This window comes from Crinia signifera, chromosome 19 (assembly GCF_055691185.1).
Source record: "Crinia signifera chromosome 19, ASM5569118v1, whole genome shotgun sequence".
Classification (NCBI taxonomy): Eukaryota; Metazoa; Chordata; class Amphibia; order Anura; family Myobatrachidae; genus Crinia; species Crinia signifera.
The window spans coordinates 109280728-109352638 of NC_139226.1; the positions used below are offsets into that span (position 1 = coordinate 109280728).

At 46.5% G+C, this 71911-nt stretch overlaps 4 protein-coding genes across 5 annotated transcripts; all 4 read left to right on the top strand.

The window, feature by feature from the left end:
- Positions 1 to 3943: 3943 nt before the first annotated feature.
- LOC146042885 (uncharacterized) lies at positions 3944 to 8993 on the top strand. Its single transcript, XM_083163165.1, has 4 exons — positions 3944 to 4414; positions 5913 to 5978; positions 7234 to 7387; positions 8149 to 8993. The coding sequence occupies exons 2-4, from the start codon at positions 5936 to 5938 to the stop codon at positions 8735 to 8737; spliced, it is 786 nt and encodes a 261-aa protein (XP_083019291.1). The 5' UTR covers positions 3944 to 4414; positions 5913 to 5935; the 3' UTR covers positions 8738 to 8993.
- A 15318-nt stretch (positions 8994 to 24311) lies between these two features.
- LOC146042886 (uncharacterized) lies at positions 24312 to 34674 on the top strand. 2 transcript variants are annotated; one of them, XM_083163166.1, is made up of 5 exons: positions 24312 to 24362; positions 25552 to 25619; positions 30622 to 30769; positions 31893 to 32102; positions 34038 to 34674. In XM_083163166.1, exons 2-5 carry the CDS (start codon positions 25577 to 25579, stop codon positions 34606 to 34608), a joined length of 972 nt encoding a protein of 323 aa, XP_083019292.1. In that variant the 5' UTR covers positions 24312 to 24362; positions 25552 to 25576; the 3' UTR covers positions 34609 to 34674. The 2 variants fall into 2 exon arrangements, with proteins under 2 accessions (XP_083019292.1, XP_083019293.1); XM_083163167.1 differs by lacking the exon at positions 31893 to 32102 and having other exon boundaries at positions 24338 to 24362.
- A 6101-nt stretch (positions 34675 to 40775) lies between these two features.
- On the top strand, positions 40776 to 44738 carry LOC146042887 (uncharacterized). The gene is made up of 2 exons (XM_083163168.1): positions 40776 to 43000; positions 43720 to 44738. The coding sequence occupies exons 1-2, from the start codon at positions 42509 to 42511 to the stop codon at positions 44365 to 44367; spliced, it is 1140 nt and encodes a 379-aa protein (XP_083019294.1). The 5' UTR covers positions 40776 to 42508; the 3' UTR covers positions 44368 to 44738.
- Positions 44739 to 57662: 12924 nt separating this feature from the next.
- On the top strand, positions 57663 to 64376 carry LOC146042888 (uncharacterized). The gene is made up of 4 exons (XM_083163169.1): positions 57663 to 57745; positions 59695 to 59761; positions 61394 to 61535; positions 63607 to 64376. Exons 2-4 carry the CDS (start codon positions 59722 to 59724, stop codon positions 64181 to 64183), a joined length of 759 nt encoding a protein of 252 aa, XP_083019295.1. The 5' UTR covers positions 57663 to 57745; positions 59695 to 59721; the 3' UTR covers positions 64184 to 64376.
- Positions 64377 to 71911: the final 7535 nt, after the last annotated feature.

Here is a 71911-nt window from a genome sequence, read left to right on the forward strand (position 1 = left end):
AGAGTCGCAGAGTGAAGGGGTGGGAGGAATGGCACAGATTAATGAGGGTAGGTTGAGAGGCTGAGAGACAGATAGTGAAGGGGAGGCTGGTATTTCACAGAGTGAAGGAGGTGGGCTGAATGGCTTACATCCCATACCCAGACTATGGCAACCACAGGAAAATTGTTCTGTGGCCCCCACCACCCTGCTTGTATTATGCCCTTGCCCCCCAGAACCACACCACCCTGCTTGTATTATGCCCCTACCCCTCGCCACCCTGCTTGTATTATGCCCCTACCCGCACCACCCTGCTTGTACCAACAACGTCTATAAGTGAACTGAAGTCTGAATACACTTCCAATGCTGCCTGCTGGCTTCACGCAGCCTAGTGCCGCTGCTCCTGCCTTGGGCTGCACTTAATGACTTTTCTTTCCTTTAGGAAGCTTCACTCAGTGAGGCTCAGGGTCACTGCAGTGCCTGCGTGCGGCACCACTCACTGCTGTGCTGCTTATTGCAAATGCGGTGTCCACTTAAGACCAATATGCACTAGGCAATTCACCTGCAATTTGGGCTCTTTTCCTGCAATTGTGGTTATCCGTCACAGGAAAGAGCTCAAATTGCATGTGACTGACAGCGGTCCGATGTGATGCACGGTCCTGTGCTCATTGCATCAGAGCCTGTGAGTCACACCGGTTGTAGAAGCAACCTCTTGGATTGCTTCTGAGCTGGGCAGGCCTGGCTGGGACCGCATGCGATATATCAAGGCAACCATACACTGCAAAGACTTCTCCCCTCGAAAAATTGCTCGCCGTACTCCTTTGACCTGGGACCTTCCTGGGCGACAGGATCGCATGCGGTCCTTTTGCATGCGATATATCGCAAGCAATCCCAGCCACGTGGGTCCAGCTCAGAAGCAATCTGACTCAGAGGGTCTAATGCAATGCTCAATCCTGTGCACATCACATTGGACCCTCCGTCAGTCACCTGTAATTTGGGTTCTTATCCTGTGATTGATTGCTGCAAAGAACCCAAATTTCCGGTTAAATTGCCCAGTGTACAGCATGCAATTCTGCTGCCTGGGAAAGTCCCGGGCCACACATGTAGAGGATCACCGGTGATTTCTCCGAGGATAGAAGTTGCCATAATGTATTGGCACCTTTAGTATCAGCGCCGCGGCCGCCTAATATATCTGGATCTAGTGCTCTGCTCGGTCCACCTATAGTAGGCTTCTGTATTCCAACACAGGATAATCCGGTGTCATTTAGTGTAACTCCACCCACTGGGCGGAGCACTAGAGGTGGGAGAATGTGGGAACGCCCGGGGCCACACGCAGCTCAGACTACAAAGTGGGCGGCCTGGGCAATAGCACGGCTAGTCCAGCGGAGCCCACGACGTACACCTTACACTTATTGTTGCAACACTTATCCTTATGGAGTCCGACGTCAGTGGCAGCGGTGATGTACAAATATTTGGGAAAATAGCGCAGTGGCCATTTCCCAGCATTCTGTGTATGTGCAGTAGGGAAACCACCTAGAAGGTCGGCAGGGCTTGGGTCAACACCTTGAATAGGTCGACATGGCTGAGGTCAACAGGGTTGGAAGGTCGACACAAGCATTAGGTCGACAAAGGGAAGGTCTTTTTTTAGCCAACATTTGCCGACGGGTGGTATTTCAAGCCCTACCTTCCACTACAGCGTGGAAGGCGAATAAAATAGTGTGCCGGGTAGGGATGCCAATCCCGGTGCATTTTTTCAATCCCGGGATCCGGGATTGAAAAATGCTCAATCCCGGGATTCCCGGGATCCCGGGATTGGCATCCTCAACATCAATCCCATTACCAGCACAGATGTTGTCTATCCCATAGACATCCCCAAACCGGCCGACCCGCACATTTACTTGCATTAGCGAGCGGCCGGCCGGGAGTGGGTTTGGAGGTGCATGGTGCCTCCCGGCAAGTGCACCTCCTCCTTAGCAGATAGCAGGCGGAGGCAGGCGGGCGGGCGGAGAAGAGTGGGCAGTGAGTGGTGACGGTGTGGCCTGCACAGCATGACCTCTACTGTCACGCTACGCAGGCCACACGCCAGGGCCGGGATTTGGGAACAGCCGGGCAGTGTCTGAGCGAGTGCACAGACGCTGCCCGGCATTAGACTGCACATGCGCAGCCAAATCCCAAAATCCCGGGATTAAAATCCTGGACTTTTTGAGGCCAAATCCCGGGATCCCACCTATCCCGATCCCGGGATTGGCTACCCTAGTGCCGGGCACAGTGAGGCATGGGGCACGGTACACTTTGACAGTGTCCACGTCGACTGTGTCGACATTCGCGCAAAAAAACAAACCTTGAAAAGCTCATGTTGACCTTTTAACTGCTGACCTTCCCATTTTGACCTAATGCGTGTGTCGACCGTCCAACCCTGTTGACCTTAGCCATGTCAACCTATTTCAGGTGTTGACCTAAGCATTGTCAACCTACCATGGTCGACCCACTGTATGTTGACCTATATGGGGTAGAGCCAATGATCCATACCTGAGAGGAGGCACATTGGGATAATGTAGTCCTGACGGTATCTGTGGTGTGTAACCAAAATTATTGGGAGTGAAAAAGTGATATACACATAGTTGTGTGTCCTGGGGGTGGGGTATTTTGGTTTGCTTGGTCCCCCGTGCATTCACGCGAGGGCCCGATGTTGTCATTATGTGCATGTGCATACACTGGGTGCGGGCGGGCACAGTGACCTACTAGATTGCCGACCTTTTTCACACTCACCAGTGCAGGCACGGCGGTGAGGAGCTGCACCCATGTGGGTGTTCCTATGACAACACTGGGCGTTCCCATGATAATTAAGCAGTGACGCGGCTGCCGGGGGTGGGCAAGTGGCATCACCGGATGTCTGCTGCCCGCCCTGTTTCTGTACAGGGAACATCAAATAATTTGGTCCCCGCACCCAACGCTGCGAATGGACGTTTATGCAAAACATTGATTCGCAGCCATGCGGGGAATGCGGCAAGCGAGGGGGGCGGCATTTAAACCACACACAACGCTGCGTGAGGACTAGAATAACCCCCTTGGTGTGGGTCCAATGAGGCCTTTTCTGCTTTACAGGTTTCTACTGACTGGGTGAAAGGTTGGAAGTCTATGGAGTGGTGGGAAATGGTGCAGTAGTCCTATGGAGATACCTTCTTACTAGCCGTATCCAATGCTTTTTGCGAGCTGTGACAGCGAGCCGTTTAACCCCCGCGCCTGCCGCTCACCCTAATCAGAGTTCTGGGGTCAGATGACAGCGAGGATTCCCCCAAATCGCAAGGTTCGCGGCTAATGCAGGGATCCCGCTGCCTGCTGCATTTAGCCACGAGCCTCGCTGTATTGGCGGCCGCACACGCCGTTTCCACGTCGCTGTAAAAACCCAGCGAGGTGGAAACGGCGTGTGCAGGGGGGTGTCAGTTGAATACTCGCATGTATACATTGAATACGGTGAGCGGTCAGTGCGGGGGTTAAATGGCGAGGTTTTCCGTGATCATCGCCGTTTAACCCCATCGCCAGCCGCATTGAATATGGCCCATAGTGTGAAGGAGGGAGAGAGGCTTTCCCTAATAATCCGCCGAGCTGTGATTTAGCAGCCAGCAATCAGGTCTGAATAACCCCCTGAATTAGGCCCGTAATGTAATAAGGGCCTGATTCAGATGTGTTTGCTAGGCTGTGTATGTTCGCAGCCTAGCAAACATGTAAACGCTGTCTGACCGAACGCCCTCGCAGAGCAAACCCCCCACATTTGCATGCGAGGGGATGCGTACACTTACACCTCCCCTCGCATACAGTCACATGGCCCATCCAATGGTTTTTTCCCTGTTCGCAGATAAATCAGTCTGAGCTTACTTTTATCCTGATTTCGGGGTGGGTGCTGATGCCATGTGACTTCAGCCGCGCGCCCCCAAGCAGGCATCGACATGCCTGTGTTCGCAGGGGAACGCCTGGTGGTTTTATGGGCTTGCCCTTTAAACGCTGGCCGCCCCCTTCCCTCCTTACACAGTGCGAACACCTCAGCGAGGGTGATAATCGCCAAAGGCGTTCGCACAGAGGGTTTGAAAATGGGCTTGAATTCAGACCCAAACCTAATGAGTCTCTGGATCAGACCCTAAGTTTCCTCCTTTTTTCAATAACTAATGATAACACTAAATGTCTCTTATCAAAAGGTAAAGATGATATGAATACATGAATAAGACAAAGAACGTGTGTGTATCTAGGGCTGGGAATGAGACAGCAGATCCTTGTGTTTTCCTAGCTCATCTTGAACTTTACTCCCCAAGTTCCACATGTTAAACTGCATATCCAGCTTATCTCAGCTGATAAATGGCAGGCCGTGCGTGTACACAGGAGTATAAAATTGGAGAGCTGCCGATCTCACATCCCATCATCAACTGAGCCACAAGGACAGCAGGTAAGAGCTGAGGCCACCCTCACGGAGCAGGCACTTGCCAAAATACTATGTTCCTGGCCCACATTCACCTTCATTTTATGAGCCCGGGAACATTCTCACCCCTTTCACAGTCGCATTATTCTGTATTTGCTGTTGGATGACTTAAAATGAAATTTCCATTCTAAAACTAATTTCAATGGAAATTCTAGGTGATTTAAAAAGCAACGTGTGATATTTCTCATGTGATTTTCTATGTGCGTCAGTAATTTCCGTGATTCTCCAGTTATTTACCATGTTGGTGCCCAACAAGTACTGTAGCAGCATTATTTGAACCCTTCAAAATGTTTTCTTATTTTCTGATCCAAAACTACTGGAGGTGAGCTGGGGTGGTCTTCTGCATAGTGGTGGGATATCCAGAATAGTATTAATATCATTAATAATTATAATCATCGATAATTAATGATTACAATCATATCAATGATATTAATATTTACGCATGAAACCTCTGTATCCAATAAGTGCACATTAGCCTGGATTACAGTCTATATGCAGTATTGTGTTATTCACATTATTTTCCACATATATATATATATATATATAGCAAACAGTCCGGTTTTTTAAGCCAGAGAGGGCACTCACCACCACAGTAGGTACAACGCTTATTTATTCAGGAGTAATAGACAGGCATAGTCGTCAACGTTTCAACCCCGGAGGGCCGTTTTGCTAGGCTTGCTGTGGTGACACACTGATCTCTATAGCTGTCTTGAAAACGGCCCTCCGGGGTTGAAACGTTGACGACTATGCCTGTCTATTACTCCTGAATAAATAAGCGTTGTACCTACTGTGGTGGTGAGTGCCCTCTCTGGCTTAAAAAAACGGACTGTTTGCTACTTTTGGAAAATTTCCCTTTCCCTAGGGGTGCACCCCAATTTTTGCAAAATACACCTGGATGGGAGTGCGGATCTCTGGACTGTATATATATATATATATATATATATATATATATATATATATATATATATATATATATATCTTTATTGTGTGTAAATGTAAGCTTATAGCTACAATGACTTGCACAGTACATTTCACTTATACAGTATGTGATTCTATTATGTGTGTATTGTTGTATTGTTACACCAGAAGTTACAGGAATAACCACAAAAAATGTCTGGGTGAAATTTAATAGGATAGGGGAGAATCAGAAAGTGAGAGATTTGGTAAGAAATCTCCAGGGTTTTTTTTTAAAGCGGCAATCATTTACACGGCAAAACCAGTTTGATTTTGATGTGTAAATGATTGCCGCTTTAAAAAAACTGGAGATTTCTTACCAAGTCTCTCACTTTCTGAATCTCTCATCCTATCAAATTTCGCCCCCTGTATTCTGTATTTTATTGTCCTGTCTGTGCTTGAGAATTAACAAAGTTTCCAGATAGTCGTCACCTATAGCAACCATGCAATATTCTGTTGGCTACTCTGGAAGGATGTTAAAGACTTCAACATTTGTGCTTTTTTTATATAGGTTAATAAAGACAAGTTGCAGCTATGAGAGGTTGGACCATAAGCCTTGTGCTCCTGTTCCTTACAGGTAGGTGTTTGGGGGCTATGGGAGATGTACTGTAAGGTTATCTATACTTTGGCCAGCACGGTGACACAGTGGTGTGCACCGTTGCCTCAATAGTTGATGAGTTTGAATACACTACACAAGTTCTGCAATTGTTGATGTGGCTAGTACAGTATATCCAGGTGTTTTCATATTCCTCCCACACTCCAAAAGCATACTGGCGCGATAACTGACCGATAATGTGTGATGGAATTTAGACTGTAAACTTTGATCTTTGAGGCAGTGACTTCTGATATGATAAATATTCTCTATAATCGGCAGTGTCATATAATTATGTTGATACGTGCATGCTCTTAACCCCTTGAGTGCCAAGTGAAAAACATTTCTATTCATCATAATGAGCTGTAATGTTTCCCTTATATAGGAAATAGAATCTTTCTTTTTAACACAATGTTTTTTTATTTGAATTTATATAACAAATGTGAGCGACGCTGGTATTTTTAGCGGATATTTTGGACATCTCTCACAGAGCTGTTGGCACTCAAAGGGTAAAGCAGTAATATTATAGGGTTTCTGCATACATACTGTAGGGACAGGGCACTAGTTCTGTCATGCCTGCCAAAAGTAGTCACAGCAGCAAGCAAAGGAGGTTGGGGGTGAATACGTATTAGGGTGCAAGTTGTGTGATGCAGCACAATTATGGCAATCTCGGCTGCAGATGTGAAGAAGAAGAAATTGATGATGGTTTTGCTTTTTAAATGATCACCGCTTCCTATCTGCAGCCGAGATCATCAAATAGCGCTACGTCACACAACACGCACCCTGTTGTACAAGCTTCATTATAATGACTGTTACTGTTGTAATTTTCTACATACTCTCCTCATAATTGGGCCAGATGTACCAATCTTTAAAAGTAATAGAATGCCTTTGTATAACCTGCTTCCTCAACCGTCCTTCTCTTTGTTACCTTTTTCTTTTTCTTTTTTTACCCCTTATTATCACTATTTAAAAAAAAAAAATGTTAATAAAGATTTAATGTTGAAAAAAAAGTGATAAAATGGAGAGTGATAAATGACCAGCCAATTGGCTCCTGACATTATTCCAACACAGCCTGTGACATGGTAGTTAGGAGCTGATTGGCTGGTCCTTGAACACCCTCCACTTTATCACTTTTCAAGGCTTAGTACATCTTAGACTGATACAGCCTGGTAGGGCTGATTCACATGGCAGAGGACAGTGCAGCATTCTAACCCCAGCTGTGTCTTCTTCTACCCTCCAGGAACTCAGGCTCGCTACTTCTGGCAACATGATGAACCCCAGACCCCTACAAACCATGTACGGGAGGTGATAGAGGGCTACATACTCAAAATCCGGGACATCGGTAAAGAAGCTGTGTCCCAGGTGGACACCTCAGACATTGGGAAACAGCTTGAGTAAGTGTCCTAGAAAGAACTGAGATGCAATTGCAAGGATCAGAACACCGTAGTACTGTAGGTAGAATGGAGAGATGGGATCTGAATGTCCTTTCTGTAATGTACATGAGGTTGAGATATGATATATGATCAATTCATCTATGTCCTTGGTAGCACCCGTACACCGAAGGGCGTTGTGATGGGTTGAAGACTGATGTATCCTAAGTAGAAGTTTTGAAACATTAATATTTATTTCAAGGTCTGCACATTGGGGGTTATTCAGACCTGTTCGCTAGGCTGTGTGTATTTGCAGCCTAGTGAGCAGGTAGATGCTGCCCGCATGCCCCCCCCACCCATAAAACACTAGGTGTTTCCCTGCTTCCGCCCCATGCGCGCCTACTTCACGCCCACCATTGATCGAATGGCCGGGCTAGTATGAAACTCGCCAATGCCATTCGCTCCCATGGTTCTCACATGAGCAAGCATTTCTGAATAGCCCCCATTCTTCTTCCCTGCAGGTTTCCATCTGTAGCAGACAATTCAATGTTTTTCTTTAGTATTTTTGTGAATGTGTTCTAACATGACAACCCATAACACATACACAATTGATGCCTTAACTAACCCTAAATTCATGAATGCCAATATTCTGACAATGTCGGTGTCAACATTGTAAACATGTCATCAGTCCAACCTTGTCGCCATGATGGTGTTGGCATTCTGAATGTTGGCATGGTGCTCTTGGTGTAGTAGCATTAATGTTTATTCTCGTCTCTTCTATTTAGCCTGAAGATTGTAGAGAAGTTTGATAGCCTCAGCGTTAATGCTCTGTCCTTGAAAAAACAATTGAATCCATACTTCGATAGATTGCGAGAGCAGGTATCCGCAGAAATCGAGAAGGACATCCCTCTTTTCAGAGAAAAGGTCCGTCCACTGGTGGAAAACTTCCAGAAAAGATGGGCTGAGGAGGTGAAACGGTTCAGAGAGAAAGTGGAACCTTATGGAGAAGAGCTGAAGAAACAAACCAAGGACAACATACAGGTCTTCTTCAAGAACATTCAGCCTTTGGGTGAGGAGGTCAGAGAGAGGCTGCGTGCTGAGGTTGACTCTCTTCGTTCCAATTTGGCCCCATACGGTGAAGAGATCAGACAACATGTGGCCGCCAAGCTGGAAGAAGCCAAGACCAGTTATGCCTCCAAGGCCGATGAATACAGGGCTCAGTTCTCCCAGCAAATCGAAACCCTGAAAGAGAAATTGGCGCCAGTTGTTGAGAACCTGAAAGAACAGCTCTTGCCACGAGCAGAAGAAGCCAAAGCTAAACTGGCCCAACTCTTTGAGGCCTGGAAGGCCCGCGCCAGCCAGAGCCAGGCATAATGACATCCCTATGACGGTGTGAAGACATGGTGCTACATATATTCTCTTCTCTGCCACTGTATTACCCTCCTATTCTGCTACCCGAAGCACGATGTTGGCTCTAGAAGGACAAATTAAGATGTGCCCAAAGTCCTTACCATTTTAAGCTACATGAGGTGTATACATTGTTTACATATAATATACCGATTACCTCCACTCCAAAGCCATGTCGATTCCATTCCTCACATTGGTCTTAAATAAAATACATTCAATAATACATTGTTTTTAGTGTGTTTTGATATAAATGTATATACTGTATGTCTACTGTAACATAACAAAAATACACTGTAAAGCCCTAAGAAGGATACAGATCTGCTTAGCTCTGACTACAACCGCGTAACAGAAACATGGAAACAAACTTTCACTTAATTTTTTTTTTTTTATTATCACATTGGGGGCCAGATTCTCTAAGTTTCAACAGCGATAAAATAGAGAGTGATAAACAGCCAGCCAATCAGCTCCTACCTGCAATGTCACAGACTGTGTTTGAAAAATGTCAGACAGGAGCTGATTGGCTGGCTGTTTATAACTCTCTATTTGATCACTTTTGAAGCTTAGAGAATCTGGCCCTTTCACTGTTGCCCCAAATTGTTACCATATAAGATAAAGTATAGATCCATATAAGCAGGGCTTAAAGTGGTCATGCAGAGGTGGGGGAACTCATTTCTCTATGCCACCTAGATACCAACCAACCTCCCCCCATTCAGCAAAGACAGGACCAGTGGTAGGGTTTTTGGAATCCCTCTGCCAAACTAGAATGCTTCGTCTGTGAAAATTACTGTGCAGGGCCAATGTGGAGGTTAAAATGTTCCATCTCACCATTTGAGGTGGTGGAACTCAGTTCCACCCCTGCTCCCCCTCACTTTTACCCCTGCATATAAGGCATCTCAAGGGCAGAATAATCCTATTATATTTCACCATTGCGTTAAATGTTTGTTTAAAAATAATAATCCCGTTGCATTACTTTATCTAGATTTGGTAATTACTGTCCTTTCACAGTTTATCATACACAGCTCAAAACCCATGTGTCAAACTATTATAAATGGGTTTTATAATCTGCGGCGGCTCCAACTTGATTGCAGGAGGGGGCTGCCGCTGGCCACTATGCCGGCACCCCCTCTGCCGCCCCCGCTCACACACTGCTCCTCCCAGACCCTGTTTTGGTACTGGTGCATGTACAATGCAGATGACAGGTACCAGGATTGTCGCAGGCCTTGGTGCGAATACCCTCAGCTGTTATGGGCTGCTTCGGCTGCAGCACATAGAAGCCAAAAAGCCCGGTGGGAGGGGACACCTCCCAGTGGGAATGCCTTGCCTGACTGCAGATCGGACTGCCAGTCAAAGTGAAGCCACTAACACAGAGCACAGTAAGGGATTTTACTGGTTATTACTACCTGAGCATTTCCAGATTGTGAGGGTCACATCTTGTGTGATGTACATAAACTAAAGCAGTGGTTTCCAAACGCGGTCCTCAAAGCAACCCAATGGTCACATAAGCATGACTTCTTGAAACTTGGTGGTATATTTACTATTGGTCGATTTTGATTGATTACATTTGATCTCAATTGATGTTGAGCTTCCAGGGCTAGAACACACATTTACTAATATTTAAAAATGGATAATCAAATCAGGAATGAGAGATAGATACATTTACATTGAATCATCAGCACCATTTCCCAGCACTTTACCAAGTATAGTAGCTCTTACTAACTGCTCTGGGGATCATCTACATTTGGATAAAAGTCATAATAAAAGATTCCTCTCAGATGTAGCAGTACACACCCACGATTCTAGGTGCCACGTTCACAATCTCTTTTCACAATCTCTCCATATATGGAACTAGACACGCCCTTCGGGTGTTGCATGACACGCCCCCTCAATGGGTGCTGTGCAAAATTCTATTACCAACTATAATCTCCCTGAAACTAGTTTTCAAAAGTAGGCAAGTATGGTTTAGCGTTCTCTTTCATAAGCACTGGACATATTTCAGAGTACATTTGTCTTTATGAAAGTTCATCTACTATCTAGGTAGCCCAGTTTTCACGTGGGGATGGGGTGGGTGGGGTGTGTGTGTGTGTGTGTGGGGGGGGGGGAGGTTACATTAGGATGCTCACAGTGGGAAAGATGTATCAAGCTACAGAGAGCGGTACAGTATGTACTAAACTGATAATGCATTTTAAACCCTGTTATCTGGGTTTTTACTGCATATTCAGATGCACTAAAGCCCCATCGCTGGGGCTTTGCTGCAGGAAGTTATGCCAGCTTTAACTGACGTAACCCCGTAGAAGCCTGTGGGCTTCTTTTCGTGACCCCTGCACTGGCCGTAGCGCCCCCCCCCCCCCCCTTCCTTCTGATGTCCGGGCAGCCTCCTGCTGTGCTGCCCGGACCAGTGACCCTAGCACCAGCACATCTCCCTTCCGGGTGCAGGGAGGAGGAGGGGGAGCCGGGAGTACATACAGACGTCTGAGCAGGAGGCTGCCGGGCACAGGAGGAGGGGGGAGAGACACGGAGAGCCGCTCACCCCCCGCCGGCTGCTTCACAAAGTGCAGCTCTTACCACAAGATCTGCCCTTTGCAATACCATTTGCATATATTAGTACGGGACGTTTCGCAGTTGTTTGGTACATCCCCCCCAGGGATAAAGTGAAGAGGGATAAATAACCAACAAATCAGCTAATATCATTTTAGCACAGCCTGTAAAATGACAGAATATGATGGTTTCATATTTTAACTTTATCCGCATTTCTCTCACCATGGCTTGATACCTCTCCCCCGTGTCACGAGGATGGGAGATGAGTGTGCTGATGTTTTAGAAGGCAGTGACCCGATCGCTGGCATGATAACGTGAGGACAGGTCTGCGCGGGACCGTGCCATTTGAGGTGAAACATAGTGGGAAGCTACAGGCTGAAAGTCACATAACGGAAGAAGATCGCGTCCAGTAAAGCAGAGACATTATTCAAAGCTCCTGCCAAAATGCAGAAATATTTTGGTGTAGAACTCGCCGCTGCACGGAACATGCTTCATACATGCGGCCAAGTCGCACCAGTAAGGGGGCATGTGGCCACGAAGACATGCAAGACTGCTTGCATCAATGAACCATTTAACTACATATCAACAGCACCAAGAGCAGCATGAGGTGGGTACAGTTTACCCAGGCCTAGGGCTTGGCTGGGGGTCCCTGATTAGCCAGAGTGGTAGAGCAGTACCCAAAATTTCAGTACACAAATTCAAAACAAGGCACACTATACCCAGTAAGGTATGGTCACACCTAATGACTGACCACACCCTTTTTCTAGCATTGGGCCCATAAGATGTCTCACGGACGCTGCGAGGCAGCGGGCAGAGGATGCTGCGAGGCAGGCAGGGGCAGCGGACAGAGAGCCGGTGGACGCCGGTGAGGGGAATGGAGAGCTAGGCAGGAGGAGCTGGGAGCACAAGAAAAAAAAACCAATACAAATGAATGGGCAGCCAGTGATTGGCTGAGCGCTCTCTCGGGGCGGGATTTCACTTGTGCGGGGTGGCGTGGAGAGGCCTGATAGTTGTAAAAAACAAAACAAAATTGAGTGAAAGCAACCACCACATCAGGCTGCTCTTCAACCATCTCTATTATGTCATCAGCTTACTTGGAAAGGTCTAAAGGCCCCCACACACTAGAATCCAAACCCTTTCTGTATTGAAGTAATTTGTTGCCCATTTTCTATTCTGTGTACTCATCCATTGTCTACATTCCACACTAAACTCACTGAGCCTCCTCCCCGGTGTAAGCTACAGTGTTTGGCTTCAGTAATAAAGGTTTTTTTGGAATTGAAAATGACACCTGTTTTCTGGTATGATCATTTTTTATCATGTTTGCCGGAATGGCCGGGAGGCTCCCGAAATTCAGAGCCGCCCCCCCCCCCCCCGAAAGGTGTGCAAGTCTCCCGCTTGCCTGCCAGAGCACCTGCACCCCCCTTCGCCTAATTGTTTTACCAGCGTTTACCGCACATCACTGGTCCGCGGAGAGGGGGCGGGGCTAAATTATGCAAATCGCATCATTTCGCATAATTTTAGCCCGTCCCCTACTTGCGGCCACGTGAATCGCGTGTTTGCTGGATTGGGGACGGGGCTTTGAGTCAGACGCCTTGTTCCCATCCCCTGACCATGAGATTCGGCTGGCCTCTCTGGGCTTCTCCCGGAGAGGCAAATGTAAAACTCGGCAAGTATGTTTGATATGAATATATGTATGTTGTTTTTTTTATATATGGACTCTCACTTTGGGCCAGATGTATCATGCTTCAAAAAGTGATAAAGTGGAGAGTAATAAGCAACCAGCCAATAAGCTGCTACCTGTCATTTTTCAAACCCAGCCTGTGACATGGCAGGTAGGAGCTGATTGGCTGGCTGTTTATCACTCTCCATTTATTACTTTTTGAAGCTTGATACATCTGGCATTTATATGTGACACAGGTTCTGAAAAACAAAAACAAAACTCTTGTTCTGAGACACAAATTAAGCTTTTAAGAGGAGATGTATCAAGTTGGCAAGATAGATAAAGCCAGGCTTGCCTACCCTCCCGGAAAGTGTTAGATTGCAGCGCTCAGCGCCTGTCTCCGCATACACTGCTTAGTGTAAGACTTACAGTCTTCCTTTTCCCCCTTGCAGCCAACGTAGTTAAGCGTCACCCTGAGTGACAGGTCGCTTAAGCGAATAGCAGGGCAGAGACCCCTGACCCTGCTGGCAGCGTTACTCTTTCCTGTGAGGAAGTCCCCGCGTTAGAGTGTGCCTCAGATCGTGTGTGACTCCGTCCATGCTGTTTGTAGCTCCACGTGCACCGGAGCGCATAGGAGCAAGTCCCCGCTGTAAACCCGTTACCAGCGTGACCTTTTGCACAGGGAGATCAGTCATCATTGGCAGCAGCGAGACTGGGAGAGATACCGCAGCGTAAACCAGCAGACTGTCATTTACCCTGCACGCGCCAAAACGCTACAGCTAAGTAACAACCAGAGACTGTCGTTACCAAATGTACAAGTTGTATTACTGCTTGAAGTTAACACATGAAGTACTGTTGTAACCTACAAGCCTGCCACTTGAATAAACCCTTCAAACTGGTTATATCTTCTAAGTGTGAGGTCTAACAACCACACTGCACGTACTTATATACACTCTGCCAATAGGTTATGGGCCCAGCACGTCACGTGCGCGAAGATTAACCCCCTGAAGACAAAGTGCTAGCGCAGTACATAAAAGAACACAAAGGAATTATTTCTAAATTGCCATTTGTGGAAGAGTTAACGAGAATGCACAGTACAGGGCATAGCATGAACTTTCCAAAGCTCAAAGGCTCAGAGAATTACACTACATGGAAGTTCGCTATGGAAATGCAGCTTAAGAGGGAGAAGCTATGGAAAGTCACAATAGCCCCAGGAGAAAGTCCAAACCCAGAAGAGGTAGACAAGGCCATTGGCACAATAGGCCTGGCTGTGGAGCAGCATGTTTATTCTACTATCTGTGGGAAGGAGTCCGCTAAGGACATGTGGACAACTCTACAAGGTGCTTATGAAAATAAAGGCTTAATGAGAAGGATAAGTCTGAGACGCACACTGTATGGAACAAAATTGAATGCATGCAAGGACATGAACGATTATATTGATAAAATACTATCGATAGCTCAGCAATTGGCGTGTGTAGGAGCAAAAGTGGATGAGGAAGAAGTAGCAATGGTAATGCTGCAGAATTTGACAGAGGAATTTGACTTTCTGGTTGTCGCACTAGAGTCAAATGAGACCAAGCTTACAACTGAAGTTGTGAGAGCCAAACTACTACAGTTCCAAGAGAGAATCCACAAGGATGCCATAGCTGAAGGTTCTGCCTTAGTAGCAAAGGGTGTGAAACCCAAGAAATGCACATTCAAATGTTATGTGTGCCACAAAGTAGGGCACAAGGCTTCAGAATGCAGGCTGAAGAACACTAGTGGCATGCACAAGCGGCATGATAAAAAGAACGAGTCAGCACTGAATGTAACAGACAAGCCAAGGAGGGATCTCTGGTACATGGACTCGGGAGCTTCTAGACACTTCAGCTGCAACAAGGAGTGGTTCAATTCTTTAACACAGTGTAACCCCACAACAGTTACCGGGATTGGTGAAAAGATCCTTACTGCTTCAAGTGTTGGGACAATCACAGTGAGACTAAGAATTGAGGGACAGACAGTAGTCACAGATATCCAAGACGTCCTGTATGTACCAGAATTGGGAAGTAACCTCATCGCTATCAGCGTACTCGAGGCAAAAGGCTACAGAGTCCAGTTTGCAAAGGGCAAGTGCATGGTGCATAATGAAAGAGGGACTGTAATTGCTTCAGCAACCCGATGCAACCAACTATACGTCCTAGACACAGATGAATGTGTAGCTTTGGCAGCCTCTGCTGAAAATGAGTCCATGGAGCTCTGGCACAGACGTTTGGGACACTTAGGATATGATAATGTCCAGAAATTAGCTGATGGGATGGCAACAGGAATCACAGTGAAAGACACCGGAAGACCTGTGTGCGAGAGTTGCATAAAAGGCAAGCAGACCCGCAACCCATTTCCCAAGTCAGCAGGCAGAGCAGAAACACAACTAGCTCTGGTGCACACAGATGTGTGCGGACCAATGGAAGAGGAGTCAACCAGTGGTTACAAATACTTCATGACTCTCATCGATGACGCCACAAGAATGACACACGTATACTTCATAAAGAAGAAAAGTGAGGTGGTCAAGAAAATTGTGGAGTACAAGAACCTAGTGGAAACTCAGACGGGCCTAAAACTAAAGGTCCTGAGATCCGACAATGGGGGAGAGTACGAAAATGAAGTACTAACCGACTTCCTAAAAAGGCATGGCATAAAGCATCAGCTGACGATGGCCTACACGCCTGAACAGAATGGCGTAAGTGAAAGGGCGAACAGAACAATCGTTGAAAGAGCACGAGCGATGGTGAACGATGCTGGCCTGGAGAAGAGTTTTTGGGCAGAAGCTGTATCTACTGCAGTATACCTGAAAAACAGAACACCTACAGTGGCCGTGAAGGGAAAAACCCCCTTAGAGGCCTGGTCTGGGAAGAAGCCAGACATCAGTCACCTCCGCGTCTTTGGGAGCAGAGCTTATGCACATATACCAAAAGAGAGAAGGAAGAAACTTGACCCAAAATCAAGACAGTGCATATTGCTAGGCTATTGTGAGGAGAGCAAAGGGTACAGGCTCTGGGATGCAGAGAACAGACGTCTCCTGAAATCAAGAGATGTGATATTTCAAGAAACAGCATCACCCACAAAAGCAAAAGAGCAAGAAAAGCAAGCACTAGTAGAGGTATGTGAAATAGAAAGCATACCTGCAACAGAAAATACTGAAGGAGGAAGCGAACCAACTAAAAGAGCTTCTGTAAGAAGAAACAAGGGCATACCAGCCAGAAGATATGAGGAAGAATATGCGAATATTGTTTTCAGTGAACCTCAGAGTATTCAAGAAGCGAAAGCGTGCAGTGATTGGGCGAAATGGAAATCTGCAATAGACACAGAGTTATCAGCACTGAGAGAGAACGATACTTGGACCATAGTAAATAGGCCAAGCAACCGCAAGACAGTCAAGAACAAGTGGGTCTTCTGCAAGAAGTTAAATTCAGACGGAGAAGTTGCCCGTTACAAAGCCCGTCTTGTTGCTAAGGGATACACACAGAGATCCGGAATTGACTATGGGGAGATATACTCACCTGTTGCGAGGTATAACACTCTCAGATTAGTAATTGCAGTCGCCACTTTACAAGACTTACTGCTATACCAACTAGACTTCGATTCAGCGTTTCTAAATGGAGAACTACTTGAAGAGATCTATATGGAATCACCAGATCATTATGATGAGAATGAACTTCAGACAGAGAAAGTGTGTCTTCTGAAGAAATCCATATATGGCCTAAAGCAGAGTGGTCGTTGCTGGTACATAAAATTGGACACAGTACTGCTTGAAATGAATTTTATTAGATCAGAGACTGACCACTGCCTTTATCACAAAACTCTGGGAGAAAAGTTGTTCATCATAGCAGTCTATGTGGATGATATACTTATAGCAGGTCACGAAGATCACATCACAAGTGTGAGAGATCAACTGAAACAGAGATTCAAGTTGAAAGACTTAGGTCCAGCCAATCATCTGTTGGGCATGAGGATTGTTCAAAACTTGCAAAAGGGAACAGTCACAGTCGACCAACAAACGTACATCGAGGCAACAATCTTGAAGTATGGGATGGCAGACTCCAAGTCAGTGAATACACCAATTGACAAAAGCATCAAGATTACAAAAAGTATGTCACCAACCACACAAGAAGAAATAGAGGAAATGCAAGATGTTCCTTACAAGAACGTGGTTGGAAGTCTTATGTATGCAAGTATTGGAACTCGTCCAGACATCACTCATGCAGTCAGTCGGGTGAGCCAATTTGCAATAAATCCTGGAAGACAACATTGGATCGCAGTGAAGAGGATCCTGAGATACCTAAAAGGTACAAGTTCCTTGAAATTAAAATTCGCCAAGACAAGCAATTCAAATTTGAAAGTCTTCTGCGATGCCGACTGGGGAGCAGATGAAGATGATCGTCGTTCCCACACCGGTTACCTGTTCACACTGGCCGGAGCAGCAGTTAGTTGGGCGAGTAGAAAACAACCGACCGTTGCTCTCTCAACAACCGAGGCCGAATACATGGCTCTTACAGAGACATCAAAAGAAGCACTCTGGATCAAAGAGACTTTGTGTGAGTTAGGTCTACTTTATGAAGAAGAGACTATCAGTATCGCATGTGATAACAGGGGAGCAATAGATCTTTCCTGTACTACCAAGCACCATGGAAGGTCAAAGCACATCGCGATAAGACATCACTTCATCAGAGAACTAGTGGAGAACAAGTCCATCGATGTTGAATACATTGCAAGTGAACAGAATGTCGCTGACATGCTTACTAAAGGACTGTCGAGAAACTTGCTTATTAAGTTCGTGAAGGACTGTGGACTTGTCTAAGTTCAAAAATGTTGATTTGAAGTTTTTGATGTTCTGAATGTCTTTTTCTCTCTAACCATATTTTCGGTTACAGGTATTACAAAAGGACAAAGCATTGTATTGAGTTCTTTTATGTAGCCGAAGACAGCCTTAAGCGAGGGGGAGTGTTAGATTGCAGCGCTCAGCGCCTGTCTCCGCATACACTGCTTAGTGTAAGACTTACAGTCTTCCTTTTCCCCCTTGCAGCCAACGTAGTTAAGCGTCACCCTGAGTGACAGGTCGCTTAAGCGAATAGCAGGGCAGAGACCCCTGACCCTGCTGGCAGCGTTACTCTTTCCTGTGAGGAAGTCCCCGCGTTAGAGTGTGCCTCAGATCGTGTGTGACTCCGTCCATGCTGTTTGTAGCTCCACGTGCACCGGAGCGCATAGGAGCAAGTCCCCGCTGTAAACCCGTTACCAGCGTGACCTTTTGCACAGGGAGATCAGTCATCATTGGCAGCAGCGAGACTGGGAGAGATACCGCAGCGTAAACCAGCAGACTGTCATTTACCCTGCACGCGCCAAAACGCTACAGCTAAGTAACAACCAGAGACTGTCGTTACCAAATGTACAAGTTGTATTACTGCTTGAAGTTAACACATGAAGTACTGTTGTAACCTACAAGCCTGCCACTTGAATAAACCCTTCAAACTGGTTATATCTTCTAAGTGTGAGGTCTAACAACCACACTGCACGTACTTATATACACTCTGCCAATAGAAAGGAGGGTCCTGGAAATCGGGTCAACCTCCCAGGCCCCACTCCTGGAATCCGGACAGCCTCCAGAAAATTGGGTGGCTCTCCTGATCTGTTTACACTCTTATGGCCCCCATACACTAGCCGATTTTGGTCAGATTTCAGCCAGATCAGTCGGATCTGGCCGAAATCGGACCAAAATCGGCTAGTTTTGATGTCCCCTTAGATCCGATGCGCGGTCCCGTGCGCATCGGATCTGCGTCGGGTGGTCGGACCTGCTGCACGTCCGACCACCCGACTTGGGACCTAGTGGGGCGGCGAGGCGGTAGAGGGAGCAGGGGGGGCTGGGGACGCTGCGGGGGACACAGGCGGCATAGAGTCGGGCAGGGGGAGCCGGCGGGAGCTGTCAGTATTGAAAAAAAAGAAAAAAGCCCATACAATGCATGGGCGGCCTGTGATTGGCTGAGCGCTCTCACAGGCTGCCCATTCATTGTATAGGCTTTTTTTTCTAGCACTGACAGCTCCCGCCGGCTCCCCCTGCCCGGCTCTATGCCGCCTGTGTCCCCCGCAGCGTCCCCAGCCCCCCTGCTCCCTCTACCGCCTCGCCGCACAGACGCTGTCCCCAGCAGCGGGGGACACAGACGTGTCCCCCGCAGCGTCCCCAGCCCCCCTGCTCCCTCTACCGCCTCGCCGCACAGACGCTGTCCCCCGCAGCGTCCCCAGCAGCGGGGGACACAGACGTGTCCCCCGCAGCGTCCCCAGCCCCCCTGCTCCCACCTCTGTAGCCCCCCCCCCTGCTCCCCGGGTTTTTTACATGTGATAAATCGAGACGATTTATCACATGTAAAAAATGGCACATCAAGTGCCAATCTAATCAAGCTCCCCCGGGGAGCAGCCGGGGAAGCTCAGGGGGAAGTCGGGGGCGACTTGTCCTAAGGACAAGTCGCCCTAGTGTATGGGGGCCTTTACTCTTGTCAGGGCCGGTGCAAGGCACCGGAGCGCCCCAGGCGAGTCGGGGTGGGGGCGCCCCGGTGCCGGGGGGGTGGGGTGGTACCTGTGTAAAAAACTTGCGTCCCCGGCGTCCCTGCTGAGTGCTGGTGCGTGCAGGGGTGTCCGTGCCGCCGGGGGAACCTGCGTCGCTGTTATTGTGTATAAGCTGGCCGCGGCCGGCGGGGTCCCTACAGTGAATAGAAAATAACTAACGCTTCCCGCGCCGCCGCACGCATAGCGCTAGTTATTTTCTATTCACTGTAGGGACCCCGCCGGCCGCGGCCAGCTTATACACAATAACAGCGCCGCAGGTTCCCCCGGCGGCACGGAAACCCCTGCACGCACCAGCACTGCAGGGACGCCGGGGACGCAAGTTTTTTACACAGGTACCACAGTTCGCTAACCCCCCATGCTGGGGGGTGAGGGGCTCACTGCCGCCCTCCAGGTGCCGGCGCCCTAGGCAAATGCCTAGAGCTGCCTAGTGGTGGCGCCGGCCCTGACTCTTGTCACAGTCCGCAGTTCCTCTATCCTGCCTGACATGTCAGTCTGAGTTCCGATGCATCAGGCACACTCTGGTCTGTATCTTTGGACAGAGTTGCATACCAGACTGTGCTATAAGCACCAGAGAGCAACACTTGAGACAGGAAAGAAGAACTGCACAGGCTTTTACAGGTGCAGGGCCCTAGAGTGGCCATTTCAATATGCAGTCTTGTCACCATATTAAACTATTGATATCTGACACCATCATCTCCCTCCTAGAATGCAGCTGAATGGGCAATACGGTAATTTTAATATCAGTTTAAACATTGTCCAAGGAAGATAGTGACAGAACATTTGCAATATCTAACAAAAAGTTGACTTAATCTTTGCTATGTCACATTACCCAGGCTGCAATGCAATTGGCAAATGATATTACGGATGGAGCATGACCCTTTACTTGTCCTCAACATCATCCTGTTTGGCTTGATAACAGAATCCAAGGTTTTGCGTAGGCATTTATCCATTGCAAATAAGCTAAAAGGAAATGTAGAAGAGAACAGGACGGTCTGCAATATTAAATACATGGCAATGGTAAAAGATAATATTAAGGAGGAGATGTATCAAGCTTTGGAGAAAGAGTGGGAAAAAAGCCCAAAGCGACCACTCAGCTACTTTCATTTATCCAGCACAGGCTAAGAAATGAAAGGTAGAAGCTGATTGGTCGCTTTGTGTAACTTTGTCTCACTCCAAGACTTGATACATAGCCTCCTCTTTAATGTTTGACAATACAACGAATGTAATAAGATACACAGCAGGGTCACCGAGCGCAAACAAGTTACTGCACACCTCAGTAACGGAAGCTGTCACTGTCCTTCCAAAAGGTCTTGAAAAAAGGTGATTTCTAGGGGTGTGGATTGTTTGGTCGACGGTATCCGGACTGACTCATGATAGACAGTCATATGGTCGACATTTAAAAGGTCGACAGGGTCAAAAGGTAGACAGTCAACAGGGTGTAAATGATGACATGGTCAAAATGTCAACATGGAAAAGGTTTACATGAAAAGGGTAGACATGCATTTTTTTTACAAAAATTTCAGCCGACATGTGCCGACAGGCGGTATTTCATGCCCTACCATCCACTAGGACGTGGAGGGAGAATAAAATAGTATGCCGAGCGCAGCGAGCCACCGAGCCCGAAGCCTGGAGAGGGGATGCGGTACACTTAGACAGTGTCCATGTCGACCTATGTCAACATAGACACCCTAAATACATTAAAAACTCATGTCGACCTTTTGTATGTCAACCCTTTGACCATGTCGACCTTTTAACCATGTCAACCTTGTGACTGTCGACCATTAGTGGTTGACCATATGACTATCTATCATGAGTCAGTCCATGTTTATACAATAACCTTGGTTGACATACTGGAAGGTCAACAGGGGTCTAGGTCGACAGTCAAAAGGTCGACATGGGGGTTTTCACCGTTTTTCCACCCGAATGTCGACATGGACACAGTTTTAAGTGCACCACGTCCCCTCGCATGGCTCGCTGTGCTTGGCACACTATTATATTTTCACACCACACCCTAGTCGATGGTAGGGCATGAAATACCGCCTGTCGGCACATGTCGGCATCAAAAAACAGTGAAAAATCCCATGTCGACCCTTTGACTGTCAAACTAGACCAGGGGTAGGCAAGTAAGTTTTCTTAGGAGTCTCGATGCTCTCTACAGCAAATACATGTTCTCTGCTTGCAGGCAGCCCCATGCTGCTCGGGTGAAGGGGGCCGGAGCTCCTGTGTGTGCTTTGTGGCTCGGTGCAAGCAAACACCTCACACTGCCTGCTCTTGCGCTCCAGCTAGTACCGGCCGTTTGAGCCCTGCTTCCAGTTCCCAGGTATGAAGGGCTGCTGTGGAGGCCTTCCTTAGGGAGGCAGTCACCGGTCACAGCAGCAGCTCCTCCAGCCCCGACAGCTATCACACTCTGCTCACCCAGTGACCCCACTTGTCTGGGGCGCTTCTTAGGCAGCGCCGCGGCAGAGCAGCCCGTACTCAGACATCCGGGGCAGAGTCTCCAGCTGTCACCTGGCGACCGCATTGCACGCTGGTTGGCTGCTTACAGCCTCTCTGGTTGGCTGCTTACAGCCTCTGCTTACAGCTTGCGACAGGATGGGGAAGGGAGGACTCAGCACAGCTACCCGCAATGCATTCCTGGGACCGGCGGTCCGCATATCTGTCCTTTGCGGTCCAGAGATGGACCCCGGTCCGCCAGTTGCCTACCACTGAAGTAGTTCATGTCGACCTAATGCTTGTGTCAACCTAACGACCTGTCGACGTTGTGCCATGTCGAGCTAGACCCCTGTCGACCATCCAGTATGTAAACCTAGTGGTGTCGACCTAATGACTGTTGTCGTCCACAGCATCAAAACGGGGGCGTGGCCTTGCGGGAAGATGCATGTATAGGACACGCCCCCTTTCTGGGTAGCCACGCCTGTTCAGGTAGTTGCAAAGTTGGGAGGTATGTAACTCTCATCCCAAACTGACGCACTGGCAGTTGGTGCAACATCACTACTTCAACTTTGTACAGTGCTGCAGCATCTCCTCTGGAGCCGCCACTGGTAACTATGATATGTGCTTAGAATTTAAGGGGCCGATTCATCACCATCCGCATCCTCATCTTTGCGGCCACCATTTAGGGCAGTTATGGACTCGTGATTGTCCCCTCGCGGGCTCGCTTCCATTCGCAGAGGGTGGCATGGAGCCCGAAACCAACCCTTGCTGTCATGTTACAGGCCATGTGTCAGATGTATGATAGTGGTGCTTAGTTATCACCCCACTATAACACTTCCTGCTTCAGCTCATTACAGAGGCGAAGTAGGAAGGGCCATCGACAAGATGTATTAACATCATGTCCGCCGAAATGGGGGAGCGCACATTCCACTCCTCCGGAGATGTCCCCTTCTATGCACAGCACATCAGCTCACACTGACACATTGACTCTCCCCCCGACGGCCACCCGCTATTTTCCCTCGTGGGGTCCACACCCAGTGTTTTCATGGGAAAGCCCACGAAACGCTGGGTGTTCCCATGGGCACGCCTATCCACCTCTGCTCCCCGTTCCCTATCTTGGGTGCATGCGCCGGGCGAACATTCTGTCCGCCCTGGCTGCACGCACCCGTCGTATGCACAATGTGGCTGCACATACGCCCACCATTGGACTACTTGCGAACAAAGGGTTCCGAACAAACTTGTTTCCAGATAATCTTTGTCAAGCGGCAGACTTTTTGAATCCACAAAACATATAAAGGGGATGATTTATCCCTGTTCACTTGGGTCCGAGGTCGTCCCAAATGTTGGTGATTTGTGCATGCGCGATTATGCACATTTGCTCCGGGAAGGGAGGGCTAGGGGCAGATAGGGGGCGGTAGCAGGGGAACACCAGCGTTTTATGGACGCCCTGATAAAAATGCTGTGAATTCTCCTGCTGGCGCTCTGTACCCTTGGCGATGTCTACTCGGGGGGAGTGGCTGACACGTCACATGAACACATTCCCTCGAATGTTAGAGAGGGGGGCTTTCGGCCCGGTGGCGTGTAGCATTTACCTGTTCGGTAGGCTGCGTATGTTCGCAGCCTAGTAAACACCGCCCACCACCGGGTGTCTGAATCAGGCCCAAAGTTGTTAATAAAGCACAATGTTAATAAAGCATATTGGGCGGGATGTTGTAACATGTTCCTTACATGTCCCTGTTCGCCCCCCCCCCCCCCCCCCTTCGCCGGTTATTAACGCAACGGACAGCTCTTGCGATAAGAGCTGTCCCTTGCAATGCGGTGCCGGCACTGGACTTCCGGGTCTGTGACCCAGGAGTCCATCTGCGCATGCGCAGAGTGACGGAGCCGGCCGCAGGGCATGCTGGGAGGTATCCGTGACGGATCCCTCGAACAGCGCTGCGGTAAGAAGCACATAGGCTTCTGCAGGGAATCACCAGCTTTTGCTGGCGATTCCCTCCGCAGCGCTAACACTGCAGAGGGGGGGTAAGAGCATAAAGAAATGCGGTAAAACCCCTGATAACGGGGTTTTTACCGCATTTCTATCTTAGAGAATCTCCCCCATTATCCTGTAGCCTTGCATAAAATAACTTTCTATCGTGATATTATAATTTTATTACTCTTGCGATAGGCTATTGTTCATTGAACCTGTGACAAATGTGTTCCGTTGTCTGCTTGTTCTTTTCTTTTTTTTCTGTTTTAATTTTCATATTGATTTAACTGTTATGCCAACTTATTTGGTTGGGTGCGTGCCCAGTCTCCAGTGGGTGGTCACTGCACTGCATATAAAACAGCTGGGGCATAGCCTGGGGACTGAAATAGATCCTTGTCTGAACGGTAAGTGGCATGTCTTGTTTATTACGTATAGCCGCCCGGTTTCGGCCCGGGTAATCCTAACATGTATCAACCGGCAGCTGGCAGAGCCACTAACATTGTGGGGTCGGGTTAGTCACATGATGAATGCTTTGGAGAGGGAATAGAGGGTACGTATTGTACTCTCAAGATGAATGAGCATGTGTCCTCCAGCTGCTGCGGAACATCTCAGCAAGCCCTGCTTCAGTTTTAGCCTACCCTAAAATCAAAACTGCGGTAAGTCATCCTGGGATGTGTAGTTCCACAGCACAGGTTGCCTACACCTGATTTAGAAAACCTGTGGATATACAGTATGAGGAAGATGCATCTAGGACAGTGGTTCCCAAACTGTGTGCCTTGGCTCCCTGGGGTGCCTCGGGACACATGCAGGGGTGCCGCGGCTTGGTGGTCTAGGACCAACTCAAATTATTAATGGTTAATTATTTATGAGCAAAACCAGTGCTGGTGGCTGCCAATGATAGAATGTGTACAAACGGAAACAAATCCTGCCCTTTACCACATAACTGACCCTAAGAATCGCATATAAACCCAATCTAAATATTTTTTTTGGGACCTAGGGGTGCCGTGAAAAAAATTCTGATTCTCTAGGGTGCCCTGAATCAAAAAAGATTGGGAACCCCTGATCCAGGATGTGTATAGAAATACAGAGCTGATTCTAGTATAGCACAAATACTTGGGGAATAATTCTGAATTTAGAGATCCAGATTAACAGAATATTATCACCTATGCCAGTGATTCCCAAACTGTATGCTGTGGCACCCTGGGGTGCCTTGGCAGATTTGCAGGGGTGCCCTGGATTGATGGTCCAGGACCAATTCAAGTTATATATGTCCAATATAATATTAAATTATGGACAAATACAAGTACATTTTGTCCATTACGACATAACTGATCCTAAGGATGAGATATAAACACAATTTTATTTACTTAATATTTGTTTCTGACTTTCTCAAAGAGAAACCTTTAGCCTAGGGCTGCTGACCTATGCAGTAAAATTGAGCTAAATAGAAAAGGGAAACGAAAAAAATTATTTGGAAAAATAATGTTGGTTACGGTATATAACATACATTATAGAGGTCAGATCTGTGCTCCTGTTCTGTACCCCTCTCTCTACCTCTCCTGAATGTTGTGTCTCCTGTTGTCTTTGTTGCAGGTCTGGGAGATTTAACATTTAAATCATGAAAGTCTTGGTTTTATCTTTGGTGATGCTGTGCCTAGCAGGTAGGGATTAAGCTATACTGGATTCATTGTTGGTGCTTGGGTGAGACGTTACAGTGATTTAACTGTTAATGTGAAAAAATAGATATATCTACAAAAGCAGCAATGGACAGCTGCAGGTCCACTTCCTTTTATGGGTAACAGAGGGGAGATAGAATGAACCCCACTATCATGGCTAGAGTTGATACCTCACTCATCATTGATTCCTGGAGATCCCCCCCCCCCCTGCCTGTCCTAATGCGTGGGCTGAAGGTGCGTGCGCTTCCGGGGAAGTGGGTGTGGCCTCTTAAAGTAGGTGTGGCCTATTCAGGAAATGTGATCCTTACTCCGTGGAGAGAAATCACTGGCATGGCACTCCAGGTCTTGTGAAAGCATAAAAAACAAATTATTGTGCAACGGCTTCGGGGACCAAAACTCCCCTTCCTCTGGTTAAGCTGTCTGCCTGAGGAAGGGGAGTTTTGGTCCCCGAAACCGTTGCACAATAAATAGCTTTTTTTGCTTTCACAAGACCTGGAGTGCCATGCCAGTGATTTCTCTCCACGGAGTTAGGATCACCATCAGCATTTATATATATATATATATATATATATATGCAGCGTGTGTAGCCGGCACTCCCAAATATGAGGTCCAACACGGTACTGACCCGGTGCCTTCTACAATGGGCCCGCAGGTCCAGGTACAGGATTCAGAAAAGAAGCGGCACTCTCGGATTTAGAAACAAACGTGAAACGTGCTATTTATTGTCCGACATGTTTCGGGCAAGTGTTGCCCGTCCTCAGGGATCAACAATACAAACCAAGTGACATGTATAAATAGTGCAACCAGTGAGAAAACCCTCCCCCTGCGCCCTGCGGCTGTCCGCCCCTCATACCTGCATCTTCCGTGAGTTGGTCACGTTCCGCTTCCCCTTAGCCGGTGATGTCCCGTCAGGCGCCATTCAGGAGGCCGTCGCTCTGCCCAGCTCCAGGCGCTCCCAGTGACGTCATCGGGCGTCTCACTGCGCTGCGGTTCAGCTGGAAAACCAGACCTCGTTCTGGAATCAGCGGGGGGGGGGGGGGGGGGGGGTTGGTTGCCATGGCGCCTGGGGAATACAAAACAATACAACGTTAAAAGTTATTATAAGTGCGCTAAATCGATTGAAAAACATTTAAGAGGCTGTTTTCAGCCAAATAAGAGGCACGATATACGTGCCATAACGTGATAAAATATTCACTGCATGAATATGCAATGATCATTAAAACAGTGAAAATACATAAATGACAAAATACAATTAAAGTTTAAAAATCTGCATGAGTGACTGTAAGCATGAGGAGGCCTTCTGAGTATGAAGGGACCAATTTAGGATGTACTAATAATAAATGAAAGCACTAAATGCTTCCCATTAATGCATAATATGTCCCTGTACCTCAGATGTCTCCGCATGCCTCGTCAAAGGAAAAACAATACATACATGGGGTGTACCTATCGGCCATATTCATTGGCACTATTGTAACATGTTATAATCGTTAATATATTATTTTCAAAGGAAATGATACAACCCATGTTGTTCATTTAGTCCCCGGGGCGAGAGTGTCCCCAACTTGTGGATCCACCTGGCCTCTAATTGCAAGAGCATCCTTTTCCTGTTGCCTCCCCTAGGTGGTTTCTGTACCTGGTCGATGATTTTGGACCTGATGCTAGCCACACTGTGTTTCTTGTCCACGCAGTGTCTGGCCACTGGTTGGTCGCTGCGTCCCGTGGCCAACGCTTGCCTGATAGCCAGGCGGTGATTGGCCATCATTTCTTTAAACTGGCACTCTGTCTTGCCCACGTAGTATAACCCACATGGACAAGACAGAATGTATATCACATAGCGACTCGAGCAAGTGACCGAGTGCCTGATTTGGATTTTGCGGCCAGTGTGAGGGTGGTTCACCTCCCACATTTCTTGTCCCGCCCAAAGGGCTGCTTTAAGTGCACAGGGTGCGTCACCTGCAGCTCAATGCTGGCAGGAGACACGGTGAACCACCCTCACACTGGCCGCAAAATCCAAATCAGGCACTCGGTCACTTGCTCGAGTCGCTATGTGATATACATTCTGTCTTGTCCATGTGGGTTATACTACCTGGGCAAGACAGAGTGCCAGTTTAAAGAAAGGATGGCCAATCACCGCCTGGCTATCAGGCAAGCGTTGGCCACGGGACGCAGCGACCAACCAGTGGCCAGACACTGCGTGGACAAGAAACACAGTGTGGCTAGCATCAGGTCCAAAATCATCGACCAGGTACAGAAACCACCTAGGGGAGGCAACAGGAAAAGGATGCTCTTGCAATTAGAGGCCAGGTGGATCCACAAGTTGGGGACACTCTCGCCCCGGGGACTAAATGAACAACATGGGTTGTATCATTTCCTTTGAAAATAATATATTAACGATTATAACATGTTACAATAGTGCCAATGAATATGGCCGATAGGTACACCCCATGTATGTATTGTTTTTCCTTTGACGAGGCATGCGGAGACATCTGAGGTACAGGGACATATTATGCATTAATGGGAAGCATTTAGTGCTTTCATTTATTATTAGTACATCCTAAATTGGTCCCTTCATACTCAGAAGGCCTCCTCATGCTTACAGTCACTCATGCAGATTTTTAAACTTTAATTGTATTTTGTCATTTATGTATTTTCACTGTTTTAATGATCATTGCATATTCATGCAGTGAATATTTTATCACGTTATGGCACGTATATCGTGCCTCTTATTTGGCTGAAAACAGCCTCTTAAATGTTTGTCAATCGATTTAGCGCACTTATAATAACTTTTAACGTTGTATTGTTTTGTATTCCCCAGGCGCCATGGCAACCCCCCCCCCGCTGATTCCAGAACGAGGTCTGGTTTTCCAGCTGAACCGCAGCGCAGTGAGACGCCCGATGACGTCACTGGGAGCGCCTGGAGCTGGGCAGAGCGACGGCCTCCTGAATGGCGCCTGACGGGACATCACCGGCTAAGGGGAAGCGGAACGTGACCAACTCACGGAAGATGCAGGTATGAGGGGCGGACAGCCGCAGGGCGCAGGGGGAGGGTTTTCTCACTGGTTGCACTATTTATACATGTCACTTGGTTTGTATTGTTGATCCCTGAGGACGGGCAACACTTGCCCGAAACATGTCGGACAATAAATAGCACGTTTCACGTTTGTTTCTAAATCCGAGAGTGCCGCTTCTTTTCTGAATCCTATATATATATATATATATATATATATATATATATATATATATATATATACACACACACACACACACACACACACACACACACACACACACACACACACACACGCACACACACACATGCACACACACTACAAAACCATGTGCACTGCAGGTGGGGCAGATGTTACTTGTGCAAGATAATTAGATGTGGGTAGGGTTTTACTTCAAAGTGAGATCTATATTGCAGTGTAAAAATAAAGCAGCGAGTATTTACCCTGCACAGAAACAAAATAACTCACCCAAATCTAATTCTCTCTGCACATTTTACATCTGCCCTCCTGCAGTGCACATGGTTTTGTCCATCTAAGAAGGATTTTGTCAGAAAGAGTGAACTAGAATAAGGCCCTAAGTCCCATCATGCCTTGCCACAGTTTTGCTAGTAGGGAATGCTAAAACGATGACAAGGCATGCTGGTATGTGTAGTTTCACAACAGCTGGAGGGCCACAGTTTGACCATGCCTGCTCTACGTATAATATGGGTGTGGGACGGGGTCCTGACAGTTGGGATCCCGACAGGCATTCACCTGACGTTCGAATCCCGACTGTCAAAACACCGACAGCCGGGTTCCCGACGTCCGTCGGCCATTTTCCCTCATGGGGGTCCACGGCCCCCATAGAGGGAGAATAGAATAGGTGGCGAGCGTGTCGAGCGCAGCGAGCCCGCAAGGGGCTAAGTTGAGCTCACCATGCTGTCTGGGTGCGGCCAGTCGGGATAATGACTGTCGGGATCCCGACTGTCGGACCCCTATACCACACCCGTATAATATTTGGGACTTGGTACCAGTGCTCAGGTCTTCTCCTCTTTCCTTTTATTATTCCATATGCTTAATATATAATGCAATCAATGGTATCCAGACTTTGGGTAGACAGTGTTTAGATAAACAGTTAATAGGACAACACCATATGGTCAACCAGGTCATAATGATAAGGATTACGGTTGATGACGGTAAGCCATCGCAGAGTGTGGCAGCAGCAGAGTGAGACACCTTGCAGGAAGCTACGGTCTGTGTTACCACTATTTGGGGTCACAGATGATAAAACATACAAAGTGACACCAAAAATATATATAAAAAAAACTTGCGTTGACCCTTTTTTTTCTATATCACACCCAAATTGTCAGAAAGTACCAGCCAATCAGCACTGGCCTTACATCTTACAAACTGTGTTTGAAAAATGACTTACTTGGTAATTGTATCTCTTTCCAAGCTTTGATAAACTCCATTTGTATGGAACATACATATATCAATATGAACTTAGGGCCTTACTCAGACCTGGTCGCTAGGCAGCATGTACTCACTGGGTAGCGAGCGGGTAAATGCCGCCCCGCTGAACGCACGCTCCCCTGCAAGCGAATCCCTGCACTAGCATGCGAGGGGATGTCAGAAAGAAATAGAAACATGTTAGGCAGAATCTGATTGGTTGCTATGGGGCAACATCACTTTTTTTTTTTCATTTTTAGAAGCTTTAGTAAAATCACCCCTAGGGCTGCATCCTCAGAACTCACCTGGTGGCTTTTAATATTCATATAATGTAATAGACTGTATTGTCCTCTGCCAGAGCTGGTGTCCGAAATGTAGCTAGGCAAACTCCACGTTCTTCCACAAACCCCCCCCCCCCCAATACCAGATACCAGATAGTCTCCCATTTCACGGCACGCCGCCGCCCCTGCCCCCTACCTCCCGGAGAGGGCAACCTAAATGTTGGCAACCCTGCTGTATTGCACTAAGGAACCATGATCCCTCTTCTGCAGGTACACATGGCCGCTACACTGAGCAGCAGGATGAAGCACAACCTCCACTGCCTAAGAAGGAGACACCACTGAGAAGTCTGGTCCGTCACATGTATGTGCTTGGAGCCGAGATAATTGCAAACCTGGGGTCAATAGAGAAAAGCAAACAGTAAGTCCATTGTGCCTGGTTATATCACCTAATTGTATGCATTTCCCAAGCTGGCTATGCAAGAAGGCTGATAGGGCTGAAGAACTGCAATACAATGCAATTCAGATGGGGGGCGGCACTGGGACATGGGAACGCTCAGCGTTCCATGGGCGTCCCCATGAAAACACTGGCCGTTCCCTTGCAAATGCGGGTGGGAAGAAGTGTTCCGGGGAGGGGATAATGCATCCCCTCGCATGGTTGCAAGGAGATCCAGCGGCAGGGGGCGGGGTTTCGCAGGGGCGGGCAGACTGGGACTTGGTAAGCTGCTGTTATCGCAGCTTACCAAGTCTACCAGCATCAGGCCCCACATGTATTGTATAATGTGATACTGTTTTTTATTTTTTGAAAGACCTAAAAACATTTTTTGGTACTTGTTTCCTAGCACGGCGCCCATCTTATGCCATCGCGTACCACTAAATAAGGTATGCGATGGGACTCGATTTTCGGGTCCTAAGAGCCACACTGTACAATTTTAATATCGCATCGCATGCCATTACAGTGGCGAGCGCAGCGAGCCCGCGCGGGTCGGTGGTACGCGCGTCCTCCGACTGTTTCATATCCCCACTATCCACGTCGACGTGGAGTTGATTCTATATAGAGTGGCGAGCGCAGCGAGCCCCGCGGGGGGACGTGGATTACTTCACATGTATTCTGCGTTGGCTCGCTGCGCTCGCCACACTATATAAGATCAACTCCACGCCGATGTGGATAGTGGGGGTATGAAAAGGTCTGAGGACGCGTACCGCCGCCCCTCGCGGGCTCACTGCGCTCGCCACGCTTCGGGTTGACGTTCATAGTGCACCCTCATATACATAGTAATCACCCATCAGGGTGTCCGTACAATTAAAAAATTGTTTTGATTGCATCGATCGCATCGCATGCGATCTGGTCACATGCGAGGAGATCAAAACGATGGCATAAGATTAAAATCGTGGGCGCCGTGCTAGGAAACAAGTACCCATTTTTTTAAAATAGATTTTTATATTTGTGTGAAAAGAAAAATTGGAGGAGGCGCGCTTGTAAGCAATATGTAGGAAACACTTTACTAGATTATAAAAGCTCACATACACAGACATTTTAACAGATCATCACTCAGATCACCAGCGTCCATACGTCGGCACACTTGGGAATCCCAAGCTCAGCAGCTTCTACAGTTTCAGCGGCGTGGATGCAGCGCGATCAAGCATCTCCACAACACGGCATCAGACCACAGGTTCAACGTCAACAGGAATACAACCTCAACGCGTTTCGGCACGATGGACTTCGTCAGGAGGCGTGTCAGATGGTGTCAAGGGTAAGTTTATATAGCCTAGATGCACTAATAAGGTAATCTGACCCTCTCCTTCAGGGAGAAAATCATTTGCTTACAAGCGCGCCTCCTCAAATTTTTCTTTTCACATGTGCATCCGTTTGGAGGTTGGAGATAGCCTTCCTCTAGAGAAGGGGCTGCGCCGCATAAAAGGGACCTTCCATATCTAACAGACCACAGTTTTTTAAAGAGGACTGTGCACCAATTGGATTACTGTTTGTAAGATTTTTATATTCTCCAAATCACCTATTTTTTTTTATCTAGGACGTCTAGTGCAGGGTGCCAACCAGTATATATATATATATATATATATATATATATATATACTGCATACTGAAAAGAGAAGAGGTGTTGCAATTTTTGTCTAACGAGGATTTACGTTAATCTCAGAAATCTTCATATGCCCCTGACATGCTCCTCAGATGTCCTCACTTACCATCAGAGCTCCTCATATCCATTCAGATCTTATACATGACCCTCACATACCATATAGACCTCCTCACAGAGCATCATGCATCTCCACATTCGCCTTACACACAACAGGTGTGGTATGACTGCCTGACAACCAGGATCCCGACAGTCGGTTTACCGACATCGGAATCCCGAATGCCTGTGCCCCAACAGAGCTCGTCACAGGTTCTATTCTCCCTCTATGTGGGTAGTGGATCCCCAGAAGGGAGAATAGCCCCTCAGTCTGGATCCCCCTGTCAATCGTATATCAACCTACTCCACAATCACAGTGACAGCAGTGGTGGGGAGGGGGGCAGCAAGGGGAAGCTTGCTCCCGTAACATGCAGAGCGGAGGAGGGCAGCAGCGGGAGCCCAAGCATCTCCTGTCCTTGCAGTGCCTGCTTTGCCTCTACTTCCTCTGGCTCACACAAGGGGCTGGGAAACATACAGAGAAGGCAGGGGGCAGAGTGGGGTACATACAGTGAATGGAGGCAGTGATGGTCATTCAGAGAAGAGGGAGCAGGGGCAGGCTGGGGGGCATACAATAAATGGGGGCAGGGTGGGGTACATAGTGAATGGGGGTCATACAGTGAATGGGAGTCATACAGTGAAGGAGGGTCAGACTTGGGGACATACAATGAATGGAGGCACTGATGGACATTCAGAGAAGGGGGGCAGGCTGGGGGACAGAGTGAATGGGTGCAGAGTGGGGAACATACAGTGAAGGGGCAGGCTGGGGGACATAGAGTGAATGGGGGCAGAGTGGGGGACCATTCTGATGTGATTAATGATTCAAAGATTGTCAGGCTGAATGGTCGGCCCCCACACATTTACATTTCACCAAATCTGGCCCTCGTTGCAAAAAGTTTGGACACCCCTGGCCTAAGGGGCACAAGGTCATACCCCATATCAACGAGGCTCCACCCTGTTTTCTGATTTCAGGCTGCTTACAAGTTGGGAGGCATGTTCTAATGTGAGCAATCTGGAAATGATAGTAAATGTATGCAGAAATTTTAAGTGCATAAATTGTGGGCATATTCATTTACAAGGAATAATAGCACCATTGGGGTGTTTCTTGGAACGAAATCCCAATCCTGTGATGCAAAATGTGCTATCACCACTACCCGTCCCCAACACTGTGACCCCTCCCACAAATGATCATACTCACCAGTCACCACTCAGAGATCAGTTGCTGCAGGGCTGCCGGTCTTCAGGGCTTTCACCCTCTCTGATCCCCGGTGCTGTAAAGCATCAATTTACTGCACCGGGAATCAAAGACCAGCATGTAGCCCTGAATACTGGCATCCCTCACCTAAGCAGTGATCACCGGACCCTGGGGAAGTGAGTATGAATTTTCCAATTTACCAAAGCCAATGTTCTTGAATCTACGGATATGAGCCAAATCCGTGGGAATATTTTTGCATTTGCCAGTAATTCAATAATTGTTTCTTTTTCTTATGTCTCTGACAGGTCAGATCTGAACTATAGACTGGGAAAGATAGTGTCCAGTGCCTATGACTTAACCAGTAGCATTTTTGATCACATACGGGAAACCTTTGTTGACGTGGACAAGGAAATTACTGAGAAGTATCCTGTGTACAGGAAGACAGTGTTTCCTATTTTTGGGGAATTCATCGCTAATTCCAGCAGAATGTTTTTAACCTTGAGGGCAGACGTGCAGCCTTACATTGAGGAGATGGATGCAGAGATGAGAAAGCAACAGATCATCCTGTTGAAACATGTGCACAATATTATAGAAAAAAATGGAAATGCTTGGAAAGCGCTGATGGATAATCTGAATGCCAGGCTGAAGCCCTTTGAAGATGACATGCGGAACGAGGTGGACACAGCAAGGAAGCAAGAAACGAGGGACTTCTCAGAGCAACAGGAGACCTACAAGGCCCCTTATGGAGAAGTGGATCAGTATAGGGAGGCGTTGAGGAATCTCTTTCATGAAGAGGACGGGCTGCAGAAAGTTATTCATCAAATGGAAGAATACTCCAAAAAAGCTGAGGCACATTCAGAGAACAAGGAGAATTAGGCACCTTGCTCCCTCTGTTCTCTTTGTATTTGGTTACATATTAAAGAGCACGGCTTATTGGCTCTCCATTACTTGCATTACTTTCTCCCTACCGTTACTTTTATTTTTTAATCAATTATTCTAATGATTCGTTCCAGACAAAAAACATTTCACCCCATCAATGGGGCAGGATGAACTAAAGCAAAAAATGTGGTAAAAACACAGTTACCTGTGTTTTTACCACATTTTGGTAGGCACTAAAAAACACGATCGCCAGCTTACCATGATGGGGGGTATCGCCAGCAAAACCTGGTGATACCCCATAGAAGCCTATGGGCTTCTTATCGTGACCCACGCTGCCCCCACAACGATGCGCTGCGTTTCTCCTCACCTGAGTCCGGGCAGCCTTGTGCTGTGCTGCCTGGACCAGTGACCTCCTCCTCCCTTCCCCTGTACTTCCACTTCCGGGTGTAGGGAGCCGGTGTAGTCCCTGGCCCTGCAGCAGCCGGGCACAGAAAGGAGGGGGAGAGCCACTGGGGACCCGCTCCCACATTGCCGGCTGCATTGCAAAGAGCAGGTCTTAACAAAGAGCTGTCCTTCGTGATAATAATCGCATGTTAGTGCATATGTGATTATTATCTATGTGGTAGCCGGCGATGTGCGGCGGAGAGGGGCTGCGGATGTTAGTACATCCCACCCAATGTCTGAAGCTTATAAAAGTGATAACAAGCGAGTGCAGTAGATCAATTAAAAAGCATTGATTGAACACTTTTAAAATGTATTTATATGTCTGGTGTCTATTTGTGTGTCTCCCTGAAACACTGCCATCTGTTGGCAGCAAATCTCTTTCTCTCTCACACATGCATGAATACAGAGGCAATTATATATCTATATATATATATATATATATATGCAGGGGTCACAGGTGGGCACTCCACTTGGTAAAACACAGTCCCCAGGGGCGTAACTAACTATTTAGTGCCCCCGCCGCACGTTTATTCGGCGCCCCCCCCACACACACCTAACCTGCCCCCCCTTCTTACCCGCGGTCTGCATCTCGCCCGGCTCTCTGTCGGGACCTGCCTGACCGTCACGGTCCCAGCAGAGAGCCGGGCGAGATGCAGACCGCGGGTAACTATAGCCCCGCAGCCCCCCCGGCGGCGCTGCCAATTTCTCTGCGCCCCCCCCGCCACCGCGGGGGCTGCGGAGCTATAGTTACTCCACTGACAGTCCCTGTGTTTTTATTGATAATAAAAAGCACTTACCCCCCACAATGTGAGGAATGGAGCTGGCACAAGGAGTTGAAGAATAGGTGATTTAATAAGTCAGCATCATGTAGACAGTAACAGCTGTATTACCTGACAGCCGTTTCAACTGCTCACAGGCAGTTTTCATCAGGGGTGATATGTCCTCTCTGTTAGTAGAGGAAAGAAAGAGAAAATGTAACTATATTTTATTTCATCCTTTGAGCATAAGAGGGGGGGGGGGTGTTTGAAATGCACACCCTAACAATATAAATGTATCATGAGGTGCTATCATGCTGGGACCTGTAGTTCTACATAAGCTCTGCTATCTCATATAGAACAGTAAATTGAGGTTCTTGGAATATTTGTTGGTCAAGACATACTAGCCCACCAACCGCATCAACCACGTCAAGGTAACCTCGTAAATTTTCTGGTGGGTCCCTAATACTAAGTTTGCGCAGCTCCCCAAAAATGTCAGCAAAAGCCAGTCACCTCATCGCTGCACACACTTTTTACCCAAGACCGGGTCTGCTGGAGGGGCCTGGGTCCCTCTCCACCTCCACTCTTGCAGGGAGACGGGCAGCGGGAAGAGAGATGACAGGCTGCTGTCGCAGCACAGCCTCTCTCCACAGCTCATCACACACTGCTCAGTGCCATGTGCTGAGCTGAAGAGAGACAATTGCAACGGCAGCCTGTCCTATCCCTCTAATTTTTTTAATGGAGGCGTGGCCCTGCAACTTTGCAGAGTCCCCGCCCCCTCCATTTTATCAGGATCTGACTCTAACCCCAGTACTTACCACTGGGATTCCGTTCATTGAGATTCTGCTGTCAGTCTGGCAGATCATTATTTTTATAATTATATAGTGTTCCAGCAGTTCATGTAAATTTTGGCCATAGAATTTAAAAGCAGATAAGAACCATCTAGTCTTTAGTTAAAACCAATAATACAAAGAATTAAAATCCATTTTTTAACAAGAGATGATCATAGAAGTGAGAACTTACACAAGGTTAAATTGCATGAATACCCATGATGCCGTTATCCCTGTTACACATATCGCACTCCATAATGCCCATTAAACATTATTCCGCATGCCGTAATGCCAGTTACACATTATAGCAAATGTTACACATTGTATTGCACTCCATAATGTCCGTTACACATTATTCTGCAAGGTGTAATGCCTACTACATATTATGTCATGCACCATAATTCCCATTACACATAAGGCCACACACTGAAATGATCATTACACATAAGGCCACACACCATGTTCCATGATGCCCGTTACATATTATGTCACATTAAGTGCCGCTTACCTACATGCTCAATGCGAGGAGTTACATGCTCGATGCCAGGGGCGTCATAATCGATTCCAAGGGGGTTTCATGCCTGTTGTCAAGGTGTTTCATTCTCATTGCCAAGGGGGATTGCATATTTGTTGCCACAGGGGAGTAAAATGCTCGTTGCCAAGGTGGAGTAAAAGGGGGACTGAAATGCTTGTTGCCAAGGGGGGCTGAAATCCTGCTCAGTGACAGCCAGGCAGAGAGCTGTGCGCTGCCCGGCTGCCAGACTCAGAGCAGGACAGTCAGACAGGTCCGTGCCACTGCTATTTTGAAATTTTGCGCTGCTCCACGAGCCAATAGAAGCTCGTGATCTGGCAGCCAATCTGGAGTGGCAGAGGTGGTTGGACTGCGAGCTTTGAATGGCTCAAGACAGCGCAAAATTTCAAAATAGCCGTGGCGCCGACCTCGGACTGTCCTGCTCTGAGTCTGAGAGGCAGGCAGCGCACAACTCTCTGCCCGGCTGTCACTGCTTTATAGATAGACTAATGGTTGGTCCGGTGCACCCCCGAACCACCCCTTACATTTGCCTATGCTAGGAATTATTTATCATCAATCTAGTGTTCAACATACAACACTCTGCCTCCATCGTGCAGCTTTTGCTCCCATTTACTCACCTTTCTATTCCACGATGGCAGTGGCTCCTCTCTCAGCGCACCTCCCTGATAACATCAGACGTGATGACATCATGCCCAATATTCAGTGTGACAACTGCATTAGGAGGACAGGGAGCGGAAGGATGCCAGCCAATGCTGGTCAGCACTAATACAATTGCCATAACCAATGTTTTATTTTTTATTTGCCCTGCCATAGGCTTCTCTGGGGTTCATATGCAGTGGTGTAACTACTGAGGGTGCAGGGGATGCAATTTCTATGGGGCCCGGTGGTTGGGGGGCCCGCAGGCAATTTCCTGCACCCTTTTTAAAAATGTATATACCGATACGCGGGCAGTGGTTGCACCTCTGTCCTGTGCCCATCTTCAGCAGTGCATTGACCTGAAGTGCTGCCCCACTATCACTACAGTGAGCAGGAAGCCCCAGCACAGCTACAATGAGCAGAGAGCCCCAGGACTGCTACACCCGGCCAAGAGTTCCGGCGCCCGGTGAGCAGAACGAGACCCCAATGCAGCACTGCTGGAGGTGCAAGCGCCGCTTGCACTGGTGGAAAGGGAGATTCAAACAATTTTAAGCCCCTGCTCCCCCTCGCTTCCTCATCCTCCTGACCTACACCTCTCATCCTCTACTCCCCTCTCCTTGTCTACCCCTGCCCCTCATCTACTCTGCCACCCCTCACATCGGCTACCCTCCCTCTCTCCTCCTCTACCCCTGCCCCTCTCCTCCTCTGCCGCCCCTCACGTTCTCTACCCCCCTAACCTATGCCCCTCTCTCCTCATCTACCCCTCCCTCTCCTCCTCTGTCAACCCACTGTCTACCTACATGAACTCTCTCCTTCTCTACCCCATCTCATCCTTTACCCACTTCTCCTCTACCCACCTCCTCTACCTCCATTCCTCCTCTACTCCCATCCTGTCATCCTGTACTCTCCTCTAGTCCTGTTCTCTCCTTTCTGGTGGTGGAGGAGGGGGCCCTTTCAAAATTTTGCAATGGGGCCATCGCAGTACTAGTTACACCCGTCCCCTGCTCCTTTGCTTGGGGGCCCCTCAGGCATTAGCTACCAAGCCCAGAGCAAAAGATGGCCCTGGTGTGCAGGACCAATAGAAGCCTTCTCAGACAGGAAAGCTGTTCATCCTCTATATTTGGATCATTGTCTTGAAAAATATGTTGACCCGAGGTCCATGGTTTTCAGATGTAGGGGGCAAGAATCTGCATACAATCTTTTGTTAGACAATGTTCTATCCATAATGGCTGCATTGTGATCTGTGCTCACCAACAATCCAACTACCTTTTCAGACAAAAGAAATGAAGCTCACGAGAACAGTCATTTTACAGGCCAGAAATTCCTGTATTTTATAACTCTATTATTATTCAGTCTACATAATAGTGAATATTGCAGGATGCCTCGGACTATTATTCAGAAAACAAACAACCTCAGTAAACAATGCATACAGCATTCTGAAACGTCACACATATGCGGTATTAAAATGCCAAACTGCATTTTTGGAGAACACACACACACATTAGCCAAAATACAAACACGCCACCAAAATAAAGGAATAATTAGGGTGTTCTGTGGGGAGGCTTTGTATACCTGCGAAGAGGCGTGAATATGGACGTGCATTGAGAGTGTACAGTAGTATTGCCAAGAGGAGTTTCCGCAAAGCTACAAATACATTTGTGTATACATGTGCAGCAGACGAGTGAGTTCTGGGCCCTGCCTGGTAGTGATTACACTGAAAGATCTTCTGATGAGCAATCATTACTTAGACAAACAAAATTTCCACCCTCCTGCTAATATATTTCACAGCGCCCCCCAGCGCAAAGTTAAACTTCCCCAAACCCTGCCTGCCCTTTCCCCTTTGCTTGCCACTGCTGCGTCTGTATCCGGGACCCGCAGATCGACTTGTCTGCAGTCCACGGGCTCCTCCTGGCTCCTGCTAATGAAAAATGACCCCCAAAAATGGCTGCCCCTAACAGCAGACCACCGCCTCCTCTAGCATCCTTAAAAACTGTCTGCCGAAAGGCAGGTTCCGGCAGTGGTGCAGTGCAGTGATAGTGCCCGCAGACCCCCCCCCCCGGTGTCCACACTTAAGCTGGGTACACATATGTACAATCGTCGGGCCGTTCTTCCGTTCTGCGGACGAACGGCCGTTCGATTGTATATATGTGTACGCAGTCCCGATCCCTTCGTTGCGATCGATAAACGGCCAAAAACGCTCTTGGCCGTCCACGGTCGGTCAGTCGCAGGTTCTTTGCTGCTTAATATTCTTCCGACAGGACGGCTCCATATCGAAAGAAAAGTGACATGTGTACGCACGTTCGATCGATATGCAGCCTGTTCCTGCGATCATTCCTCCCAAAAGCAGCACGCCCATGTGGGTGTTGACTAGCTGCGTCATCCCTCCATCAGCGCAGCATGTAAACAACAGGAAGTCTTCTCCCCCGTACTTTCCGCGCCATGCTGTTAAAGAATATTCGTTGTGTGTGGATTCCTTTTGAAATAAATAATCGTTGTGTGTGCATTCCTGACAGATATAGTTATAGAAGATAGATAGATAGATATGTGATGTTCATTGTTCTGCATAAACACTTAACATTTATTAAGAAATACTGCCAAAAAATACTGTGAACACTTTGTTTATTTGAGGTAAAACGGTGGTCGGACCTGAACAGAATGTCACATACAGGTGCTTGCCATGACATAAGTGCCACGTGAAGGTGTAGCAGGAACGCCCACCCACCCAAAAAACATCAAACACATTGGAACATGGTGGTGTATGTAGTGGAAAGCGGTCCCACGGCAGCAACGCATCACATGGGAACATCCCGGCCTGCTCACATGGGATGCATTGCTGCCGTGAGACTGCTTGCCATGACATAGGTGCCACGTGAAGGTGTAGCAGGAACGCCCACCCACCCAAAAAACATCAAACACATTGGAACATGGTGGTGTATGTAGTGGAAAGCGGTCCCACGGCAGCAACGCATCACATGGGAACATCCCGGCCTGCTCACATGGGATGCATTGCTGCCGTGAGACTGCTTGCCATGACATAGGTGCCACGTGAAGGTGTAGCAGGAACGCCCACCCACCAAAAAACATCAAACACATTGGAACATGGTGGTGTATGTAGTGGAAAGCGGTCCCACGGCAGCAACGCATCACATGGGAACATCCCGGCCTGCTCACATGGGATGCATTGCTGCCGTCAGACTGCTTTCCACGACATACACCATTTTAAGGTGCATGCTGCTGGCCTCCAAATAACCAAGATGGAGAAAAAATGTTAAATAAAGTACACAAACTATTTTTTGACTTTATAATGCAAACCGTTATAAATTTTTTCGTATAAAGAGTGTACTACTGCTACGCCTTTTTGGATTTTTGAAATTTTTTGGGCTATGGTATGGACTTTTCCGCTTAGTTCTTGTAGACATTTATGGACTTGTGTCATGTTTTCTTGCATTGTGCTTTCGTCGCTGGACGTGTCAGGTGATGGTGTGTTCTTCTCCCCCTCTGCACTGACATCTAAAATCTCGATGATATCTATAATAAGTACAGATAAAGAAATGTTTACCTTTCCACAAATGATACGTCACTATCCCATAAAAATGATTTGCAGTATACACTCACCATCTACACTGCTGGTGATCGCAATCACTTGGTGGCCCTCTGTGGTCCCTTCCATCGGCTGCGCAGCCTGGATATCATCTACAGTGACAAGGTAAAGTGACGTATTACTACCCCTTGTTTTGTGTATAAAACATGTGTTGTTGTGTTGGTGTGCTGGTACAAAACCTTACCTGTTGTACTCTCCTTCTTTATTTTCAGGTTGGAGGCCCTGTCTCTGCCTTCCTCATGTCTTCTCCTGGATTGGATTTCCTCTGAGTAAAAACAAGCAACATGTCAGCAAAACACACAAAATGTAATGGATCAAGACAGTATATTAATAAAGCCACCTAGGGCATTGTACTCACTTCTTTTAATAATTCCACGAATTTTCTTTAGCTTGGCCTGCTCCTTGTGCTTCAGGTCCGACCACCGTTTCTGTAGATGGTATTTGGACCTTCTTTTCCCAAACTTCTCCTTTATCTCCTTGCATACACGCTGCATAATAATTTCTTTTCTATAATTCGTCTTGGGGTATGTTTTTCGCGAACAATCGTAGTCCCTTCTATCCAGCATTTTTACCATCAGTTCCACCTCTGCAGATGACATGGCGGAGGCGCGCGTCACTTTTTTCTCCTTGTTGTCCTGTCTCTCAGCGATTTCTTTATCTGTTGTCATTATCGGTGCTGAATTGGGAAACAAAGGTGCTGTACTCGTCTCCACCATATGCGGTGGCGCCAGACCCTCCGACATGGCTCCTCGATGTCCCGTGTCTGTGTGACGCCAACCACGTGAGTGGGGCGGAGATTCCTGCGCTCATCCAATCACTGGGTTTCAAGCCACGTTCAGCACGAAAGAATATTCCGTCGTTGCTGTTCGAGTGATCGGAGCTGCGCTGCGAATTTTCCGTACTGTATATCGACATTTATTTCGGTGAGTATTAAAACAAAATGTGGAGTTTTCTATGACAGGGACTTTAATCTGTGGCCCATGGGTATGCTGGGGCTTGTAGTGACAGTGTATCCTATGTCCCACAGAGTTTCAACTCCTGTACTATAGTTACAGTATCTAGTGGCCCACAGACTGAACACCTGTACATTAAATGGTTTATGGTGTGCTTTGTGTATCAAGAAAATAATATGCCTTTTTATTGTATTTTTTGGAACAGAAATTCAACCATGGCAGAAAAAAATGTCGAATTCATGAAGGACTTCATTGAGGCCTACAGGGATCAAAATTGTCTCTGGAACACAAAATCCAGAGACCATTCCAATAGGCAGAAGAGGCTATCTGCTCTGGAGGAGCTGGTGAGGGTGAGCCAGACATACTACCCCACAGCAAATGTAGAGTGGGCCCGGACTCGGATTGCCAATATGAGGACCGTCTTTAAAAAAGAACTGAATAAGGTTGAGTCCTCAAAGCGGTCTGGGGCAGGGGCAGACCAAGTCTATGTGCCCAGGCTGTGGTACTACGACCTGCTGGCCTTCACGGTGGACCAGGAGCTGCCCAGGGAATCGGTCAGCAATACTGCAAGGGACCAGCCTGCCCCCTCCACCTCCTCGTGCAACCAAGAGGTTTCTGATGACACCATTTGCGGCACAGTAAGTAGACGGATTTTATTTTAAATATTTTTTTTTTTAAACCAGATAAATATAACAACAAGTACAGTATAAAAATTGTGAACATGTAAAATTAAAAGGGGGGGTATCGCCCCCTGCAACTGACCTCTCTGTTGGGCACAACAGAGAGGTCAGTTGCAGGGGGCGATACCCCCCCTTTTGGTTATACATCATCAATTTGACCTTCTCTGTGGCCCTAATTCTGGTTCTTCTCAGTAGTGGAGGTATACTCTTATCCGTCTGAGAACACAGTGATCAATATTCAGACATCGCAAGTGCATTTACCACATTTTTTGTATTTGGAACTTTTGGTTGGGATTGGTAATCCCTGGTATCTACACTGTTGAAGTCTTTCTGGCGCGGATTATTCTAATATTTTTTTGTGATGTTAAATTAACGAAATAATATCATTCTGCCAATCCACAGCGCCAACACCAATAAAATACTGCATGTATTCATCCCTGGTTAATTTGGCACGCATAGATGCATTTCTGGTATTTAAATTAGTATTTGGTATTTCTGGTATCTAAATAATTAGTTTCCAGAGATGCCAGTCCTAACGCCTCTTCAACTAGCTCACTTTCATTCATGGCAGCAACATGGTGGTGTGTGGGCTGCGTTCTTCTGCGTAGATATAAAAATATATGGAAGTCTTAAAAATCGATAGTGATACATCATTGTTACATCTTGTTTTGTTACAGCCATCGCTATTTGCCGAGGAGGAATCTTCTGCATCGCTGGAGGTTGCATCACAGCTGCCTTCACCGGCCCTCTGCTCCACTCCCACACCAACCGCCACCCCCAGCGCTCAACCTCAACCAGAAGCACCATCAAGAAGAGGGCGCAAAAGGCCGCGGCAGACTCCAGATGCTGCGGACGTGGCAACCACCAAGATCCTGGAGTCTGCTAACAGATTGATGACCATGGAGGAAGATGATGCGGACCGTGTGGGCAGTGTATTAGCTGACAATTTGCGAAAGTTAGACCCGGCTACAAGGGTTGAGGTAGAGCGGATCTTCTATGAAACGCTGTACCGGGCCCGTGTGGGGACTCTGTCCCGGCACACACGACTCACCGATGACACCCCTCTGCCTAGGGTTGATTTTCAACCCATCAGCCCTGCCCCTATACCCCAACAACCGGTATTTCACCCGGGGCAATACCAGCAGTACCAGCATTTCCAGCCACCAACCGGGCAAAGGCAGCAACAACCGGCAACGTCAGCTAATACACTCCCACCAGGTCCACCTGGTGGCCACTTCCTTGGTTTATTGGAAAGTCCATCTCCTTCACAACCGGCGATGGATACAGGGGATTATGGGGTGGGACAAGTTTACCAGCAAATGTAAAAATTTTATATAGTTGATTTCATTGCATTATTGTTTTAATCATATAGTTTAAATTTTTTTATGTTTAAGTATTTCTTTATTATTTATTTCCTTGTTATTTATGTTATATTTGTTATAAGTTTAAAAGTTAATAATTTATATAAAAATTTAAAATCTAGTTGGTGTCCGTGTGAAAATATCATTTACCATGCAGGGTGACTATAGGGCACAGATATACATATGGGGTACATGTATGTTGTTTCAATATTTACCTTCATGTATTGCTCCTGGAGACTGTACAAAAGTACCAGGAGAAATTGGCATAGAAATAGGTGTGGTGGAGCCACTACTTGCTAGTACATAAACACCAGTACTGGGTACAGTCTGCACTCCCGGTGTCGTGGCATTGTGCCCTCCAGGAATGCCTGGCACCTGAGTACTACCACTCACTTGCCGTGATTCGGTCAGTAATCTGGCCCAAGACCAGGCTATCGCCTCCACCTCCTCCTCCTTGCTGCAAGAAGACACGGAGGACAACTTGTGCGGCACTGTGAGTATACAAATTTTATTGGCAAAATATTGATTTGTAACTGTATACACCAAAAAACAATATATTTACAATGACAAAAACGTACATTTTTAAGCAATCATGTCATTCTGCCACTCCACAGCCCCAACACCATTGAAATAATTCAAGTACTCGTCTCTTGACAACTTTGCATGCATTGATGCATTTCTGGTGTTTAAATTATTTTCCAAAGCTGTCAGACCAATAGGCTCGTCAACAACTTGGCTTTCGTCCACTGTAGCCCCCAGATGTTGTGTGTGCACCGCTTTTCTGCGCATGTAGTTGTGCAGCACACAACAGGCCTGCACCACTTTGTCAATCTTATCTAGGCGCAAATTGATGGCACTGTGAAAAATTCTGAATTTATTACTCAGAATCCCAAACGCATTTTCAACCACTCGCCTGGCACGTGACAGGCGATAGTTAAAAATGCGTCGTTCCCTGTTCAGTGCCCTTTGTGGGTAGGGTTTAAGGACATTAGGGTGCAATGCAAAGGCCTCATCCGCCACAAAAACAAAGTTCAAACCGTGCTCATTTTCAGTCCGCACTGGCAGATTCAGTTCATTTTTTTTCAGTTTGTCATGGAAAAATGTATTCTCCAGGGCTCCTCCATCTGAAACTCTACCATTTTTCCCAATGTCCACAAATACAAACTCGTATCGGGCATTAGCGATGGCCATTAGAACAATGCTGAAGAACCCCTTATAGTTATAATAAAAAGAGCCACTCTTTTGCAGGGGGCATGATTCTGACGTGTTTGCCATCGATAGCTCCACCACAATTAGGGAAATTCCAAAGATCACGGAAATCACGTGCAATAATTTGCCACTCCTCCTTGGACGATGGAAACTGCAAAATAAAAGTATATGCGTATTAATAATCTGTTGGGTTGATTTTAGACCCATCAGCCCTCCCCCATTGCAGCCTCAAAGCTATTACCCGCCTTATCAAAATGACTGGTGTAAAAGTTTAAATTAACAGGCATTGTAAAGATATACATATAGGGTACAGGTATGTGCACAGCTATACATATGGGGGACATGTATGTAATTTCCATATTTACCTTCATGTATTTGTCCTGTAGAACTTGGACGATGGCATCACAGGTGTCTGGTATTATCAGCCCCAGCGCTTGCGATGATATTGCGGTGGTGAATCTCAGGTCGGCAAGGGTCCTGCCTGTTGCCAGGTAACGCAGCGTTGCCACCAGTCTCTGCTCTGCAGAAATAGGCCTCCTGAAATAGGTGTCCTCTCTTTCTATTAAAGGGGTAACGAGTGCCAGCAGCTCCATGAAGGTAGCGTCATCCATACGGAGATAATTCCTGAAGTCATCAGGATTGTTCTCCCGTATCTCCTGTAGCAATGGCATGTGGGAGAAGGTGTCTCTCCTCAGAAGCCAGTCTCTGGTCCAGCAGCTCCGATTCTTGGTCCTTTTTCTTTTTTTAATAGCCTGCAATCTAATGGCCATAGCAGCCAAAATGCACGCACGAGCCTTCCTTCTCCTCAAGCTCATAATTAAATTGTTTGTAAAAAGGCCCAAATGCACCGATAGACAAACGTACGTACGTATATCCTGTACAGCTAGCAATGATCTGAATAGTCACGGCTCTATTCACTGTACTACACGAACGATTCTTTGTTCTGTGATCACGCCTCGTTTTGGTATGCTCTTTTAATCCAGCCCATTATGATAATGTTGTGTACATTTTTATCGTGCGAATAGCCAGATCGGGAGAGTGTGTACGGTGGTACAATCTTTTTCTTGCGATTGTTTGGACGGGAGTACATCGGACGTCGCAAGTAAAATTGTACATATGTGTACGCGCAGATCGGTCGTATGTTTTGGACGGCCGAACGTGTATTCGGTCGCTCGAACGGTCGCAAGAAAAATGAAATTGTACATATGTGTACCCAGCTTAACTCAGCTCCTCCCCACCACCTCGGGATCTGCGGGGCTATTGATATGGCACTGATTACAACACACATATCTACTTAATGTAGCAAATTCATCACAAATAGAACTCATGTAATCTAATATCAATAAATGTTTGTGCTTAATCATTTATTTATTGTTCATTTCCTAAATAACCTACATACATGATGAATTCTTATAAATAATGTCACACTAAAGGCCCATACACACTGGGCGATTTTCAGTGGAAAGGAGCTCACTTTTACTGTTTGAACTGCTTAGAGCTCAAAAGCCACCCAGTGTGTATGCACTTTAATCCATATTTACCTACCTTCCCAGAAAGGCCGGGAGGGTCACGCTCCTGGCCCCCAGAAAGGTTAAACAAATTTACTGCATTCCTGGCCAGCTGAATCAGCCCCCCCCCCCCCTCCCCCACAGCACTCTCCTCTGCCAGTAAAATACTGGCACTCGTGGCTCTCTGGGGAGGGGGTGGGGCTAAAAGTAACACATTGCACTATTTAGCCCCTCCCCCTCCCTGAAGAGCCGTGAATCACAGTGTTTACCATAATGGGGCAGGCTTAAAGATATCGAGCTCCGTCCCCACACCCAGAAGTGCTGCAGAGAAGAGACTCAAAAAGTAGGCAAGTATGCTTTAAAGCAAGTTGGATCGCCACCAGGTGATAAAGGCACTAGGGGGGTGGGTTGTTTTATGGGCTGCTCACACAGAGGGGAGGTTCAATCCCCTGGTATAGTGATTAAAGAAAAAAAGAGAAGGACGATGTGTGGAGCGCTCAAAATTTTTTTTTGACAAATTAATTGTATTAAAAATTAATAAATAAATTTGATAATTTTTAATACAATTAATTTGTCAAAAAATTTTTTTGGAGCGCTCCAAGTATGCTTTAATCCTGCTGATACATATTTGTGGTTTTACCCTCATTGCATTTGAGAATTATTTTACCAACCTCAACAACAGTGTTCAAGTACATCAAGAAAACATGTCTAAATCTTCTGCAGAATAATGTAAACACTCCTAGGTACTTGTTTCCTAGAAGGGCGCCCACGATTTTGATCTTAGGCATCGCAAGGAAAAAAATCGCGTCGGTCGCATCGCATGCGGCCAAAAAATCGCATGCGAAGCGACCGACGCGATTACCGCGATTTTACATAGGGAACAATGTTAAATGGCCCAATTGACCCGATTTCACATAGGGAACAATGTTAAATGGCCCACAGACCCCAAATACCTACCCTGAAGTGTGAAATGGCCCCCCCAATTGTAAACGCCACCCCACGATCAACGTCAACCCGAAGCGTGGCGAGCGGCGGCGGTACGCGTCCTCCGACCTTTTCATACCCCCACTATCCACGTCGGTTTGGAGTTGAGAATAGAAAGTGTGGCGAGTGCAGCAAGCCACCGACCCCGAAGCGTGGCGAGCGCAGCGAGCCCCGGAGGGGACCTTGCGGGGCGCGCTGCGTTTACCACGCTTCGGGCTTGTATTCGGCGTCCCCTCTCGGGGCTCGCTACGCTCGCCACTCTTCGGGTTCGGTGGTTTGATGCGCTCGCCACACTTTCTATTCTCAACTCCACGCGGACGTGGATAGTGGGGGTATGAAAAGGTCGGAGGACGCTCCTTTGGGGGGCCATTTCACACTTCAGGGTGGCTATTTGGGGTCTGTGGGCCAGTTAACATTGTTCCCTATGTAAAATCGGGTCAATTGGGCCATTTAACATTGTTCCCTATGTGAAATCGGTAATCGAGTCGGTCGCATCGCATGCAATTTTTTGGCTGCATGCGATGCGACCGACGCGATTTACATTTCACCATGCATTTCTATGTAAAATCGCGGCCATTGCATCGGTCGCATCCGAGGTACATGCGATGCCCGCGATGGGCGCCCTTCTAGGAAACAAGTACCCACTCCTAAACTGCACTTTGAGTGATTTACTCTGGTGGCAGAAATGTGTTGTGATGTCAATCTACACTTCTCATGTTTTATTTTTGACCAATAATACATACCCTCCAACATTTTTAGGGCAGAAATCGGTATTCAGATATATGTATTTACATATGTATGCAGGAGAAGAGGGGGGGGGGGGGGGGAGCCAAGCCATGTTAGAGGGTATGCACACAATGGAATGAAGAGAGGATTTAAGAGGATGAGGACATTTAAAATATTGAATAAGTGCAGCCACTTTACTTGCTGCAGTGCAGTGAATCAATGCTGGCTTCATGTGCTTCTGAGGCTCCGACAAGGATGATCCGATGTGATGACCCCCAGTCACGTGCTGGCCACCGCACCCCACGCTGAGCAGCTCAGCCTCAGGCAGCTTTGTGCCCAGAAGGTGCTCACTGCGCATGTGGAGAGGGCTGAGATAGTCCTTTCCCTTGAGTACGCCGGGTCCGCGGTGCCAGCGCGTGACGTCATGACGCTGGCATGGGACCCGCTATGCACTCTTGGGAACGGGTGCTGGGGACAGGGTACAGCGGTGCACAGTGTCACACCAAGCAAAGGAGCCCGGAGCCAGGACGAGGATGGAGTTGGGCATATTGGAGAGCGCACAAGTCGGTGACTGACAGGAGCCGGGGGGAGCAGCAATATAATCGGTACATTCAGTACAATCTTTATTTTCCGGTACAGACCGTTAAAAAAAAAACGGTACTGTACCGGCAAATTCTGTACAGTTGGAGGGTATGATAATAACTCTCCTGTTTTAAGAATGACACAACACACATTGATGGTTATGTTCCATATATTTCTTACACTTCTTAATTTGACATTTAAAAGCAGAATGTCTTATAAAAACAGAATAATTACATTATTTTGATTTCTATTCAACAATGTAAATGGGAAAGGAATGGGGATAAAGACATCACAAAATCGGATTGTTGGTGTAATTACATTAATATATAAGGGTTAAACACCAATGTTGATTGTGTTTGATGACATCATTGGATATGGCACCGTTGTGTTTTGTGCCTGTTGAAATTTCCTATTGTTCGCAGCCGTGCGATTAATGTGCAATTGTGCAATTAATGTGCAACATTGCATAGGTGTATGCGCATGCTATATTACACAAAAATATAGGTACATAAGGATGTGTAGGAGTGCGCTTGTTTTGGGCACTCCCCTTGTGCGCCATGTGATTGTCTCTTTGGCCCTTATTCTGATCGGTGCGGCCCGATCAGAAATATGCGGTGATGTCCGTCTTGGCGAATCCCCACCTTCCATACGGATCGCCACCTCCGTCCGTATGCGGATATGTGGCGGTCCGCATGAATGTGCACGGGGATACGCCTCCTCCATGGTGGGAGCAGCCCCTGCATTCGATGGTCGCCGAACATCGAATGCAGGGCCGCACGCTCCACCAGGTCCCGCAACACAAGACCACACGGACACTTGTCCGTGTGAAATCTTGTATGGGGGCGGGCAGCTGACATCCAGCGATGTCAGATGCCCGCCCCGTACTCACGCGTCACTGCCTCATTACCATGCATACGCCCCGCGTTTGCATGGGAACGCCCATGAAACGCGGGGCGTATGCATAGGGTAATGAGGATAAGTAGCCCCTCACGCCCCCTGTGCGGCGTATAAAGAATCCATGCGGCGAAATCGCCTGCCCATGCGCAGAGTGACCTCTGCACATGCGCAGACGATAAACATCGGCGGCCCGTACGCAAGCGGGAATATCCGCACCGATCAGAATAAGGGCCTTTGTAACATTGCAAAGTGGGCGTGCATGTGTACAGCTGCGAGCGTGGGGCAGCAGTGTGCAGGGGCACATGCAAATATGCGCTTGAGCGGGTCTTAATCAGATCCATAGTGTCCACTCAAGGGTGTATTGTGACCACGCCAGGAAATGGGCATGGTTAATCACAAGGGACTTGTCCTGAAGAGGACAGGGGTGGTGTAGTGGGCAAGAGAACAAACTGTGGCATTTAAACACTTTACTAAAGCCAGTATAACATAAAATATACAAGACAAGGTAATATTTTTTATTATTATTAACAGTTTCTTATATAGCGCACACATATTACGCAACGCTTTACAGAGAATATTTGAACATTCACATCAGTCCCTGCCCCAGTGGAGCTTACAATCTATGTTCCCTACCACATGTACACACACACAGACATTCTAGGGGTAATTTTGTTGGAAGCCAATTAACCTATCTGTATATTTTTGGATTGTGGGAGGAAACCGGAGTACCCGGAGTAAACCCACGCAAGCACGGGGAGAGTATACAAACTCCGCACAGTTAGAGCCATGGTGGGGATCGAACCCATGACCTCAGCGCTGTGAGGCAGTAATGCTAATCATTACACCATCCGTGCTGCATCCGTGCTGTAATAGTGATAGTAGACAATATAAAAAGTAACTAAGCAATGAACATATGCTGCCAGCTGCTGTAATTCGCTGATTCAAGTCTCTGATTATACTGGCAGTGGTACCACACTGTGCTCCGTACTATTGTGATAAATCCCTGCTTCGGTAACATTTCATATATGGAAACATATTAATAATGGAAGATCGACCATCAGTGGAGACTAGTGCTCTATTTCCCAGATCTATACAGATGACTTTATCAAGTTAGTACTGAGCAAGGTACGGTATAATCAAGAGTGTTGTTATCCTCAGAGACACAGGTGGGAAAGAGACAGAGATGTAATGGGCCAGTAAGTGCTATGAGGGGTCAGTGTGTGCCTTGGGGGTCAGTCAGTGAGCTGGGAGGGAGGGGGCCAGTGGGTACTCTGATGTGGCCAGTGAGTACTCTGATGTGGCCAGTGAGTACTATGAGGGGTCAGTGGGTGTGTTGGGGGTCAGTCAGTGAGCTGGGAGGGAGGGGTCAGTGAGCTAGGAGGGAGGGGCCAGTGGGTACTCTGATGTGGCCAGTGTGTGCTATGAGGGAGGGGACCAGTGGGTACTCTGATGTGGCCAGTGGGTGCTATGAGGGGTCAGTGGGTGCGTTGGGGGTCAGTCAGTGTGCTAGGAGGGAGGGGGCCAGTGGGTACTCTGATGTGGCCAGTGTGTGCTATGAGGGGTTAGTCAGTGAGCTAGGAGGGAGGGGACCAGTGAGTACTCTGATGTGGCCAGTGTGTGCTATGAGGGGTCAGTCAGTGAGCTAGGAGAGAGGGGGCCAGTGGGTACTCTGATGTGGCCAGTGTGTGCTATGAGGGGTCAGTCAGTGAGCTAGGAGAGAGGGGGCCAGTGGGTACTCTGATGTGGCCAGTGAGTGCTATGAGGGGTCTGTGAGTACTTTGATGTGGCCAGTGAGTGCTATGAGGGGTCAGTGGATGCTTTGGGGGTCAGTCAGTGAGCTAGGGGAGAGGGGGCCAGTGGGTACTCTGATGTGGCCAGTGAGTGCTATGAGGGGTCAGTCAGTGAGCTAGGGGAGAGGGGGCCAGTGGGTACTCTGATGTGGCCAGTGAGTGCTATGAGGGGTCAGTCAGTGAGCTAGGGGAGAGGGGGCCAGTGGGTACTCTGATGTGGCCAGTGAGTACTATGAGGGGTCAGTGGATGCTTTAAGGGTCAGTCAGTAAACTAGGGGAGAGGGGGCCAGTGAGTACTCTGATGTGGCCAGTGAGTGCTGTTAGGGGCAGTGATGTGTTCTCATGTAACTTTATCGTTCCTCAGATGTATGCCAACCTAGGATGTTGCATTATGAAAATAGATATTATGTAGAAGAGTAAAATAAACAAGCCTCTAATATATAGTCAGGAAAACAAACCATTTGCTGTGTTCTTTGGAGTTTGACCCTCCATTCCTATTTAATGTTGATGTTTGGTAAACAGAAACCAGCTATCTCTTATACCTGTACTCTGCAAGCTATAGCAACTTTAGAAGATAAATAAATCAGGAACATCTTTATTATTGTACTAGCTAAAGTAACCCATTCATTGCACAACAGTTCACAGGTGTACACGAGGCTGGGACAAAGGCAACAGTGCAGCAGGCTTAGAATATGGGTGATCGAAGGGTTTTCACAAGTGGAAAATACTTCTGTGAATTCTTTTATACAGTGCAGAAAAAAATAATATATGGAGGTTTGTGGATGAACAATAGTGGATGCTTGTAAATCTGGAGGAGATATTTAGGGTTCTATTTATGAAGCAGTGATAAACTTTTTCTCTGACTCATCCTGGAGCATATTCCAGGGAACCACAGTGTGGAGAGGGGAACATAGGGGCTAATTCACTACGGATCACTTCTGCGATCCGCAGCGCAGATTCACAACTTCCGATCAGTTTGCAATAATGTGACCGTCTCTGCCTGATTGACAGGAATCTATCTATCTATCTATCTATCTATCTATCTATCTATCTATCTATCTATCTATCTATCTATCTATCTTAGCGGCGTAACTATAGCACCGCAGCCCCCGCCACCGCAGGGGGGCGCTGTGCATGTGGGGGCGCCGGGGGCTGCGGTGCTATAGTTACACCCCCCCCAATCCCCCACAGACTTACCTATCTCGCTGATCCCGGCGGCTCCGTTCTTCTGCTGAGGACCACCACAAAATGGCCACCCCCATATAGCACACAGTTCTCTGAAACTGTCTGCTGTTGTGGTGGTCCTCAGCAGAAGAACGGAGCCACCGGGACCAGCGCGATAGGTAAGGCTGCGGGGGATTGGGGGGGGGGGGGGGGTTTGCATGGGCGGCGGGTGCTTGGTTGGGTGGCGGCGGGGGGGGCGCCCAAAACTTAGCTACGCCAATGATCTATCTCTCTATCTACTTTGCAAAATAGTGTTAATAGTTTATTTGTATCACTTAAAAAAATGCAACGTAAATGATTAGAAGAGAAACCTAAATCAAACTAATATTTGGTATGACAACCCTTTGCCTTCAAACCACCATCAATTCTTCTAAGTGACACTTGCACACAGTTTTGGAAGGAACTCGCTGGGGATATTCGGTGGATGTACGCTTGCTCAAATCTCTTCATGTAATCCCAGACGGACTCGATGATGCTGAGATTAGGGCTCCTTGTGGGTAGGGTGACCAACTCATCCCTTTAATGCGGGACACATATTAATTACACAGGTTCTGTGGCAGTTTAAAACCAGGTGAAATGGAGTCTTGAGGTGTGTCAGTTTAAAACCAGGTGAAAGCCAGCCACAGAACCTGTGTAATTAATATGTGTCCCGGATTAAAGGGATGAGTTGGTCACCCTACATGTGGGCCTTATTATCACTTCCAGGACTCCTTGTTCTTTTTGCTGAACATAGTTCTTTATGACAGTGGCTGTATGTTTGGGGGTCATTGTCCTGTTGCAGAATAAATTTGGAGCAGCCTCTGTAATGGTATTGCATGATGGGTAAGTACCTACCTGTATTTCAAAGCAATGAGCACACCCTTAATCCTGTCCAAATCCCCAACTCCATTTGCTGAAATGCAGCACCAAACTTGCAAGGACCTCCACCATGCTTCAATTTGGCCTGCTGACACTCATTATTGTACCACTCTCGAACTGCCTTCTGTTGGTTGCTGATGAAAAGGAGAGACTGAGCAATATATCTCCCCCGTGTGTACGCACCTTTACAACCAAATATCTCATCAGTCCAGAACATCAGTGAGAAAATATCTCATCAGTCCATATATATAAAATTACTCCCCTATTAGCTCTATCTAATGATTACAATATTTTGTGTCCCCCCTTCTCCTCTGACCTCTCTCCCTCTAACATACGCATCTCTACCTGTCTTCACACAATTCATTCCCCACATTTATTTATTTATTAACAGTTTCTTATATAGCGCATACAAATTCCGCAGCGCTTTACAGAGTATAGTTGAACATTCACATCAGACCCTGCCCCAGTGGAGCTTACAATCTATGTTCCCTACCACATGTATACAGACACACAGACATTCTAGGGTTAATTTTGTTGGGAGCCAATTAACCTACCAGTATATTTTTGGATTGTGGGAGGAAACCGGACTACCCGGAGTAAACCCACGCAAGTACGGGGAGAATATACAAACTCCGCACAGTTAGAGCCATGGTGGGAATTGAACCCATGACCTCAGCGCTGTAAAGCAGTAATGCTAACCATTACACCATCCGTACCGCCCACATTCATGCTCTCCATTCCGCCTTCGTAATACCAGACCCTTTCTCATCCTGGATGCAACTAATCATCCACTAACTAGTCTCCTAAACGGACTACAGTAACGACTTCCTATCTGTCCTTCCAGACTCCCAGCTGTCTCCAGTCCAGCCATAACACTATTGCTTTTGCAAATTACTATCCAACCTGTCCACAGTCTGCTTCCTCTATCCACCAGGCCCTGCACTGACTGCTCTTCCTCTACAGCAGGGGTGGGGAACCTTTTTCGTGCCAAGGGCCATTTGTATGGGGAAAAAATCCTTCGGGGGCCATATGTAAAAATTTCTTACAAATTGTCCTTCTGCATCTGTCCCATGCTCCGGTGGCTGCCGCGGAATAGAACTGACAGTCTCCGGCTGCTGTTGATTAAGAGGAATCTCATGAGAACTACCAACCTCTTGCGAGAATTCCCCTGTACTTGACTCCCGGCCAGGTGGAAGGTGGGCCACTCAGACCGGCTACGGGGGCCGCATATGGCCCCCGGTCCTGAGGTTCCCCATCCCTGCTCTACAATGTCCACTACAAAGTCATCATCTACTCACATTCCCCCCAAACCCCCCTACATATCCCTCTCTTCTGCCTTTCTTCTCAACTAACAGCTCTTTTCTCTCCCAACTTCAGGACTTGTTCTGTACTGCTCCGAGCCATGGAACACATTGCTTAATGATAAGTCTCCTCTTCAGGGCGGGATTAACAATGAGGTGGATGGAGCCGCAGCTCCAGGCCTCCACATTAAAGTAGGTCCATCATCATGACAGCATGTAGATCACCAGACAACTGGCCACATGGTTGGCCATGAACCATAAGCATTACAATTGCATTTCTGTTTTACACATTTATGTTATTTTTGTACTTTTATATATTTAGGGAAACATTGAGGTTTATGGGTTGTACATGTCTTACATGGCATTGGCCTCAATCCCTCCACTTCTCATAGTAGGCCCTTGAACATTTTCAGCTCCTGGCCCATGAGACCCTTAATCTGGCCCCGCTCCTCTTAACCCACCTCTTTTTCCAACACATTGACTCATCCCTATGGGCCAGATGCACCAAGCTTCAAAAACTGATACAGTGGAAAGTGATCAACAACCAGCCAATCAGCTCCTACCTGTCATTTTTCAAACACAGCCCATAGCATGGCAGCTAGGAGCTGATTGGCTGGTGGTTGATTACTCTCCACTTTATCACTTTTTCTATCTTGGTGCCTCTGGCCCTATGTATCCCCTTTGTCTGAGGGCCACTTCATGAGCCTCTTCCCATCTTCACTCACGTTCTCTTCCTCTGATGACATATGATGTTATGCCTCTCTTGGCTCTGTCTTCGCGTTAATTAAATGTTCTGTATATGTATAGGAGTGATAAACAACCAGCAGTCAATCAGCTCCTAACTGTAATTCTGCAGGCTGGCTTTGAAAAATTACATTTAGGAGCTGGTTGGCTGGTTATTTATCACTCTCCACTTTATCATGTTTTGAAGCTTGGTACATCTGGCCCAGTATAAGGTATGTATTCGGAATGTATACATTCAGCATACTGACATGATGACAGCAACATAAAACCAATATTGTCAAAATGTTGACATATGAATGTTGACAGAATGTCTGCACATGACATGTAGGGCTAGCCAGTAATTAGATTTATGGTCAGGCTAAATTAGCATTCTTACTACCAGTTTTTACAATATCGGCATTCTGAAAATTCCAACCTCATGTCAGTGTTGACATGGTGAATTTCATTATGTTAAATGTTGACCTATTGAATGTGTTGACATGTACAAAATGTTAACAGTTAACATATCGACAGGTAAACTTAAAAAGTCAAAATGTCAACATTATGAATGTTGAAAGAATGTCGACATGTAAAATACTGTAATGCTGTGTACACACGGGGGCGATAGGGGCTATAATCGCTGGGAATATGGTCGCAGGCGACCATATTGCCAGTAATGGGAGTGTGCCCCAGCGATAAATCGCCGGGTGCACGCTCCCGTTTTCTGCCCCATTGTAATCGCTGGTCGCAGGAGCTTGCTCCTGCGACCAGCTAATTACCTCTGCAGCTCCCCCAGCAGAGGTCCTTTTCATCAGCGACTATCTCTGGTCGCTGATGCAAAGGAGACACTGGGCAATATATCTCCCCCCGTGTGTACGGGGCTTCAGGGATAGGCTGCAATTTAGGATTACTTAAGGTTAGACTGCAGTTAGGGTTAGGTTGCAATTAAGGTTAGGCTGCAGTTAGGGTTAGGTTGCAATTAAGGTTAGAGCATAAATAAGGTTAGGCTACAATTATTGTTATGCTGAGCAATATATCTCCCCCGTGTGTACGGGGCTTTAGGGTTAGTCTAAAATAGCATTGCCGATGTTCTGACAGCCTGGATTCACAATGTTGACGGACCATGTCAGTGTTGACATTGCAACAGTTGACATGCCAGATGTCAACTTTCTTCCCATATCGACATCCTGAATGTATTCATTCAGACTACAGTATATAGTCATTTCGGCATGAACATAACGAATGCTGACCATCTGAATATCACGCCACGCTGTTATACCGCACCCTGGTTATAATTGTGAAAACAAAATGTGCCAGACTTAGACATCGTGTCACAGGTTTTACCCACATTTTGGGAATTGCCTGTTTGTTGTGCTGTTTCTGTGTTTGTGTAATGCATCACTGACAACATATATGACCTTTGTATAAATCATGCCCTTCTTATCTGATTGGGTAAGTTCCCAGCAAGTGGCAGAAGCGCTATATATGCCAGATGGGGAGGAAGTCCAGTTCACATGAGGAGTTGGATCTTTTCTGAATAGTAAGTTGTCTATTTACTGTGTGTCTGTGCCCATTTCTGTTGTTAGATTGTCTCTATCATTATTATCATTATCATTGTATATTTGTAACATACCATAGTGCTTCACAGAGCAGGACAGTGGTGAAAACAGAACATATTTGAAAACGGGATGAAAATGGGACATGTAAAGTAGACAAATAAATGCAGTCATGAAGTTCAGGCTCCTGCTCAGGAGAGCTTACGTGTGGCTTAGGGTGGGCATTGGGACAGCTGAGCAGGTACAGTAGGTTGGGTAGTATAGGTAGGAGTAGGGTAAGCTCTGATAAAGAGATGGGATTTCCAGGAGATATTGGGGTAAATGTAATAGGGTCTGAGTTGCTGGAAGTGCATGACTTTGGACGAGAACACCCGTATTTTTAAAGTAGCAATCATTCTTTGTAAATGATTGCTGCTTTAACAGTACAGGCATTCTCTCCTGAAGTCCCGCATGTCGGGCAACTCAGACCGTAATACATTAAGGGCCGAAATGCCGCACGGCCAAGAAGCTGTGCCATACACAGAAGTTTACAATGGTCAGGATGGCCACAGCCCGGCAGCGTCCTTTCCAGTGGTGGCATTGTAGAGGGTACATGGGGTCAGATGAGTGATTTGCACAGTGCTCCAGCAGATGTGTATCAGAGAGAGAGGAAGGTCAGCCTCACATAGATGTATGAGGAGAAGGCCAGATGGGAGGATGCTGCAGTAATCAGGGCAAGAGATGACGAGAGAATGGATAACAGTATTGGTAGTTTCATTGGTAAGAAAACGATGTATTCCGGAGATATTTCTAAGGAATAGATCCCAAACCAATTAGCTGCTTATGTTATGCCTGGTACACACCAGAACGATGCAGGTCGTGAGCAGATCGTAAGACCATCGTACAATCGGCTCAAGATCTGTTGGAGCACACAATCTGCTCACGGCCTGCACACTTCTTAATCCGATCCAAACTCGACCTGTACCCAGCTGAATGGTCATTTTCAGCGCAGGTCGGATCTGTGAAATGACCAAACGACCCGCGGGCCGCGCATCGGATCAGAATCGGATCAGAATCGGATCAGAAATGACCCCAAAACATGCCCAATTTACATACAATTGGTCGAGATTGTATCTAAATTGGGTCTTTTGAGGCCAAATCGTTCTGGTGTGTACCCATCATTACTGTGGTGTATGGATCCCATAATCTGGTAAAAACTAAAGGACTCATCTTTTAAGAAGCTGTTATCATTTTTAAAAACTGGGACTGTGGGAGTACTACATCCATAGGCACATAGGGGGTTATTCTAGTTCACTCTTTCTGACAAATCCCTTCTTAGATGGATAAAACCATGTGCACTGCAGGGAGGCAGATGTAACATGTGCAGAGAGAGCTAGATTTGGGTGAGTTATTTTGTTTCTGTACAGGGTAAATACTGACTGCTTTATTTTTACACTGCAATATAGATATCACTTTGAAGTAAAACCCCACCCAAATCTAACTCTCTCTGCACAAGTAGCATCTGCCCCACCTGCAGTGCACATGGTTTTGTCCATTTTAAGGAGTCCATACACGGTCCGTTGTGTGGGGCTCCGTTCTGTACTATGCGATGCGCGCTCCTGCGCATCACATAGTACGGTACAAAAAGTATGTGCTGCACATACCTTTTGTACTAGGTACACATCGGATCGGATCGCAGTGCATGCACACTGCATGCACTAGGGATGCAATCTAATCCGATGTGTACTTTAAAAGTACAGAACGGACCGAAAAAATGGACAGTGTATGGGGGCATAAGAAGGAATTTGTCAGAAAGAGTGCACCAAAATAACCCCCATAGTGACTATGCCAGCATTGTACGAGGGTAACAGCAATAGAGAATACGTGTATGAGCAGATGTACCAGTAACAGCAGGATAACCTCAGTCACCGCCATCCTTCTGTCTACATTGCAGGTTGGTGATTAACGGTTCAGTTCTACAATGAAAGTCCTGCTATCTCTGGCACTGCTGTTCCTCACAGGTACGCAGCCTCACGGCACATTTATTATTATTATTATGTGATAGTATACGGAACCCACCACTGTCCAGGGTAATTCATAATTAAAGTGATCAGAGATTATCATACATGGCAATCATGCAGAAATGAAATAAACATACGCTTTGCAGAGTTATGGGCAGATCATTACAGTAAAGGAAGCTGTAGCTTTGCAGCAATGCAGCTGAGAAGTTCTGAAGCACTAGACAAGGTTCCATCTGGACAGAGAAAGTTTGATCAGCACAGACTCAGTGTACAGTGTACAGTATTGTGGAAAGGGTTGGAAGGTTGACACAAGCATTAGGTGGACAATGGCAAGGTCAACAGTCAAAAGGTCAAAATCAGTTTTTTTTGTTGTTGTCCCAAATGTCGACATAGTCAACATGGACATGCTTAGGGCAAGGTGCCTCGATCCGCTCGGCACACTATTTTATTCTCCCACCTTGCCGCAGTGGATAGTAGGGCGTGAAATACTGGCAGTCGGCACATGTCGACTCAAAAAGAACGTGACAAACTCATGACGATCTTTTGACTGTTGACTTTCCAACCCTGTTGACCTTAGCTATGTTGACCTATTTCAGGTATCGACGTATGCCCTGTCGACCTTCAGTGGTCAACCCAATGTATGTCGGCATCAAATGTCTAGTGTTCATTTGTGTGTCTCCGAAACATCATCTGTTGGCAGCGAGTGAAACTGCATCTCTTCCTCTCTCACACATACACAAACTCAGAGGCAATCACAAGGTAGCAGAGCAGAATAGCTTTCGAAGCATTTGCTTTGAGCGGGATTACTAGTTTATTACATGTCGGTATGGGGGAGAAGCGATATCAGCACGGTTATGTGCGTTGGCACCACTTCTCCCCCATGTACGAAGGAGGAGATGTGCGATATCCGCCCCCATCATTATCAGTGCCGCTATCTGCAGGAGAGCGGCGCAGTGTTGTTGTGGGCAATGTATGAATGGTCAGTGGCACTGAGCACTGCAGCACACGCAGTTATCAATTTCAGCTCTGTCCCTGGCTGTGGTGGCTGCATCGGAGCCAGGCTGATGCTCTGTGGGGTGTCTGGTGGGGATAGCTGGTGTTTTCACTCCCCTCTCTGGCATCTCATCGCTATCTCTGCCTGCTTCCCACGGTAAAGAGGTGAACGAAGAAGCTTTAAACACGGTTGGTACATGCGAGTGTAACTTTTTGTTTTTTATTAAAAATGTAGTAATTAGTTTTTAATAAAAAATGACATTGACCAATCATGGACTAGGCATGGGGAATCAGTATTGTGCATTGTAGTCCAAGATGTGTGAGATTATATATATATATATATATATATATATACAGTATATATATATATATATATATATATATATATATATATATATACTGTATATATTTATATATAGAGGGCAAATGTTAGATACATCATTCGGTGGGCGGAACAAGATCTCTGTACTGAACACTGGGCAGTTTCTCTGTTGATGACATGATCGGTGAGCGCGATACCTGTAGTTACACAAAGCAGTAATGATATCTGTTTGTACACCGCTACACAACTACACAATGTGTACTCTGTCATCTAATTAAAATCTAATTAATCTAATTAATATTATGGTTTTTTTGCAGGTGCACAAGGACGTTACTTTTGGCAGAGTGATGAACCTAAAAATGGAGACTCTCTACAGAGCATACAGAAAATTTTTCATAGCGCTGTGGCTATTTTAACAAATGTTGGGAAGAACTTTGAATATTCAGAGATTGCAAAAGAGTAAGAGATCTTTCTCCAGTGTCTCAGGAGATAACATGAATAAAAGTTTTATTTTATACTGTACACTAGAGTATATGGGTAAAATGGGGTTGGAAAATGGAAGGTTGAAGACCTATTGCACTAGGACTTCAAGGATTGTAGACCAGTGCTTTTAGTCAGTATAGGTACTGAATAGAGCAGCAGTTCTGGGGTTGCAGTGACATGATTCTAGGAGGTCAAACAATTAGTAGATGATCAGCTTTGAAAACTAGAAATTTAAAAGACCAGAGGGGAGATGTACTAAGGGCCTTATTCTAGTACACTCTATCTGACAAAATCCTTCTTAGATGGACAAAACCATGTGCACTGCAGGTGGGGCAGATGTTACTTGTGCAGAGAGAATTAGATTTGGGTGGGGTTTTACTTTAAAGTGAGATCTATATTGCAGTGTAAAAATAAAGCAGCCAGTATTTACCCTGCACAGAAACAAAATAACTCACCCAATTCGAATTCTCTCTGCACATTTTACATCTGCCCCACCTGCAGTGCACATGGTTTTGTCCAGCTAAGAAGGTTTTGTCACCGCACTGCGATGCTAGACGCATATGTTAATACATATAGGCTAGCATCACTGCGGTGGTGGTGGTACTCTCCAAGGCTTGGTACAGCTGCCCCCATATGTTGTATGTAGGTTAAGTATTTTAAAGTACTGTGATTCTAAGATGTAAAGTGTAAACCAATGGTTTCAGAATTTTAAGCATTGTGAACAAGTCATGGTCTAATTTTGTAGCGGACAGTTATCCCAGAATGAACAATGATTGTTTAGTAGTACAGACTAGAGGTTAGGAACATTAATGTTTTAGACCAGTGGTTCTAGTAATTCAAAACCCCATGCTGAAAACCCCATTCTAAACTTACCATTAGGTTGATGACTTCTCTGAGCACACATTCATTGATCCAAGGAGTCAGAAAAATCAGTTGAATTGTCTGTTACTGAGAAGCTAAGCTTTTGGAGCTTTTTAAATAGCTTTCCCCACAGAATTTGGATGTCCAGGGCGGGATTAAGGACCACATGAATGAAAATGTTAAAAGGCATATAGAGCCGTGATGTGAGGGTGTGGTTAGAGCCTCATGGGCGTGTACACTATAAGCCCAAATATCTCACTAAATACATAAAAATAGAAAAATTGCCAAATTTTGTGATAAAACAAAAAATACATTGTTAATGCTTGTTACGCAATCATTTATGGCTGACTGTGTGGGCAGCTACTCACCTTGTCATCTTCATGCTGCCAGGAGGATGGTCCCATTTTTACCGCATGTGGAGGACTGTAGCTGCAGCTAAACAGTACTGCAAGTAGGAAAAAATTCTTAGTGGCGCTGCGTGTGCGTGCCAAAGGCGTGCACCAAAAATTGGGCATGGTCACATGGAATAAGGGGCGTGGCCATGAGAATTAGGGGTATATCAGCCACAGAGGGGAGAGTGGAGGCACAGGGAGGAGAGTGAGACCACAGTGGGGAGAGTGGGGGCACAGGGAGGAGAGTGAGACCCCAGAGGGGAGAGTAGTGGACACAGTGAGGCCACAGGGAGCAGAGCGGTGAACACAGGGAGCAGAGTGTGGACATTAGGCCTTACTAATTCAGCATTTCCATGTATGAAATTCCAATTTGCTGTCACAGTCTGTGTCTTTGGAGTGGATACATTTATCACCTTACCAAACATGTAGAACATTGCTGCTTCCCCACCTTGTCACCTGCCATTATCATGGTAGCAGGCCGCCGGTTGGCTGAGAGACAGCCATTCTCAGCTGACCAGCGGCCTGTTATGCCATGGTTACTAATTTTAACGTTTTCAATGCAGCTGTGGGATGGGAGGGACAAGCTGTATGGTGTACCGACTGCCAATCTATTACTGGTACACCGTACTGGCCCGTACCTCCAAACTTTCACCTCTGCAGCTATACCCGCCACATTGTTAATCTTGCACTGAGGATGTCTGTTGTGTTGAATGCTGTTGCATGCATTACCTCCAGTCAAGCCTGATTGTCCTATTGAGTATAAACCCTTACAGATTAATATATTGTTTCTGCAGATACAACCTTAAGCAGAAGTTACATGACGCAAAGGACAATGCTGATAAAGTGGAGGAAATTATTGAAGAATACCTTAAGGTAGTCTGGAATAAATTGGATGAACAGCTTATGAATAAGTTCCCAGTGTTCAGAACCAAGGTTGTACCTATTATTGAGGACTTTGATGACAAAATAGAAGAACATCTGAAGACATTTGTAAAGGATGTTGTGCCCATAGGATCTCAGCTTTTTGACGGTGTGACTAAGCACCTGATGAGTTTCGTGGAAAATTTGGAATCCATAGCAGAGAAGGGTCGGGACAATCTGCGAGCTGAGATAGACGTTCTGCGTACCAATCTGCAACCATATGTGGAAGATGTCCGGGCAGAGTATGAGAAGTACAGCAAGGAGGTGAAAGACGGAGTAAGTGACAAGGCTTCGGAGATGAAGGAACAAATGGAAAAGCAGGTGGAAGAGCTAAAGGAAAAAGTTAAACCTTATCTCAAGTCTCTGAAAAAACAAGCAGGTTCAAATGCAGAGGAGGCCTACAAATATATTGACCAATTGCTGAAGGAATTTTACGCCTCTCAAGATTAAGTATAATAACAGAACCATCAGCGGAGAAAGCAAGTCCTGTAATTGTCCCTGCTCAGAAATGATGACTCCATTGATTAATATCATTTATTGAACATAACCTTTCTGAAATCATTCATTACACTGTATCTCATAGTTCCTGCCTCACTGCAATATTTCCATCTACTGTTCCGTTATTAAATTTTCAGAAAGAAAATTGCCTGAATCTATCTTTTATAGGACAGTTTAATTGAGTCTATTGAACTTACTAGGGTAGGTCTTTAAGAGAAACACATGCTGGTTAGACCAGGGCCAACTTAACGGCCCTGTGGGCCCTAGGCAAAGCAATGCACTTTGGCCTCTACTTAAGATATAAAAAAATCATAACTTCCCACAGTGCCTCTCCACCTGGTTATAGCCATCCAGCAATTAGCATGTTAGAATATTTCCCGGCAGCTATGATTTTGTGTACTTCACAACCAGCCTCACTAGAAATGCAGGGGTAGATGTATGAAGCAGTGTTAAGAGTGGAGAAGTGATAAAGTGGCAGGTACTTTATTCATCTGCCAATCATCAGCTAACTGTCCATTTTTAAACCCAGCCTGTAACAACAGTCAGGAGCTGTTTGGCTGGTGATAAAGTATCAGGCACTTTATCACTTCCCCTCCCTTATCACTGCTTCATGGATCTACCCCACAGTAGGCACCAGCAAACTCCTGTTCGAAGGCCCCTAGAATTGTGGGGCCCTAGAACAGCTGCACGGTAAGCCCATGCGTTAAGATGGCCTGGGTTATACATTTTTGCACTTTAATTGAACAGAATATAATATTGATCCAATAAGTATATACAATTATTGTTGGGCTGGAGGGTGGAAGGACCACATAGACATTTTGGTTTTATGGGTCTTCTTAGTTCTGTGGTTTCGGAACTGTTTGCTGGCGAGCACTTGCAGGGGTGTCATGAGTTGGTAGTACAAGAACAAATACAACTATCAATGGTTAGTTTAATAGGCAAAACCAGTGCTGGTGGCTGCCCAACTTAAGCAATGTAATTATCTTATATAGTAAAAACAAAATGTAACAGTCACAAAACACATTTCTATGACTGTTCCTTATGTTATGCATGTATAAGTTGTCCAATTAGATGGTGTCTCCTAGTCGCTACAATGGGAACTCCAAACCTGTATGCATTATACCTTTCCAAACTCTAAAACAAAACAAAGTGAACACAATATGGGTTTATTACCTCTTTTTCTCTATACATTAGTGCCCTCGTATTCTACAGAATTTTTTCAGAGCACATTTGGTCAATTACATCAGTCCCTGATACGGTGGATCTGAACATCTATTATCCCTATCTTATGTATACACACACATACACATATATGCACTACCCCCCCCCTTTTCCCCCGAAAACAAATAACCTACAAACACGGGTAGAACAAAACCAGAACGACACTGACTGTGGTGGAAAATTAACCCAAAGCACAGCAATGCTAACCACTACACCATTCATTAAATTGCACAATTCCTTTTCAATATCATCACGTAGCCTTTTGGTATATATATATATATATATATATATATATATATATATATATATATATATATTGTATACCAATAGTCACTGGTGTTTGCTGTTGTAAAGCAAGTAACCATTTCTGCCTTTACAGGAACTTTTAAGTTCAGTACTGACATATGTGAACTGAAGAGCGTTATTCAAGAAAGAAATCTGTCTGAGGGTGGTGAAAAGTGCTAGTGAAATTTAATTGTGCTCAATTGTGAGGTTAATTCTATGAGAAAGTGTTCATCCTCATCCCACATGGTACAAAGACCAATAATGTTACACCCATAGAATATGCCTAACACCCAAACAGATCTACTGCACATGTTCCTCCTCAATTTAGCTCTTTTAGAGGTTAATGAAACTTGGGGTGAACTTGGTACCCATGGCCATCCTCAAGATTTGTCAATAATGCGTGATGTCAAATATAAAATAGTTGATTGCGCTAAAAAGAAGTCAAGAATTAAGGTAAATTGTCTCTCAGAGATTGATGACATCATTGAAGTTAGTGTCACCACACATTGAAAAGGAATGGGGGGAATCAGAACCATATGAGAAAATGTTGGCTAGTTTTATTATGATTGCGAAAACACGCAAAACATCAGGGGTGATTCAGGTTGGCTTGCAAAAGCAAACTCCTACTTTAATGGAAAAAAAACGTTCTGCACTGCAAGTGCAGATGTTTTTTATGAAAGGGAAACTCTGCGCTAATAAGCTCAAATAACCTTGGGCTAAATTCACAATAAAAATATATGCCTTTTTATATATAATACATTTTACTCAATTAGCTGTCAAAGAACAATAAAATAGGTGGCCACCTTAATTAGAATATAATGCACCTAATAGAAATTAATATTTAAAACTTAGACAATAGACAATATGAAATAAAGTGGTAAATACACATTTAAAATATTTTACTGCCATTAGGTAAACCATGTAAGCAGCAATTGAACTGGATCTTAAGTTTCTCAGTGTAATATATTCAGAATAAAAGGAGAATATGTTTGTAGGGACACTTACCGTAAATATAATTTATATGGGGTTGCTGGTCAGAGCTCCATTTACAAAGTCATCTCCACGCCCACGTGGACACTGGGGGTATGACGTGGATAGTGGGGTTATGATTGTGTTAGTGTGTAAAATGTGTGTTGTTAGTGTGTGTGTAGTGCAGTGTTTTATACTTACCCTCAACGATCGCCTCCTCCTTGTCCCGCTGGCGCCGTGTCCCCAGTGACAGCGTTCCTGCTCCGTGTCCCTAGAGACGCTAGGCCATCCGGCTGTGGAGGGGGAAGGGAAGACAGAAAGTAGTCCCTGTGGAATTCCGTCCCGGCCGTCCATTTCACAGGAGCCGGGGCGGGTCACTCGTAGCAGCAGCACCATGGAGGGGCCGGAGGGGCGGCTGGGAGACCGCGGTGTATGGTGGCAGTATGTCCGGGCCCTGCCACCACCGGCGGTAACATGCAGAGATGGCCCTGCTGGTGCTAACACGCAGAGATGGAGACCGTGCTGAGGAGCCTGCTGGTCTGCAGCCTGAGCTGCCTGCTGAGGTGTGAGTGAGGCCGGGGAGACCGGGCACAGGTGGCTGACAGATGGGCACACACACTTGTTCAGTTTCACTGCACTGCAATGTAGAAAAAGAGCAGCCAGTATTTACTCTGCACAGAAACAATATAGTAACTCTCTCTGAATGTGCCCCACCTACAGTGTACATGGTTTTGTCCATTAAAGAAAGAGTTTGCTTTTGCAAACCAACCTGAATAACCTCCATAGTGACTGGTTCAGAGGCATTCTGTATTGTATGCACATGATCAGAATATCATGTCTTTTCTGCTGTAATACTGTACATTACTGACATCTGTGACCTTTGTATAACTCATGTCCTTTTTATCCGATTGGGTAAGTGCCCAGCAAGTGGTAGAAGCGCTATATATATGCCAACTGGGGCTCAAGTCCAGTTCATAGCAGTCCTGAATCTTATCTGATTAATAAGCAGCCTGTTAATAAGAGATTGTGACATTTTATGTTGCTAGAGTGATTCTACCAGATCCCAAGCCAATGACTTTCTTAAATCACAGGACTGTTGTGGTAAGTTGGGAGATAAGTAATGCTTAGGAAGTACCACTCATTCAGAATAATAAACCCACATTAACCCAATAAGATCTCATTGATTTATTGATACGAACAATTCTTTGTTGACCTGCTCCTCTCCTGTGAGGGATGGAATGCAGATATTGTTCAATGCTAAACAAACAGTCCAGGTTTTAAGGTAAATTAAAGGTAAGTAAGTCGCCTGTGCTAAAGCATGAGTAGTTGGTGGAGTAGTCGGTGTTCCCCAAGGGTCAGTCCTTGGTCCTCTCCTCTTCTCCCTCTACACCACCTCTCTGGGCACCCTCATCAGCTCCTATGGTTTTCATTACCACCTTTATGCTGATGATACCCTAATCTATCTCTTCTCCCCTGACCTATCCCCATCACTCCTGTCCAAGGTCTCCGAATGCCTCGCGGCCATCTCAGCCTGGATGACCCAATGCTTCCTGAAACTAAACATGGCTAAAACTGAACTTCTAATCTTCCATCCCCCGAACATCCCCTCTTCTCCCACTATCTCCATCAGCATTGGTGAAACCGAGATCACCTCCACCGACCAAACGCGCTGCCTCGGTTTCATCATTGACTCCTCCCTCTCTTTCACCCCCCACATTCGTGCTCTCTCACAGTCTTGCCGCTTTCGCCTACGCAACATCTCACGCATCAGACCATTCCTCTCCACTGACGCGACCAAAATTCTCATTCACTCTCTTGTCAACTCCCGCCTTGACTACTGCAACATCCTTCTCTCTGGGCTACCTCTAACCCGCCTCGCACCTCTCCAAACCATTCTTAACGCTGCTGCTAGGCTCATCTTCCTCTCCCGCCGCTCTACCTCCGCCTCCCCCCTCTGTCTATCTCTTCACTGGCTCCCCATTCCTTTCCGAGTTCTCTTTAAACTCCTCACCACCACCTACAAGGCTCTCTCCTCCTCCACCGCTCCTTACCTCTCTTCACTGATCTCTATCCACACACCCTCCCGTCCTCTTCGCTCCATCGCTGACTGCCGACTGACCTCTCACCTAATCACCTCCTCCCACTCCCGTGTCCAAGACTTCTCTCGCGCTGCCTCCCTGCACAGGAACAACCTCCCGCCACCCATCAGGCTTTCTGATTCCCTTACCTCCTTCAAGCGCTCCCTCAAAACCCACTTTTTTTGACTAGCCTATCCCTCCTCCTAACCTCTTTTGATCCTCCTATCCTGCCTCCGTTCCCCTCCGTTCCTACTTATCCTGTTGTTTTTCGTTCGTCCACCCACCTATTTTTAGTATGTTAACTCTTATGAGTAGGGTCCTCCTGCCTCACGTACTCACCCTACCTCTTTACCTCACCTGTGCTCCTGTCCTGTTCTTCCCTTCCTCTACTTCATCTTCAGTCTCCTCGACAATTTTGACACCTACTTCTGAACTGATGATGATTTTATTTCTACCAGCTATACCCCTATTTATACTGTATTTTTCAACACACCCTGTACGTTTACCTTGTCATTTGTTTTTTGTTTGCTATGTACGGTGCTGCGGACACTTTGCGGCGCCTTATAAATAAACATACTACTACTACTACTTGGTCCTAGTGACCCTCAAATACAACTGGAAGAAGCTTCTTGAGTGGTGTTTTGCTCATAGATGATGACTTTGCTGCCTCCACCTTCAGTAGGGTGCCATCGTCTGCACATAGGGGGCATGGCAGACAATGGTGGGCTAAATAGGGGCATGGTGGCATGATCATGTCATCATGCCTCCGCCCACAATTGTACAGTTCTGAGAAAGCAGGTAATGCATAGCGGAGAGTGGGTCTAAAATAATGCAGTTCAGCATGAAACGCATCAACGGGTCCCCTCGGGGTATGGGTCATAGGGTCCACAGTAATTAGGCCGACAGTCAATAGGTTGACCACTTTTGGTCAAAAGGTCTACACAAGCAATAGGTCGACATGGAAAAGCTTGACATGAAAAAAGGTGTACATGAGTTTTTTATGTTTTTTGTCCAAAATAAGGTGCACGCGGTACACTTTGACGCCCTTCAGTGCCCCACCGCCGGCCGCCCAGTAAGTAAAAAGGCATATATTATCAGAGCGCCCGACTACGCTACGCTGACAACGTAGCCTAAGGTACGTTGTCAACTGGCTGATTGGATAGAAACATAGAAACATAGAATTTGACGGCAAATAAGAACCATTTGGCTCATCTAGTGATGATGGGACAACTTATCTATGCCCCATATGCCCTATTGCAGGGGTTCCCAAACTTTTTTGAATCACGGCTCCCTAGAGCATCAAAATGTTTTCAAGGCACCCCTAGGTCACATGTTTCAGAAATTCAGGAAAAAAATATTAAATTATGTACTGTACATTGTGTTTATATGTCACAGTTATGTGGTGAGGGACAGGATTTGCTCCTGTTTGTCCACATATATTATGATTGGCAGCCACAAGCACTGGTTTTGCCTGTTACATTGACCATAACTAATATGAATTGATCCTGGTCCACCAACCCAAGGCACCCCGGCAAGTGTCCTGAGGCACCCCAGGGTGTGTAGGCACACAGTTTGGGAACCACTGCCCTATTGCATGTTTTTTATTATCTCCCAATCTGCACAATACACGCTACTGTGTGATATGTTGGTGCTTCATAAATAAATAATGGTTATTATTAGTAGTATGAAAAGTAGTAATATCACAATTTGAACTAATCAATATATATATTTATTTTCATTTGATTCCAGACACTTGGGGGCAGAACTTATGGGCGCCAAACAGAGCTATTCAAATGTAGCTCCGTTCGGGCACATATGGCTTCTGGCGTCAGCATTTCAACCCCCCTCACAGTGGGTGGCAAGCTGCAAGGTCACCCTTTTGGGCACGTAAACTGGACCTTTTAAATCGCGCTCAGTAGTTTGGTAAGGTTTATCCGCTATGTGCACCTTAATGGGCACGAACAGCAAGATAAAAAATGGGCTTTTCAGTACTGCCCTGTGATCTCCCGTCACTTTAGACAGAAGATCGGGCGCGATAAAACATTTGAATCTGCCCTCTTTAAGTCCATTCTAAAGGTCAGTACACGTCATTTAAATGGTGTTATCTACTTCAGATATTTGGAACTTATTATATGAACAAACATGCAAAGTTCAGGTTGCATCATTAGTAGTTCTCTGCCTAATCAGATGTTACTAGACTAAGACATCATTACTAGCTCACCGTGTTCTTAGAGTCTTATGTTTGCTTCATTATTAAAGAAAGATCCGTAGCCTCACTACAGACTAATACAGGTTGAGTATCCCGTATCCAAAATGCTCGGGACCAGGAGAATTTTGGATAACGGATTATTCCGTATTTCGGAATATTTTAATATTTCAATGATGTATTTTGAAGTATCTTGCATGTATGCTGTATAAACACATAATATACACACAAATATATTTTATTACCACATAAAATACACACAAATATATTTTAATTGTTCAAAAAACAAGGTTTCAAAACGTGAAACAAAATGTGTGTACTATCTCAGCACTGAATTTGAATGCCAAGCAATCATTGTCTTGCACATATATAGTGCCAGTTACATATCATGTCCCCAGTGATGCTACATATCATGTCCCCAGTGAGTTTTTAGCAAAAAAAAATTTTTTTTTCACTTTCTGGAATGTCCGTATTTCGGAATAATTCGGATAACGGATACTCGGATACGGGATACTCGACCTGTATCCAACGGTGGAGAAATTAGACATCTATTTTGACTTATAGAGACCAAAGAGGACAACAAACTTTTGGCCTGATCCGGGTATATTGGTTGGGCCAAATTCGGGGACCTTCTCTGATAGTGCGGGTCTGCGCATACGTGAATATACGCATGTGCAGCCGCCCTGTGTGAATGCACGGGCAGGGGAAGGAAGGGGGCAGACAGGGGGCAAGTGCAGTGGGCATCGCCATGAACGCAGGAGGGTCAGTGCCTGCTCGTGGCGACGTCACAGGACCTCAGCGCCTGCCCTATTGTCGGCTATCTCTGTCGGAAATAAAAGACAGCCTAGACTAACCTTTACTTTTCACTGGGCTGCGAACATACTCAGCCTAGTGAACAGGTCTGAATGAGGCCCTTTATGT

Excerpts from the sequence above, each read along its gene's own strand:
- LOC146042885 (XM_083163165.1), top strand. The coding sequence starts at position 5,936 with ATGAGAGGTTGGACCATAAGCCTTGTGCTCCTGTTCCTTACAG. Across the intron at positions 5,979-7,233 it reads TGTGCTCCTGTTCCTTACAG|GAACTCAGGCTCGCTACTTC; the intron begins GTAGGTGTTTGG and ends TCTACCCTCCAG. Across the intron at positions 7,388-8,148 it reads GACATTGGGAAACAGCTTGA|CCTGAAGATTGTAGAGAAGT; the intron begins GTAAGTGTCCTA and ends TCTTCTATTTAG.
- LOC146042886 (XM_083163166.1), top strand. The coding sequence starts at position 25,577 with ATGAAAGTCTTGGTTTTATCTTTGGTGATGCTGTGCCTAGCAG. Across the intron at positions 25,620-30,621 it reads GGTGATGCTGTGCCTAGCAG|GTACACATGGCCGCTACACT; the intron begins GTAGGGATTAAG and ends CCTCTTCTGCAG. Across the intron at positions 30,770-31,892 it reads TCAATAGAGAAAAGCAAACA|ATCATCACTCAGATCACCAG; the intron begins GTAAGTCCATTG and ends ACATTTTAACAG.
- LOC146042887 (XM_083163168.1), top strand. The coding sequence starts at position 42,509 with ATGGTGTGCTTTGTGTATCAAGAAAATAATATGCCTTTTTATTGTATT. Across the intron at positions 43,001-43,719 it reads ATGACACCATTTGCGGCACA|CCATCGCTATTTGCCGAGGA; the intron begins GTAAGTAGACGG and ends GTTTTGTTACAG.
- LOC146042888 (XM_083163169.1), top strand. The coding sequence starts at position 59,722 with ATGAAAGTCCTGCTATCTCTGGCACTGCTGTTCCTCACAG. Across the intron at positions 59,762-61,393 it reads GGCACTGCTGTTCCTCACAG|GTGCACAAGGACGTTACTTT; the intron begins GTACGCAGCCTC and ends GTTTTTTTGCAG. Across the intron at positions 61,536-63,606 it reads TATTCAGAGATTGCAAAAGA|ATACAACCTTAAGCAGAAGT; the intron begins GTAAGAGATCTT and ends TTGTTTCTGCAG.